Genomic DNA, 72,089 nt, shown 5'->3' with positions numbered 1-72,089 from the left:
TCGATTTCTCTTTCATCATAATGAGATGTTGGTGCGTAGACAACGAAGATAGAAACTGCAGGCAGTGAGCCACATCTATTCAAATGTAAACGTCCGATTCGGGTTGTTAGGCATTCGAATGAATCAATGCTCTTGGCCAAGTTTGTGTTGACAAGGACACCGACACCTCCAACACCTCTTTTATCGCATGTTCCGAGGAACAATTCTTCTCCAGTGTCGAAAACGGCATGGTGAGATTCGTGCCTTCTTGTCTCGGTCAGACCAATGATGTCGTACTTGATCATTCGCGCTTGTACCATCAGGTCCTCGATGGATGCATCTGATGCTAGCGTACGTGCATTGAAAGTACAGACGATCATTTTTGTCTTCCTTCGTTGTGGCAGCCTAGGTCGGCCTTGAGATTTTGTCGACCTCTCCTTTCTCATCCTTCTCAGTGCTGCCATGTCGGTGAAGCCTTCAGGGTCAGGTGAATGAGACCAGTTGTAGTTACTGGTTTTGGCATATCGAATACACAGCGGATAGCTTGCCAGGCTCTTCCGTGCGGGCGGAATACTCTCGGTAGCTTGCCAGTCTTTCCGAGAGGTATAGAGGCTTTTGGGGTGACCTCTAATCACCCTTGTAGGTGTTACCATATTTGAACCCTATCAAATATGCTACGACAATTCCAGAAGACGGGTATTTAGTGTCTTATGATGTGTCGCGCGGCCGCAAGCGGCCGCGCGGGTCCGGAAAGCATCCTGGAGTGTGGCGACGGCTGGGTAGTGGAAGTAGTGTCGAGTGTGGAAGTCTGCCAGTGGGGTATTTATCTGGGTAGGGTGGGTCTCCTGTGCACAATTCGATCCCTGGGTGGTTGATGGAAGCAGACAGGGCAGGGTAGGGTGGGGCTCCTGATTAGAATCCCTTTGTCACCTGTGGTGGTGGGAGCAAGCAGAGAAGCTCTGTCCCTGGGTCCGCCGAGCCTGGAGTCCAAGGTCTCAGAGAGTTCCACTTATCTTGTTCTGTGGGTATGATCACTTAATTTTTGATAAAGAAGCAAGAAATTGAACTGGAGCAAGGAAAGCCTCTTCAAAAAGTGGTGCTGGGAAAACTGGACAACTACATGCAAAAAATGAACTCCAGGCCTCTGTTTATCACCAAGCACAAAAGTTAGATCCAGCTGGATTAATGACCTCAATATGAACCTGAATCCATAAGGTACGAGGACAGAATGTAGACAGAGCCTATATAATATTGAAGTTTAAGGCATCTTCAAGGATGAAACACCACTGACCAAACAAGTGGAAACAAATATAAGCAAATGGGATAACATTAAACCAAGAAGCTTCTGCACCTCAAAAGGAAAAAAAAATGAACAAATTACAGAGAAAACCCACGTAATGGGAATATTATTTACCTAATATCCACCAGATAGCAGCTTAATATCCACTATATACAAGACATTGGTAGAACTTTACAAGATAAAAACCTCCAACTGCATCAAAAATGGGGAGAAGAAATGAACAGAAACTTCCTCAAAAATGAAATTCAAATAGCCATAACGCACAAGACAAAATGCCCTATATCACTAATAATCAGGGAGATGCAAATCAAAATAATAATGAGATATCATCTTACACCACAGAAACTGGCATATATCAAAAAGAACAACAACAACCAGTGCTGGTGTGAATGTAGGCAGTAAGGTACTCTCATTTATTATTGGTGGGAATGGTGACTGGTCCAGCGTTTTTGGAAAACAGTATTGGCTTTCCTCCAAAAACTAAAATTGAGCTCCTGTATGACACAGCAATTCCATTTCCGTGAATATATCCCACAGATGAAAAAATACAGTAGAAATGACATTTGAAATTTTATGTTTATTGCAGCACTGTTTATAATAGCCAAAATTTGGGAAAAAAAAACTCAATGCCCAAGAACAGACGACTGGTTAAAGAAACGTTGGTATATCTACACAATGAAACACTGTGCAGCTGTTAGGAAAGATGAAATCATGAAATTTGCACATAAGTCGATGGAAATGGAGAGGATCATGCTAAGTGAAATTAGAAATAGAGAGAAAGACTTAGAATAACTGCACTCATTTGTGGAATATAAAGTAACATAACACAGAATAACACCTAAGGACATTAGAGTTATGGGCCAGGAGTTACACACCATGGCTTGGAAACCGGCCCCACACGCTGGGGCAAAAGGTAGCTAGGAAAAAGAAGCGACCACTATGTAAATAATGGTTGGAGGACTCGCTCAGGATGGGAAATGTGTGCTGAAAGTATACTATAGACCAGAGATGATGGCCTCTTAGTACCTGTATTGCAAATCATAATAACCAAAAGGAGAGAGAGTAAGAGAGAATGTGCCTGCCACAGAGGCAGGGGTTTGGAAAGTGTGGAAGTAGCATGAGGGAATACTAGGAATATTGATGGTGGAGAATGGGCACTGGTGGAAGGATAGGTGTTCGATCATTGTATGACTGAAATGTAATAATGAAAGTTTGTAGGTCTGTATCTGTATCTCATGGCGATTCAATAAAAAAATTTAAAAATAAATATACCTAAAATCACTGGATAGGTGTAGGCTCATAGTGAATGGACAGAAACAATCATAAAAGTCAATGGTAAACAAACACAGGCTGAGATGGCAAACCTAAAGAAACATATGGATGGAAACATAGTAGTGTTGTGTTGAGGGACTGTAACACTCCACTATAGCATTGGACAGATAAACGAGACAGAATGTCAGTAAAGGCATAAGAGCACTAAATAAATAACTAAAAATCTGTGACTAGTGGATATATATATATATATATATATATATATATATATATATATATATCGCTTTACAGTCTCAAAAAAAATCAAATACACAACATTGTCTAATGCACACAGAACATTTTCCAGGATAGATTGCATACTAAGCCATAAGAAAACTTATATAAATTCAAAAACATAAAAAAAACAAAATATCCTATAAGAACCACAATGATACAGAGATAGAAATTAATAAAAACAAAAATACGTGGAGAATTTCTGACACTTGAACACTGAACAGGAAGACTCCACTAAATAACAACTAGATCAAAGAGCAAATCAGGAAGAAATAAAAAATTTTTCCTCGAGAATAATGATAATGAAGTAACCAAATACCAAAATCTATGGGACACAGCAAAATCAGTACTCAAGGGTGAATTTATAGCAATATAGCACTATATAAGAAAAAAAGAGATAAATAAAGAGTAGAAGAAATAATTAACTAGAGCAGAAGTCAACAATATAGAACCTGAGTAAGCACTACAGATAATCAATTAAACCTGGAGATGGTTCTCCAAAAGAATAAATAAAATGGACAAACCGTTGTCTAGACTCATGAGGAAAAAAGAGAAAATGCTCAAATAAATTAGATCAGAAGCAGGGGATCCAACATCCATTAAAAACTTAATAAAATAGGAGTGTAAGGTATTTTTCCATAACAAATATTTTCCTTAATTGTGAAAAAATGAGGTCAAAGGATGTCCACTACCTCCTCTCTTATTCAACGCTGTGTTAGAAGTGCTAGTAGTAGCGATCAACAAAAGGAAATAGAAGAAATCAAAATTGGAGAAGAAGTGAAATTATCTCTATTTGCAGATGACATGATACTATAGAAAAAATATCCAAGAGTCTTCTATCTATAGTAACAAAAAATCATCAGAAAACAATAAGCCAATACATAAAAGTGACCAGCTGCAAAGTCAATAATCAAAAATTGTTCCTATGCTTATATACAAACAGATGAGAAGAGACAGTGATCAAATAATCAATCCTATTTAAAGTAGTGTCCAATAACACTAAGTACTTAGGAATCAATTTAACAAAGGAGGTGGAATATCTATACCATAAGAACTTCAAAACACTTAAGAAAGTAATAGCTGGCCTTAGAAAATGGGAAAATATTTCATGCACTTGAATTGAAAGAATTGATATTGTCAAAACTACCATATTACCTAAAGTATATATAGATTCAATAAAATCCCTATCCAAATGCAGACATTTTTCAAGGACTTAGAAAATTCCACAATCAAATTTGCATGGAATCATGAAAGACCTCAAATAGCCAAAACCATATTGAAAAATAAGAATGCTGGGGATGACACATTAGCTTATTTTAAACTACATTATAGAGACATATTGAACAAAACAACCTGGTTTTGGAATAAGGATAGACCCTTTGACCACAGAAATGACAAAGGTGTTGAGAGCATGAAATGGAGATAAAAACAGCCTCTTCAACAAACGGTGATGGGAAAACTGGATAACCATTCATAAAAAATTAAATGTTTAAGTATTTACCTAAATCCAATCATGAACAACTTTGTAACTATGTATCTCAAGGTGATTTAATTAAAAATATTAAAACTAGATCTGTCTTGCACACCTTACATAAAAGTCAATTCAATGTGTATCAAAGATCTTACAATCAGACCAGACTCTACAACATACATTCAGGAAAATATAGGCCAAAAGCTTCAAGATCTGGACCTCACAATGGTCTTTAATCATACAATGCAATTAGCAAAGGTGACAGAATCATAAAAAAAAATGGAACTGCAAAATAGTAAAGAATTTCTGCATGGAAAAAATGCATAGGCTACACCCACATGACAGCTAACTAAATGGAAGTAAATATTTTTTGTCAACACATCAGATAAAGGTTTGATATCCGCTTCCAAAGTTTAACCCAAAAATTCCAAAATACTCATGATAAATGGGGAGAAAAAATGAACAGGGACTTCTCTGAGGAAGACCTTCAGATGGCCAACTGATCACTTGATCACTTGACATCCCTTTACTCATCAATTTGCTCAAGCGGGTGCCAGTAAAGTCTCCATTCATCCCTGTCACGTGCTAGTGTAGCCCAATGGCGTCTGCTCGCTCCAGGAGCATGAAGAGCAGCAAACTGTTTGTTCATGGTCTTGATGAAGAAGTCTGACCATCTCGTAGGTGGGCAGCCACACAATCTTTTGATGTCCTGTGGAATCCAGTTGGTAATGGCACCAGTCCAGCGGTCGTCTCCAAATCTCATTATGTGTTCAGCCTGATTTTCAACGCCTTGGAAAACTAGACAGTGTACCTGATTCTTGATCATCGACGGAGTTTGGAACTCCATATTCTTTCTCTCACTTGAGTGAAGCGTGATTCTCCAAGCATAGCTCTTTCGATTCCTCTTTGGGATACCCAAATAGCATCCTCATCCTGTTTTCATAGGGCCCAGGTCTCTGAGACATATGTTAATACAGGAAGAATGGTAGAATCAAAGCGATGTGCTTGTAGCTGGAGGTTCTTCGTCCTCTTAGCTATTTCTTCCACGCTCTTGAAGGCGTTCCAAGCTGCTCTCTTCCTTCTGCACAACTCAGGTGCTAGGTCATTAGTCTAGGTACACATAACTGTCGCATTTGGAGATGTTCATTCCTTGACAAGGGGTTGATATCCAGGATATACAGAATACTGGTTAAACTCCACAAGAAGAAAACATCCAACCCCATCCAAAAATGGGGCAATGAAATGAACAGAAACTTTCTCAAAGAAGAAATCCGAATGGCAAAAAAGCACATGAGAAAATGCTCTACATCATTAATCATCAGGGAGATGCAGATCAAAACCACAATGAGATACCATCTCACACCTCAGAGACTGGCCCACATTCAAAAGAACAAAAGCAACCGATGCTGGCGTGGATGTGGCGAGAAAGGGACACTCCTTCACTGCTGGTGGGAATGTCCACTGGTTCAGCCCTTCTGGAAAACAGTATGGACGATTCTCAAAAAATTAGAAATTGAGCTCCCATTTGACCCAGCAATACCACTCCTGGGAATATATCCCAGAGAGGCAAAAATGTATAGTCGAAGTGACATCTGCACTTGTTTGTTCATTGCGGCACTCTTTACAATAGCCAGAAACTGGAAGAAACCTGAATGCCCAAGAACAGATGACTGGTTAAAGAAACTTTGGTACATCTACACAATGGAGTACTATGTAGCTCTTAGAAAAGATGAAGTCATGAACTTTACATACAAGTGGTACAATATGGAAAGTATCATGCTAAGCGAAATGAGTCAGAAAGAGAGGGATAGACATAGAAAGATTGCATTCATCTGGGGGATATAAAGTAACAAAGTATGAGATTAATACCCAAGAATAGCTGAGATCAGCACCAGGAGGATCACTCCATAACTTAGAGGCCAGCCAGGTATCCTAGAGGAAAGGGCAGTTCAGATAGAGAAGGGAGCACCAAATAAAGTATGTTTGGAGGATCCTCCCAGGAGGGGAGATGCATGTCGAAAGTAGACTATGGACTGAACATGTTTGCCACTCAATGCCTCTTTTGCAGACCACAACACCCAAAAGGAGAGAGAGAACACAGGGGATTGCCCTGCCACAGAGACAGGGGGGATGGGGGGATGGGGGTGGGAGGGATATTATCCATGGTGGTGGAAAATGGGCACTGGTGGAGGGATGGGTATCTGATCATTGTATAATTGAAACCAAAGCACAAAAAATTGTAAATCTACAACTTTAAAAAAATAAAATAAAATAAAGGAAAAAAAAAGAGCTAATGGAACGTCAGGAACGAAACTGTTTCTCATAAACATTGTCTTTGTGAGATTCAACTGTAGTTCGACCTTTCCACACTCACGGTCGAAGTCGGCCAGTATTTTGCCATTTTGCTAATGTTTCGTGTTATTAGAACGATGTCATCAGCGAAGCAAAGGTATTGTAGTTGCCAATCATCTATTTTCACTCCCATTCCTTCCCATTCCAGTCGTCGCATGACATTCTCGATGGTGATACTGAAGAGTTTCGGTGAAATGGTATCACCCTGCATAGCCAACTGAAACATGAAAAAAATAATGCTCACTATCACATACTATTAGGGAAACCCAAATTAAAACAGTGAGGTACTGTCTCAACACCAGTGAGAATGGCACATATCAAAAATAGTGGGATTTTGTTGGCAGGGAGGTGGTTAAAACAGCATCCTCATCCATCACTGGTGCAAATGTTACCTGGTTTAGCCTCTATAGAAAACTGTATGCAGGGTTCTCAGTAAACTTAAAATTGTGCTACCATATTACCCAGCAAGTTCACTTTTGGGTATATATACCCAGAACAGAAAAATCTTTATTCAAAAGGACGTATGCATACCATTATTCATTGCAGCACTCGGTACTATAGCTAATATTTGTAATCCCCCTGTGCAACAACAGATCAGCGAATCATGAAGACATAGTATATACAATTGAATAATACACAGATATAAAGAAGGATAAAATCAGGGAATTTGGTGCAACATGCAAGATGTCATGTTAAATGAAGTCTAAAGAAAGACAAGTACTGGTTTATATCATTTAGATGTGTTATTTAGAGTAAATGAATGAAGAAATGAAATGGATTAAAAGGGGAATACCTAGATCACTCGCCCCAGAATACATGAAAGAGGATGTAGAGCAAAGGGGAAGAGTATAAGAGAGATAAGAGTCTATGGGTATAGTATCAAGGGGATTCCTGTGAAATGGTGCTGTTAAGGAATGATAGAGCTAAATATCCAAATCACAAAGTTACCAATATTGAAATCACGAGACTCAAACTTTATGAAGTAAAGTTAAATGGTTCCTATTGAAATGCTTGGATGGAACTGGGATGCAGGGGCAGGGAGGTGTAGGAGAGTCAATCTGGTAACTCCATGGGTGGGAAGTTGACACTGGTGGTGGGATTGGTGATGGACTATAATATGTCAAAACCCAACTAAGAATCATTTGTAATTCACACTGCTTTAATTAAATTAAGTTTGGAAAATAAACAAAAAGAAAGAGAAAGACCAAGAGGGGGACAGTTTTATGATAGGTCATGGAATTTTACATTTATGGTTTGTGAACTTAATGTAGCGTATAAACTTGTTGATTGAAAGATGTGTTGTGAATTCGCAAGACCTTAACAACATCCAAGCAAAACTTATTATACACCTAGATCTCCTAAACACTCTTCGTGTTTGGGGAAAGGTTAGATTTGGGGGAATGGTTGCATATGTCAATTTCTGATTGAAATAGCTTAACGTGATGTCCTCTAGTTGACCTCTAGCTCATTATTTCACCTCTATTTTTAATAGCAGAGTATTCCATTCTAATATATGTGTGTATATATATATATATATATATATATATATATATATATATATGTTTCTTTATAAAGTCGCTGTTCTAGAAAGTTGGGTTTTTCCAGGATTTTATCGGTTGTGAACAGTGCTGCAATGAGTATAGGATTGCAAATGTCTCTCGACAATAGCTTTTTGGGTGGAGTTCTTGGGTACAGGTCAAGAAATAAGATTGATATGGAATATACATTGTGGTTTAATGGGTGAGTTTGACCTAGACTCCATTTCTTACAAAGTTATTCATCCTTGAGTTTATGATTTATAATTTTTCAACATCTATCCAATCACCAGTGTCAACTTACCCACACCAATTTGCCCATTTTTCTTATCACTCCCCAGTTTGCCTCCTTTTCAAGTACATTTTTAAGTTATCTTTTCTGAGTTTTGTCCATACTTTTTAAAACTGTGGAATAATTGATAATTGACAGAGTATGAGTGTTTCTTATCCACAACATACTTGCCATCACTGATTCATTTTATTCTTTTTAATGTGTTTTAATCTCACTGTTGTGAGGTGATGTCTTGTTTATATTTACATTTCTCAGAAGACAAGGAAAGAGCACTTTTTCATACACTTATTGACCATCTGTATGTCTTTGAGAAAGCATCTGTTTATTGAGTCTCCTCATATGAAATGTGGTTTGGTTTTTATTTGTTTATTGTTGTTTTTAAGTTTTAGAAGTACCTTATGTATTCTATATTAACCCTCTGTTAAAGGATTTGTGACAAAATGTTTTCTACAGATCTGAGTGATGTCTTTCTATTGTGGCCAGTATTTTCTTCGTGATAGAGAAATTTCTTAATCTACTATACCCCATTTATTTATCTTTTATTCCATTTTCCAGGCCAATTGCATCGAGTCATTGAAGATGATCTTTGATACAATATTTTGGAATATTCCGACAATGCCTTCAATACAATCTATTTATTGTTTTATTACCTAAGTTTTAACACATTTTGATTTTACTTTTGTGCACAGTTTTAGGTAGAATTCTAAGTTCATTTAGTTCATGCTTTTATAGGTGACTGGACAGTTTTCACAACACCATTTGTTATAAAGACTTTTATCCTTGTTACCCATATACCTGGGGTGCTTTTTGCAAAGTTAGTTTTCAACTTTATTCGATTGGTGGAATAGTCTGTCTTTGTTTCAGTACAACAGTGTTTTGATTATTAGAGACTTATAGCATAATTGACATTTGGGGAAATATCCTCATCTGTTCTCCTAGGATGATTCAGCTATTTTTCGAGGAGAATTGGGAGTTATTTTTTTCATCTTGTTTCAACTAGCTACCGAGAGTATCTATCTCACCCGCATGGCAAAGCCTGGCAAGCTACCCGTGACATATTCAATATGCCAAACACAGTAACAACAAGTCTCAAAATGGAGTCATTAGTGTGCCCGCTCGAGCAAATCAATGAACAACGGGAGGACAGTGTTTGTTTGGACAGTGTTTCAACACCAACAATAAGAGTCTAATCTAAACCTATTTATACAACAGAAATTTCTTAGTGTGGTTTTCTTTGTTATATTAAGTATTGAGGCAAAGGTTCGAGTAAATTAATGTTCTAGTTTTCAAACCTGATTAGTTTCATTCTACCTGCAGTATTTATTTGGCGAAGTGAGGCTTTGGACTACACCTCACAGTATTGAGAGATTTTACCTTGCTCTGTTCAAGGATCATATCTGGTCATGCTTGGGGAACTGTTGGAGTACACGGAGCTTAGGTTTATCAGATTGTACCCATCACAGTGCTCCCGAGTCACTCCCATTACTTTGTCAGTCTGTAACCACTTCTATGCTCTCTTCCCCAACCAATTTGTAAGGTCTCATCCTTCTTAGACACTGAAGCTGTACTGTAAGTTAATATTGCCTTTCTCCTCTCCTTATGTCTTTTGAACAGTTTACTTTAATGCAATGTCCTTTTGTATAGATACAGGAAGACAATTAATTAATATTATGCTTTATAACTTAGGAATTAATTGGCTTTGGATATTATTCACTCCTGGGCATCTGCCTTCTCAACTTAAGCCTCAGTTGCCCTCACTTCCTAGCACCCCAAGGGCAGGGTCCCGACGTGGGACTGGATGGAACCAGGGCAAGCCGGTAAGTTATGTGCTACCCTGGCATCGCGATGGGCCAGGCCAAGGTGCCACGATTCTTAACTATAAGTTAAGAGGTTGGTCATAGGCAAATGATGTCATGATCCAATAGTAACGAAGAGACTAGGGCCCTGCTGCTAGGAATAGGAAACATATCTGGCCTGAGCACTGCAGTCTGAGATTGAGATGGCCCTAGGAGAGCAATTCTATAAGCCCAATGTATTTCTTACTGTGTCCATACAAAATGATTAATATTATGTATGCTTATATGTTGGTTGGACAAGGAGAGGAGAAACACGTCCTAGAAGCAGTTTCCTGTGTGTCCTGACTAGCTTGGATGAGACTGCTTTCTCCCCTTCAAACTGTCTTCAGTAAATGATTTCAGTATATTGAGACAGTTTCCCCTTTCTCTCAGAACCCTGGCTGGTCTTAGATATGCAGATCTCAGGTGGTAGCCAGGCTGGTCTTTGGGATGCAAATCAAGGTGATTGCAGCTTGTGAAAGTGCTTGTGAAAGGTTTCAGCTTGGCTTTGTATCTTCTTTCCGGAGGCCAGTATTACTGGCCTGCAGATGTAAGGAAACAATGTGGATGTAAGAAAACAATGTATGGTTTGCTGCCTCAATGTTCTTTCTGTAACTCCTTTTGATGACATCACTATATTGCGCCCTTTAGAGGTACTGTGATCTATATAAGGGAGATTTCAGGGCTCTGGGGGGACACGTGCGTCAGAGAACCTGGGAAGATGGGGCTGAGGACAGAAGCTGAGAGAACTAGGGCGCACATGCTCGAGGATTCCTGAGGCCTCCATGACATACAACTCTTCCATGTAATAAACGGCTACTAAGACCAACCAGCTTGGCCTCGTTTCCTTCCTTCGCCTGACCATCGTCATCGACCTCCCTGGAGTGGGGAAACGGCCAGACCGCCGGCCGTTTTATTTTTTGTGTGTTTACACAGGGAACCATGTGTCATTCTGGGGTTGTAACTAGCATTGGCTTCATGAAAGGCAAATAACTTAAGCCTTGTCCTAACTCTCTACAGTTTCCTTTGAAAATAAACGTTAATGAAGGCTGGCATACTATCAAGGAAAAGCATTAAAGTATATTTTATTCTTACTCTATTCTAACAACAAGTATCAACAGAGATGTAACTGGGCACACTCGAGCAAATCGATGAACAATGGGAGGACAGTGACAGTGGCAGTTGATTAAGATGGTATTGTCAAAATATTTTAATATCTCTAGCTTTATTCAGTTTAAAAAATTTCAAACTGTTTGTTGACACTATTTCCTCTGTATATTGTTAGATTTCCCTACCCTAAGGAATATGTATTTGCTTCGTTTTATTTGAAGTCCATACCTGGCTGTGCTCAGGGATCATTCCTGGTGGTGCTGGAATAACAAATCAGTTGATGAGGATTGAACTAGGTGAGCTGTATGCAAAGCAAGCACGCAGCCTGTTCACTCTGGCCCCAAGGCATAAGTATTTCAAATGTTCCTGTCAGTTTCCTCATTGAAAGTTCTACCTGTAACCTCCTTATTTCCTCTCACTTTGTCTATTCCTGCTTCTCCACTCCCAATCTACCCCCTTTCTCTTTTTTATTTTATTCTGTTAGATCAATTGCAAAGACATTTAGTTTAAGCATGTATTAAAGGGAGGGAATTCTGTTGCTTTATGGCGTTTAATTATCAACTGGAATTTTTGTTTTGAATACAGTATCACTGAACCATCTTGACATTTACTCTTCCACTTCCTCTAAGACATATGACATGAATTCATAAATTTTGAGGCGTATTCATTTCTTAATGTTTTAGTCAGGAAATATATTGCTATGTAAATCTCAATTTCTTTGCCTGAAGATAGTACATTGCTAAAGACCTACTGCATAGCCTGTGAAATATTAGCAAGAAAAAGTACAATTAGTGCCGCATGAATAATAATGTTAAATTTTATTTGAAGAATAACAGAAAAGTTGGAGAATATAATCTTTCAAGATAGTTTATTATGTTTTACTAAAAATATAATTCATCATATTTTATTATTAGGACTTTTATGTTGCTTTGTAAAATTTCCATATATACTTAACACATGGAAAACTGAAACATAATGTGGGGATTGTGACTTAAGCTCCTCTTTTGAGACAAAATTAGGTTTTTTAAAAGTTGCTTTTCCTTTTCAATAGAACTTGGTTGTCAATTAGTAAGACCATTATGCTTCTCATAGGCCTGCCTTCAGCAACAGGAATATCATTACTGTAATTGAGAATCACATTAGGAGCACATTTAGACCTCATGTTTCAGAAATACATGTGACAACGATCTGAAAAATAGATGAATATATGAAAATAAAAATGAAAGTTAGAAACATTGATGAAAAATTGAGGGGCATGACTTTAAATCAGAAACTCACATTCTTACTTGACAAACTTCTTTTTACAAAAAGAGACAAACTCAGTATCACCATTTTACCACCCCTGGTCAGGACCACATGTTAAGCACAAGGTCATGAACATGGCTGTGCATTTCTTCACTTCTATATGGCTCACAGAGGGCATACAAAGATATCCTAACTCTAGTCACCTAGCCATAGAACGACGCATAAGAAACACATCCAGAGTGCAAAAGTCATAATGGGAATGCAATGCAGAACTACACCATTCTTAGTGAGTGAAGATAGTAGCCCTGAAGACTCAATCAGAAATAATCTCCTATGTAATTTCTTTGATAAGAACTTTAGAGAGGAAATGTTGAGGATGTTTTGAGATCTCAAAGATACAATGGAATGAACAGCCAGTAAAGCACAAGAGGATATGAAACAAAATGACCAAACTGAAAAACTTGATAAATGAGATTTAAAAAAAAAACCCTCATAGAAAGAACTCAGCAGTAGAGAAATAATTGTTGAGGACAGAATCAGTGAGCTCCACATGAGAGGTTCAGAAAACCTCCAGAGGACAGCGGAAGATGGGAAACAGCCTCAAAATAAATAAACATTTAGCAAGAGGAACCACCTAAGAATCAATGGAGTCCCAGAGGGCAAGGAAGAAAACCTTGATAAAAAAGGAACAGTCAAAACATCAGTACTGAGAAGTTTTCCCAGAGATAAAAACACATGTATCCATAACCAAGGGCTCAAAGTGTACTAGCTAAAATGATCCAAATAAAGATATTGCAACACACATATGAACCAGAATGACAAAAACCATAGGAATAGAATAAAGTCCAGCAGGAAGATCAAAGTAGAGAATTATATAAAAAGGACAATTATTACAATTTACAAATTATCAAATGAAACCCTCCAAGTCTGAAAACAGTGGTGGAATATAAAGAAAAAGCTCAATGAGATAAATGTGTCAATAAGAATACTTTAGTTGGGCTGGAGCGATCACTTAATCACTTAACTTCCCGTTAGTCGTCGATTTGCTCGAGCGGGCGCCAGTAACGTCCCCATTTGTCCCTGTCGCGTGCTAGTGTAGCCCAATGGCATCTGTTCGCTCCGGGAACATGAAGAGCCTCAAATTGATCGTTCATGATCTTGACAAAGAAGTCTGACCATCTGGTAGGTAGGCAGCCACGCGGTCTTTTGACATCCCGTGGAATCCAGTCGGGAACAGCTATAGTCCAGCAGTTGTCTTTAAATCTCATTATATGACCAGCCCATCTGATTTTTGACACCGTGGCAAATGAGACAGCGTCCCTGATTCTTGATCATCGAAGGATGTCAGAACTCTGGATTCTTTCTCTCATTTGAGTGAAACGTGATATTCCAAGCATAGCTCTTTCTATTCTTCTTTGGAAGACCTGAATAGCATTCTCATCTTGTTTGCGTAGGGCCCAGGTCTCTGAGGCATATGTTAATGCAGGAAGAACAGTGGAATCAAAGAGATGTGCCCAGAGCCAGAGGTTCATCGTCCTCTTAGCTATTTCTTCTACGTTCTTGAAGGTGTTCCAAGCCACTCTCTTCCTCCTGCGCAGCTCGGGTGCCAGGTCATTTGTCATGTTGACCTCTCGACCTAAGTACACATAGTTGTTGCATTCGGAGATGGTCGTTCCGTTGAGAGTGAATGGGGCGTCAGGAACGAGGCTGTTTCTCATAAACATTGTCTTCGTAAGATTCAGCTGTAGTCCTACCTTTCCACACTCACGGTCAAAGTCGGCCAGCATTTGTGCCGCTTGGCTGATGTTTGGTGTTATTAAAACAATGTCATCAGCAAAGCGGAGGTGTTGTAGTTGCCTACCATCTATCTTCACTCCCATTCCTTCCCATTCCAGTCGTCGCCATGATGTTCTCGAGGGTGGCACTGAAGAGTTTCGGTGAAATGGTATCACCCTGCCGCACCCCTCTCTTGACATCAATGATCACTTCTTTGTAGAATGGTGAGATCCTGGTAGTGAATCTGCAATATAGCTCACGGAGGATTCTGATGTATTGGGCTTGAATGCCCTGATGGGCTAGGGCTTCAATGACCACTTCCATCTCAACAGAATCAAAGGCCTTCTTTAAATCAATGAACGTTAAACAGAGTGGCATCTTGAACTCCCGAGAAACCTCAATGAGCTTGGTTATCGTGTGGATATGGTCGATGGTGCTGAATCCTTTGCGGAACCTGGCTTGCTCTCATGGTTGTCCTTCATCTAGTATTCTGCCAATCCTATATAGGATGACTCGAGTGAAAAACTTGTAGATGACAGACAATAGGCAGATCGGGCGATAGTTGCCAATGTCGTGGATGTCTCCCTTCTTGAACAGTAGTACGGTCCTGCTGGTTTTCCATTGGGACAGAACCTTGCATTCAGACAGGTAGCGAGTGAAGAGCCGAACCAGTTTATTGATGAGTACTGACGGCAGGTTCTTCAGGTGTTCAGGTCTGACCTTGTCTGGGCCGAATGCTGTTTGTTTCTTTACCAACGAAATGGCGTGTCGGATTTCAGAAGGGAGAACGTTGGGAACGACATATCCATCCTGTGGAATTTGGTATGTTGGCAAGTGGACATAGCTATCGAAGAGATTTGAGCAGAAGTCATGGATAATCTTCTCCATTGCCGTTCTGGAGGATGTGATGGATCCATCAGGACGTCGGAGGGCAGTCATCTTGTTCTTGTAGTTGGCGAAGGACAGGCGGGCATTACAAATACTTTTCCCGGCTTCTGCCGCATCTACCAGTACTTCTACTGCTCTCTCTTTGAGGTCGTCCTTGATCGTTTCTCTGCACTGATTTGCGAGCTCGGACATTAGCTTGCGGTTGCCTGGGGCATGCGCCAAACCACGCTGGCAAATTAGCTCAAGAGTTTTCGAAGATAGGCGATTTTTTGTGGCTATCTCTCTCTTGGCGTTCCTCACACATTCATGGAGGTGCTGAACCAGTCGATTGTATTCCTCGTCAATGTTGTCAACAATGGCATCTTCCCATGTTGCCGCAATAGTGCCAAAGAGTTCCCAGTTGGTGGTCATTCTGGGAGTTCTCTTTTTGAACTTTGCAGCCCTTTCTCCCCGCTCTGTGAAGTAGAATTTTGCACGAAGGAGACAGTGGTCCGATCCCATTCGAAATTTTGGGATAACAGCGACATCAGTCAGGCAAAACCGTCGATTGAATATGATGTTTTCTATTTCGTTGTGGAATCATCCACCGGGAGACTCCCATGTCCATCGTTTAGATTCTGCCTTCTGGAACTGTGAGTTACCATGAATGGTCTTGGTCAACATGATGAACTCAGACAGTCTCTCACCCTGTTCATTCCATTCTAGGCTATGGGTCCCGATGTGAAGTTCTTCAGCTGATCTTCTCGGTCCTATCTTGGCATTAAAATCACCCACAATGATCTTGTAGATGTTGTGGTCTTCTTTATAGAACTTCTCTAGCTCCATGTAGAACTTCTCGATTTCTCTTTCATCATAATGAGATGTTGGTGCATAGACAACGAAGAATGAAACTGCAGGCAGTGAGCCACATCTATTCAAATGTAAATGTCTGATTCGGGTTGTTGGCATTCGAATGAATCAATGCTCTTGGCCAAGTTTGTGTTGACAAGGACACCGACACCTCCAACACCTCTTTTATCGCATGTTCCGAGGAACAATTCTTCTCCAGTGTCGAAAACGGCATGGTGAGATTCGTGCCTTCTTGTCTAGGTCAGACCAATGATGTCGTACTTGATCATTCGCGCTTGTACCATCAGGTCCTCGATGGATGCATCTGATGCTAGCATACGTGCATTGAAAGCACAGACAATCATTTTTGTCTTCCTTCGTTGTGGCAGCTTAGGTCGGCCTTGAGATTTTGTCGGCCTCTCCTTTCTCATTGGGCTGGAGTGATAGCACAGCGGAAAGGCATGTGCCTTGCACGCATCCAACATGGCCGACTCGAGTTTGATTCCTCCACCCCCTCGAAGAGCCCGGCAAGCTACCGAGAGTATCTCGCCCGCATGGCAGAGCCTAACACGCTACCCGTGACGTACTCGATATCCCAAACACAGTAACAACAAGTCTCATGATGGAGATGTTACTGGGCCTGCTCTAGCAAATGGATGAACAACGGGAGGACCGTGATGACCGTGATGAAGAATACTTTATGCTGCCAGACTCTCACTCATATTTGAAGGAACAATACAAAAGTCCATGAATAAAAATCAACTCAGAAGTTTACAAAGTCAAAACCATCTTAAAAAAAAAACAAAAATGGCTAGTTTAAGAAAAGATGAAGCCCACAGGGCCAGAAAAACCTATCCAAGGATAGAAGATTTTCACAAGTGGGCGGTAGTGAGAGCTTGGATAGAGATTGGACCACGATGATAATGTTAGTTGAAAATGATCATTCTGGACAAGAACTGAGTTCTTCAAGTAGGTAAAAAGACAAACATAATAATCTTTTAGTATCTTCATTGCAAACCATAATGCCCATAAGGAAAGAGAGAGCAAAACACAGAAAGAAAACAAATAAACATGCCTGCCATAGAGGCAGGATGACAGGGATGGCAGGAGGGAAACTGGGGACAGTGGTAGTAGGATATATACACTGGTGGAGAGGAAGGTGATGGGAAATTGTATGAAACCCAATCAAGAACAACTTTTTCAACCGTGTATATTGCAGTGATTCAATTTAAAAAATTAAACAAAAAACAAAGATAAATTCCACAAAGATCCCAAACTCCTGCATGAAGATGGTTCAAAACTCCATGACAATGAGATTTCTCAATGTCGATCGGCTAAATTCACTAATTAAGAGACAGAGAATAGCAGGATGGATTAGAAAGTTGAACCCAACATTCTGACCCCAGCAAGAGACACTAGAATAGTCAGAGCAAACACATACTCAAAGTCAGATGTTGGAAAACCTTCAAGCAAACAAATCCCTCATAAAACGTTAGAAGCATAGTATAAGACAACATAGATTTCAGAGAAAAAAAACATTGTAGGAGATAGTGATAATCAAATAAACGTGTGTGTGTGTGTGTGTGTGTGTACGGGCTGGAGGGATAGCACAGTGGTAGGGCGTTTGCCTTGCGTGCAACCAGCCTGGCTGAGCCAGATTCGATTCATCCACCCCTCTCGGAGAGCCCAGCAAGCTACCGAGAGTATCTCACCCGCAAGGCAAAGTCTGGCAAGCTACCCGTGATGTATTCAATATGCCAAACACAGTAACAACAAATCTCAAAATGGAGATGTTACTGGGCCCGCTCGAGCAAATCAATGAACAATGGGAGGATAGTGCTAGTGTGTGTGTGCGTGTGTGTGTGTGTGTGTGTGTGTATGTGTGTATCAGGAAGTACTCTCAATTCTAAACATATATGCACCCAATGAAGTAGCAGCAAAATATTTAAAACATTTGCTAATAGACTTGAAAAAAGACACTGATAGCCACTCATTAGTTGTTAGAGACTTCAACACCATTTCACCTTTTGATAGGTCGAGGACACTAGAGGTCGAGTACACTAGAGGTCAAGTACACAAGTAAGAAAATACTTGAATTGAATAAAGAATTAGAAAAGATATTTTTGGTAGATATGTGTATATATAGGGCTTTTCATCATCAAAAAGCCAAATATGGCCGCCCCGCCCCCCGCAGCTCGCGATTGGCCGGCGCGGCCAGGCGCTCGCGGCCGAGCGATGCCGCCGCTTTCCCGCCAGCGCGCCGCGCGCTCAGGCCGCGTCTCGGGGCGCGGGGCCCGCCTCAGCGGTTGGCGCCGCCGCGATGTCGCGCCAGAGCACGCTGTACAGCTTCTTCTCCAAGTCGCCGACGCTCAGCGCCGCCACCAGGGCCTCGGGCAGGGCCTCCTGCGAGGGCCGAGCGGCCGCCCCTGCCCCGGCCGCCGGGGACGCGGCCTGGGGCGGGATGGGGTCCGGGCCGGGGGCCGCCAGGGAGGCCGCGTCGCCGCCCGGCCCCGGGAGCCTCAACGGAGGGCTGCGCAGTTCTTGTGACTTCACACCTGGTGATTTAGTTTGGGCCAAGATGGAGGGTTATCCCTGGTGGCCTTGCCTGGTTTACAATCACCCCTTTGATGGAACATTCATCCGTGAGAAAGGGAAGAAGTCTAAGTCCATCCGAATTCATGTTCAGTTTTTTGATGACAGTCCAACCAGGGGCTGGGTTAGCAAAAGGATGTTAAAACCATATACAGCTTTTTTATTCCTATTTAAAAGTGAGGGGCCTGCCACGGCCCCGGAGGCACAAGGACTTAGCACAGAGAACCAGCCGCTTGGAGCAGAAAAGCAAATGGACTTGTGTTGATCCGCGCCACCAAGCCTGCCCGGAGGGGGAAGGGCGTTGACTGGCCCGCCCGCTCCTCTCTGGAAAGAAAGATGGCGGCCGCACGGGAGCCTTGTGGAAAGCTGGTTTGAGCCGGGCTCGGGGGAGCGGCGGGGACCTCATGGGAAGGGGGGCTTTGTGGGCCGTCCCCCACGCCCCACCGAGGTCACCAGCTGCCCCCCACGAGCGGCTCTCCGGCACGGCCACGGCCCCGGAGGCACAAGGACTTAGCACAGAGAACCAGCCGCTTGGAGCAGAAAAGCAAATGGACTTGTGTTGATCCGCGCCACCAAGCCTGCCCGGAGGGGGAAGGGCGTTGACCGCCCGCCCGCTCCTCTCTGGAAAGAAAGATGGCGGCCGCACGGGAGCCTTGTGGAAAGCTGGTTTGAGCCCGGCTCGGGGGAGCGGCGGGGACCTCATGGGAAGGGGGGCTTTGTGGGCCGTCCCCCACGCCCCACCGAGGTCGCCAGCTGCCCCCCACGAGCGGCTCTCCGGCACGGCCACGACTCCAGGGCACAGAAACCAATCTCTTAACTAGCTAACTTTTAATAGAAATTCTTCCAGGGTCAATAAGTAAAATAGCAGAAATTCAAAACCGCACGGCTGCGATAGCGGCCGCGCGACATCATTTTATTCTTAAACCTAGTTGTAGAAAGCAAATCATTTCACAACGCTGTTTCAGCATGTCTGACTGGGGGGAGGGGTGGGTCGTAAACTCTAAACAATAATTGTGCATCTTCTATCGAAATAATCTATCTAGTCAAAGTAGATAGAGTATTAACTAGAACTCATCTGCCTCACAAAAATTGGGAGGGGTGGGAGGTGGGGTCTATTGGGGTTCGGGGTTAAAAATGAGTATTGGTAAAGGGAAATGTGTTCGGTATCTACATGACTGAGACCTAAACCCGAAAGCTCTGTAACTTTTCCCACAGTGATTCAATAAATAAATATTTTAAAAAAAAAAGCCAAATATACATTTTTCTCCAATGAATGTAGGATGCTCTCCAAGATGGGTCTTATGATGGGTCACAAAACATACCTCCACAAAATCAGAACATAGAAATCATATCAAATAGCTTCTCAGAATATGAAACACTGAAGATAGAAAGTTAATCAAAACAAATGGAGAAACAATCAAACTCCTGGAAATTATATAACTCATTACTGAATAATCAGTGGGTCAGAAAAGAAATTAAGATTCATGGAAATGAGAATGAGGACATTATCTCTCAGAACTTGTGCACCACAGAAAAAGCAGTGTTAGGAAGAAAGTTTATAGCTATGCAAGCTATTCATCAGGAAACTAGTCATCACATGAAAAATTTGACTTTATAATGTAAGAAAATGGAAAGATATACACAAAAGGAGCCCAACACAAGCAGAAAGAAGAAAATAATAAAACTTGGAGCATAAATTAATGAACTGGAATCCAAAATTTAAAAAAAATTAAAAATCAATGAAGCCAAGAGCTGATTATTTCAGGAAAAAAGTTTGAAAACCACTAACAATACTCAGAAATAATGACATAGCACTAATAAACTGAATCAGAAATAAAAGACAGCAGTCACAACAGATAGAATGAAATTCAAAGGATCATCAGAGAATATTTTGAGAATCTGAGAATTTTTATGTTATGCAACAAGAGAAACTAGAGGCAAATGGATAAATTCTTAAACTCCTATAACCTTCAAAGGCTGAACCAAGAAAATACAGAATAACCAGGAGACTTATCACTTTTGAAGAAATTGATGGTAATTGAAAATTTTTCCAAAAGCAAAAGCCCAGGTTCAGGCAAAATCACTAGTGATTGTTTTTAACCCTTTGAAGACCCACTGCCAACCCTTTTCAGGATCTTTCATGAAACTGAAGAAACAAACACTCCCAATTACTTTCTATGGAGCAAATATCACTCTAAAACACAAAGCAAACAGAGACAGCACAAAAAGGAGAGAATTACAGACCAATATATCTGATAAACAGATGTAAAGGTCCTCAACAAAGTATTAGCAAATTGAATTCAACTACCAATAAAAAATATCTTATACCATGACCAAGTAGTAAAGAAAGAATACTTTACTAGTAGTAGAGGTAGAATTCATCCTGGGTTTGCAAGCATGGCTTAAAACATACAAGTCAATAAATATAATGCAATATATAAATAAAAACATAAAAATCATAAGATCTTAATAATAGATGCATAGAAATCATTTTATAAGATCCAGCACCCATTGGTAGAAAAAAATCTTAACAAAATGGGAATAGAAAGAAATTTCCTCAACATTTTCAAAACCACTTGTCCCAAGACCAGAGCAAACACTATACAAATTGGGAAAAGCTAAAAGCCTTCCCTATTATCTGGCTCAAGACAAGTTTTCCCAATGTCACAATTTCTGTTTAATAATATTACTGCTGGATGTACATGCTGCAGCAATTCGGCAAGTAAAAGATATCAAAGGCAGCACCAAGAAAGAAAAGGGAGAAGTCAAGGTCTCACTATCTGCTGATGAGATGATATTGTGTTTAGAAAATCCTGAAGACTCTACTGAAGTCTCCTAGAAATAATAGATTTATATATCAAAGTGACAGGCTATAAAAATATCCATGATTTACTATGTGTAAACAATAAAGGAGAAGAGAGATATTTAAAAAGCAACCCCATTCACAACTGAGCCTCAGAAAATAAAGTACAACAAAATAAGTTTAGCTAAAGAAGTCAAAGACCTATACAATGAAAAGAACAAAACGTTACTTAAAGAAATGAAAGAGGACATAAGGGAATGGAAACATCCCCCCTACTCATGGAATGGGAAGATTAAGATAATAAAAACAGCAATACTTCCCAAAGTATCGAACAGATTCAGTGGAGTTCCTATAAGGATACCCATGACATTTTACAAATAAATAGATCAAACACTTCTGAAATTCATAGGAAACAATAAGTTTCTTGCTCCCTGAATAGCTAAAGTAAGTTTTTGAAATAAAGAAGATGGGAGGCATCACTTTTCCCAACTTCAAATTGTACTACAAAATATAAGTAATTAAAGCAATATGGTTCTATCTAAAGACAGACACTCGGATCAATGGACTAAATCTTGAGACATATCCTCAGGTATATGATCAGTTAATCTTCAACAAAGGAGCATACAAGTAAGGTGGAGCAAGGAAAATTCTTAAAAAATGATGCTGGGAGTATTTGTAAACTGCATGTGAAAAAAATGAATTTTTAATTCTAATGCAACACTCTTCTGCTAAGAGGTAAATATCAAAAATATAAAAGAACAAAAGCAACTGGTGTTGGCGCGTACGTGGCGAAAAAGGGACCCTCCTTCACTGCTGGTGGGAATGCCAACTGGATCAGCCCTTATGGAAAACAGTATGAACGGTTCTCAAAAAATTAGAAATTGAGCTACCATTGGACCCAGCTATACCACCCCTGGGAATAAATCCCAGAGAGGCAAAAAAGAATAGTCTTTGTAAACTCAAAAAAGATAGCAGCAGTGGCAGCGGTGTGTCTCTCCCACCGCTCACGTTCAGTAGTCTCACGCCAGTTCCCCCAACCCCTGGGAGGTAGATGGCGATGGGCAGGCAAAGGAAGGAAACGAGGGCCAGGCTGGTTGGTGTCAGTTACAGTTTATTCCAATCCCATGTCCATTCTCCTCTGATTCTCCTCCTGCTTCTTCCTACCCCATGCTACTTCATTCTCCTCAATCCCTATTCATTCTCCTTCTGGCTCTGTAATCTGGATACTGATCCCCTTTCTCCTTCTCCTTCTGCAGTCTGGCTCCTGATCTCGATTTTTCTTCTCCTTCTGGAGTCTGGATTCTGATCCCTTTCTCCTCCTTCTCTGGAGTCTCGATTCTGATCCTGATTCCCGGGCCCACTCTTACAGTCTAGTCAAATCCCAAAACCATGAGGGGTTGGGGCTTACGCATAGGTGTGGTCACAATCAATAGGGGTAAAGTTCTTTCCCTTGGGGAAAGCCGCTTCTAGGACAAATAATCTCTCAGCAGGACGACCCACCCTAGAACTGAATCCCCTGGTTGTGTTTCTCCTCTCCTTGTCCAACAAACATATAAGCATACATAATATAAATCATTTTGTATGGATACAGTAAGAAATACTTAAGCTTATAGAATTGTTCTCCTAGGGCCATCTCAATCTCAGACTACATTGCTCAGGCCAAATAGTCTTCCTATCCCTAGCAGGGTCCTAGTCTCATCGTTGCTTTTGGATCATGACAGCATTTGTCTCTGATTAAACTCTTAACTTATAGTTAAGAATCGTGGCACTTTGGCCTGGACCATTTTGATGCCAGAGTAGTTCACCACTTGTCCTGGGTCCATTCAGTCCCTCACCGGGACCCTGATTTGGGGGTGTGAGGAACCAAGGGCAACTGAAGCTTAAGTCGAGAAAGTAGATGCCCAGGAGTGAATAATATTTAAAGCCAATTAAATCCTAAGTTACAAAAGCATAATATTAACTATCTTCCTATATCTATACAAAAAAATTGCTTTAAAGTAAACTAATAAAAAGACATAAGGAGAGGAGAAAGGTAATATTAACTTACAATACAATATAAAACTAACAGATTCTGACTAGGGGAAAAAGCTGATTAACTGATTGGGGAAGAGAGCATAGAGAAGTGGTTACAGATAAATGAAGGAACCGGAGAGACTCAGAAGTACTGTTATGGGTGTAACCTTATACACCTAAGCTCCTGTGGTAAGGGAGAAAGGACAAAGCAATGTTATCCTACAATAGTCGAAATGACATCTGCACTTGTTTGTTCACTGCAGCACTGTTTACAATAGCCGGAATCTGAAAAAAATCTGAGTGTCCGAGAACAGATGACTGGTTAAAGAAACTTTGGTGCATCTTCACAATGGAGTACTATGTAGCTGTTAGAAAAGATGAAGTCATGAAATTTACATACAAGTGGTACTATATGGAAAGTATCATGCTAAGTGAAATGAGTCAGAAAGAGAGGGACAGACATAGAAAGATTGCATTCATCTGGGGAACATAAAGTAACAAAATAGGAGACTAACATTCAAGAATAGCCAATATAAGTACTAGGAGGTTCTCTCCATGACTTGGAGGCCAGCCGCACATGCTTGGGGAAAAGGCAGCTCAGATAGAGAAGGCAGCACCAAATAAAGGTGTTGGGAGGGTCCTCCCAGTATGGGAGATGCATGCTGAAAGTAGACTATAGACCAAACATGATTGCCACTCAATGCAAACCATATCACCCAAAAGGAGAGAGAGAACAAAAGGGAATGCCCTGCCATAGAGGCAGGGTGGGATGGGGGACATGGGTGGGTGGGATGGATACTGGCATCCGTGGTGGTATAAAATGGGCACTGGTGGAGGGATGGGTACTTGATCATTGTATAATTGAAACCCAAGCACAAAAATTTGTAAGTCTACAACTGTACCTCATGGTGTTTCACTAATAAAAAAATTAAAAAAAAAAACATTCTCACTGCCATGAGAATGGTCAGGGTAATGGAACATTAATAAAGTCGAGCCTGTAAAAAAAATGTATTGGTAGAACTCTATGAGAAAAAAAATCCAACCCCATCAAAAATTGGGAAAAGAGATAAACTCCTTAAAGAATAAATACAAATGGCCCAAAAGTACATAAAAAAATCTGCATCACTAAAAATTAAGAAGAAGCAAATCAAAACATCAAGATATCATTTCACATCACACAGACTGGCAACAATAAAAAACAGAGCAACAACTGGTGCTGACATGTATACAGGAAGTAAAGAGGTTCTCGTTAACTGATGATGGGAATGTCAGCTGGTCCAGCATTTCTGGAAAATAATATAGACATTCCTTTAAAAATGAAGGTAATGGCAGAGGGACAAAGCCACGCGGGTTCCGGGGCCGAGATCTCCAAGCTTACTTGGATTGGAGTCGAGCATCTTCCACCCAGATCCTCCAAATTCCAGTAGGCGGGGGTCACACCCACCATCTGGCCCCCTGGCGCCGTGTAATCCCCTCAACGGCCAAGACTCAGAGACTATAAAATCCAGCTCCCGGAACCGCGCGGCCGCGAATCTTATCAGGACATCTTTTTATGACATCTTATTATGTCATTCCTACTTTGGACAAACTTGCAGGCTATCGAATGCAGCCTGCCCACAGGGCAGAGTCTGGCAAACTCCCTGTGGCGTACCAAATATGCCAAATACCAGTAACAATGATGGGTCTCATTCTCCTAAAGTGCCTTGAATATAATCTCAGGGCTAGGATGAAAGAGACGTTACTGGGGCCTCCTCGAGGCAATCGATGAATAACAGGATAATGAAATGAAATGAAATTAAATTAAAAAATGCTTAGGAATTGAGTTTATATTTGACCTAGCTATTCTACTTCTTGTAATATACCCAAAACAAAATGGAGAAAAGACATTTGCTCACCTATATTCTTTGCAGCACTATCCACAATAGCCAAAACCTAGAAAATCACCATCCAAGAATAGATGACTCTATGAAGAGACTGAAATAAATACACAAATCACTTGTATCACTTGTCATCCTGTTGCTCATCGATCTGCTCAAGTGAGTACCAGTAACGTCTCCATTCATCCCTGTCATGAGCTAGTGTAGCCCAATGGCATCTCTTCACTCCAGGAACACGAAGAGCCTCAAACTTCATTCAGGGTCTTGATGAAGAAGTCTGACCAACTCATAGGTGGGAGGCCGAGTGTTCTTTTGTTGTCCTGTGGAATCCAGTTGGTAACAGCTTTAGTCCAACGGTCATCTCTGAATCGCATTACGTGTCTGGCCCATCTGATTTTCATCACCTTGGCAAAGGAGACAGTGTCCCTTTTTCTCAATTGTCAACAGAGATTGAGAACTCCGGATTCCTTCTCTGACTTGGGTGAAACATGATATTCCGAGCACAGCTCTTTCGATTCCTCTTTGGGAGACCCGAATAACATTCTTTTTTAAAAAATTTTTTAAAAAAAAATTATTAGTGAAACACCATGAGGTACAGTTGTAGACTTACAAAATTTTTGTGCTTGGGTTTCAGTTATACAATGATCGAGTACCCATCGCTCCACCAGTGCCCATTCTCCACCACCACTAATCCCAGTATCCCTCCCACCCTCCATACCCCCATTCCATCCTGCCTCTGTGGCAGGGCATTCCCTTTTGTTCTCTCTCTCCTTTTGGGTGCTTGGTTTGCAAAAAAGGAATTGAGTGGCAATCATCTGGGGAACATAAAGTAACAAAATAGGAGACTAACACCAAAGAATAGCCGAGATAAGTACCAGGAGGTTTACTCCATTGCTTGGAGACCAGCCGCACATGCTAGGGGTAAAGGCAGCTGAGATAGAGAAGGGATCACCAAATGAAGGGTATTGAGAAGATCCGCCCAGGATGGAAGATGCATGCTGAAAGTAGACTATAGACCAAATAGCATTCTTATCCTGTTTTCCTAGGGCCCAGGTCTCTGAGGCATATGTTAATGCAGTAAGAAGAGTGGAGTTGAAAAGATGTGCCCAGAGGATCAAAAGCCAGAGGTTTTTCATTCTCTTAATCACTTCTTCGACACTCTTGAAGGCATTCCACACCACTCTCTTCCTCCTGCGCAGCTCAGGTGACAGGTCGTTCATGATGTTGAGTTCTTGACCTAGGTACACATAACTGCTGCATTCAAAAATGTTCATTCACTTGAGAGCGAATGGAACATCAGAGACTGGTCCATATCTCATAAACACTGTCTTCGTGAAATTCAGCTGCAGTCCTGCAGGAGCGTTAGTACAGTTGGTAGGGTGTTTGCCTTGCATAAGGCCTACCTGGGTTCGATTCCTCCACCCCTCTCAGAGAGCCCGGCAAGCTACAGAGAGTATCACGCCCACATGGCAGAGTGTATTTTATATTCCAAAAACAGTAACAACAAGTCTCACAATGGAGACGTTACTGCTGTCTGCTTGAGCAAATCAATGAACAACAGGAGGAGAGTGCTACAGTGCTAAATACACAAATAGGAATAAAAATAACTCGGCCATAAAAAAGTAAAGTCATGAAATTCTCTGATATATGGAAAGACTTGTAGAGTAGCATATTGATTGAAGTTATTTCGATGTAGAGAGAGCAACATAGAATGATCCCTATCATTTGCAGGATACAAAGACACATAAAGACGGAGTAACTAATACACAAATGCAATGAGAACTGGTATTCAGTTGTCAACATGCCACTTTATGAGGCTAGGGATAAAACAGGGTGGGGGCAATGTCTACCATGGAGAAGGCATTCAACCAAGAGGAGCAAGGTGTTTCTGAAAGGTGGTAAAGTCTTAAGTATGAAACTCTATCAGTACTGTAAGTCACAGAGCAGAAACTTATTTTTTAAAAAGTGCCTCTCTTAGAAAAATATGTGTGGTTGGGTGGTATACAGATGGGTTTGGAGGGTATTGGTGGAGAAAAGTGGACACTGATAAAGGAATCAATGTTAAAACATTGTATGCCTGATTTACAACTTTGTAATTCCATGATACCTAAATAGGTTTTCTAAGTGGCACAATACTACTCTAGAAAAATGCATTCTTAAACTAACAGAATGTGTTTCCAATTGCACCTTAAGTTGCTACCAACTTCCTAAATTAATTTAGCAGTCTTGCATACCAGAGCACATGGTTTGATCAATTTGGTGAGCACTTCTTTAAATACAGCTATCTCTAAGAGAGTGATAATGGAGATGTGTAGTAGAAATATCAATGATTAGTGTAATTGTTCCTCAGAATCATGCTCACATTTCTCAAAATATCTTGTTTAATTTAAAGCTATTTCCAATAAAGGTGGCCAAATGTCAAATTCATGAACAAGATTAAGAAAATGTGAAAAAAATAAGGTTTTGATGGTGGGAATCATTATCTAGGTTACAAAAGAGAGTAAATCTTCAATGATGAAAGGCATAATTCTAATATTATACTAAATGGCTCATGTTTTAAAACTTTAATAGTTAGGATACAAGCAGCAGATTCACCTTTAGTATAAATATAAACTCAGAGTGATCACATGTTAACTGAAGAATGAGAATATGTCATGCTACTAGATTCTACTAAAGTGGGAGAAGAGCAACATCATATTGAGATTTCTTCTATTAAATGTGAGACTGTGAGATCACACGTATTTCTCTCCTGGAAGGGAGCAACATGACGGTCTCCATAACCATGCCACCAGACCCCACCCCAGGTTGTTTCACTTAGGGTGCTCTGGAGGGGGCAGGTCTCATCTCACACGCTGGGGCCTAGCCTCACCCACAAACGCTTCTATTCCTGGACCACGCAGCTGTGCTATACTTCAAACCAAAAACTCTACCCATACTCCAGAATTACTGCACCACATTTGACAGGGTTCAAAATAGGAGCAAGCAATCTTAGAGGGAAATATACATTTTTAACAGATATATATATATATATATGTATATATGTATATATAATCCACGCAAGGCTCAACCTTTAACAACATGTTAGTGACCTCTTATAAAAGGGCTTAATGAACCCTGGAAATACTACAATTCTCACACAATTTCTTCTAAGGATACTTTTTTCTAGCATTCTCAGCAGATTTTCATAACAAACAATACAAAATATATTATTTCGGTTCTGCTGTAGGGCAGCGATTGGGGTTTAGTATGGAAACTTCTGAAATATGGTGGCTGGAAGGTGTAATGGTGGTGTGAGTGGTGTTCGAATATTAAATGTAATGAAATATTCTGAATTAAAATAAGCCCTCCACCAATTATAATTTACTACTTTTAGTTCACCTCACCACTCTTCCCACCTCTACTTCCCCACTTTATTAATAGTCTCAGTACTGTAATCTAGGGAGGTACAAGGTAATTTTAACAGGTAATATTTTAGTCCTTTGTTTTGTTTCCCTATATATCATAGGTGAATGAAGTCATCCATAGTTATTCTTATCCCTGTGAATTATTTCAGGATTTATGATATCCACCCAAGTTCAGTTGATTGTATGATTTCCTCATTTTAGGGATACGCTGTAATCATATACATCCCACATCCTTTGTTCATTCATCTGTTGTTAGACATTTAGGTTGTTTCTATACCTTTAGTAAATGCACTAAATTCTGTAGCAAACATAGATGTGCACACATCTTTTCTAATAAATGTTTGTGATTTGTGGGTAGGTGCAATTTTCTTCTATTTCCAAAGTGTTTCCTTATCCTCTTAGAGATACTCAATCTTTTGGTAGCCTCCATTATTCTGCTATTGAGCGCTTTTATTAACTTCTACATTTCACCTGCCATGTTCTTCATTTCTGTCATTTCTCAATGCAGTCATGTTTTTATTTCAATTTTCATATGTTCTTCATGCTTTGCTGGCTACCTGTGTTATCGTTTCTTTGAACTAATTGAACATTCCCAGCATAGTGTCTAAAAAGACATTTGAAAATTTTCTGGCGTGTGTTTTTGGTCCTTTGTGGTATTGTGCTCACTCATTGAGCTTGGGAGTTTGTGTTTTCCCTATTGGTTTTCTAGAATTCTTGTGCTGAGGCTGAGCATTTGTAATTACCCCCCATGAAGGTGGTGAGGGATTAGCTAGAGGTTACTCTGATTTCTCTGCCTGTCCTAACAGAATGGCAGAAAAAATAACTTCACTGTTATTGTTGGATAGACTTGTTGAGTAGATATGTTTTATGGCTGTTGTGTGGGTCCTTAATATTACTTGCCTCAAGTATGGAGGTTTGAGTACTCATCAAGAAGGGAGGGGCCCTTCCTCCAATTGGAGCTCTGCCTCTTGGACAGAATATGCCAGTGGGGGGTATGATGCCTCCAACAGGTCAACCTGGGGCAAATGCATGAGCAGCCTGATGGTGCCTTTATGTTTCCTGACACCCCAAAATTGCTGCTGTGCCTTTGGTCAGACCCCAACAACTTGGGATCAAGTTTACCCAGTAATTAAATGGCCAATAGTTAGGTATTTGGGGGCCAAGGCTACAAACCTCCTCTTGCTCAGCTATACAAACTCATTTATTGGCCTTATCTCAGAGACACATAAATAAATCTTAAAAGAGACAAAAAACCTCAGTTAATCTCGAACCCGCACATGGTTGAACAGACTGGGGTAAATCAGTTGGGGGGCAGGTAGGCCTGTGTCTGTCCAACAGAACCCCTAGCAGCCACTTGCTTCCACAATCCAAAATTGCTGCCATACCCCCGGCCTGATTGCACCATCTCAGGACGGACCTCACCAAGATATAATCTGCTGAAAATTTTGGTATATGGGTTTTGTGACTGAAATCTCAGGCTTTCACAGAGTTGATGTGGGGTACCTACCCCCACTTCCCAATACACATGAAAGCACTGGCAGTCACCCCCATGAACCAAATGCAGCTCCACCCTGTAAACTCTATTACTGGCCTTGCTTCAGAGACCCATAAATAAATCTCAAAAGAGATCCAAAGCCAGAGACACAGCAGCAAGTCCCAGAAGACACAACAGAACCAAAGATCTCTCCAGGCCCCATACGGTGCCAATACAGAGCACCCTATATGGAGCAGGTGCACTCTCCCCACCTAATCCAGGTAGAATCCCAGCAACCAAGAGCTTCTACAAGCAAGGCCCAGGTATGCAGGTTCCAGAACTAAATCTCCATGCCTCATGGTGGCAGAGGTGCCGAATTATGCCTCCCCTTCTCCCCACCAACTCGTCAGTCTGGTTGTCACCCCCAAAATGTGAATCCTGGCACCATCTTAGTGCACCAACAGCCCTGGTCCAGAGTCACCCAATTGAATCCCAAAATGGATTAGTGACCTACAGAAATTTCTCTGGAAGTCAACCATTTACAATCTAGGATTCCAGAACCTCATGGCTCTGGCACCCAAGATATTCGAAATGAACAATGGACAATAAATGATCTAGCATCTGCCTTGGCAGGCAGGCTTGAATGGTGATGAGAAAAAAATCAAGCAAAACATAATGCCCAAAAGGAGAGAGAGAATTGGGGAAATGTCTTGTCATAGAAGAAGGGTGAGGACTATGTGGTGAGGGGGATATGCTAGGGACACTGGTGGTGGAAAGTGTGCACTGGTGGAAGGATGGGTGTTCGATCATTGTACGGCTGAATCTTTAACATGAAAGCTTTGTAACTGTATCCCGCGGTGATTCAATTAAAAAAATAAGTAATGTGGAGTCCATGCCCAATTCAATCAGCTTAATCAATGATGAATAAATAGCTCTACTTCTACATTTTATAAAAGGAAAAAAAAGAATATACCCAGCAATATCAGCCAGATTTGAGCCTCACCCGAGATAGTGAAGGAGCAAGCAGAAGGTCAGGAAGGTATTGTGGTATGGGCTCTTAATTTGGCACATGTTAGATATTATTATTAACTGAAAATCCACAATGATATAGGTTGTTAATAGATGCCAGTATTATCATTTAAAGCAAGATTACAAAAATCTTGAAACTTTGTATTGAGAAACTATAGAGTAATTTTATAAATTTATATATGAGAATGTTATGTACTGTGCATGTGAAAGTAACCGCTGGATTTCACTGAAAAGTAAAAAAAAAACATTATGATCACCATCAAATTACTTCCAAGCTGTAGCAAGGTATTGCAGATCAAGACTTCAATGAAAATAGAATGGTTTTGGTCTCAGATGTGTGTGTGTAAGAAAGGAAATTATATGCTATATTGTATAGGATATGTTATTATTAAGTACACTGAGCTTTTTGGCAGGTCTTGATGACATTTTATAGCTTATGGGGGAAATATGACTTTGACATTCTAACAAACCAATTTAACATGTCAGACACTTTTACAAACCAATACTGTTAAGGGACACAGTAGGAAAGTGAATGCCTTGCATGTTTGAAACATTGGTTTGATCTTGGGGGCAAAAACGAGGGAGGGAGTACTTCTTTTGTCATATTTGAGACATTTCTCTGTCATGTTGAAGATGTTTTATCAATGACTCAAAATTTCCTTCCTCATACTGTTTTATGTTACCTATGCATTTTAATGTATTAATATTTTTGTTTGTATATATTATTTGTATGCAAAGGTTTGCATTTTAAAGTTTTTACCATCGTTTTGTATGCTCAATAATTGCTACATATTGATATCTATTCCTGGGATTCCAGTCATTGATTTCTGCTCTAAGTTTTATTATTTCTTTCATTTGTATGTTTGTTCACTATATCCCACCACTGTCTTCAGGCCAGAATGAGTTCATCTGATAAGTCACTGTGAATCTTAGGGATGCTCCATTATAAGCTATTTCCTTCTTTGATCTTGCTGCTTTCAGTATTATATATCTATGTGTTTTGTCATTATGATTAAGATGTGTCTTGAGGTATTCTAACTTGGATTTCTTTTAACTGGTATCCTTTGGGCCTAGTGGATTTGAATGCATGCATGCATTCTTCAACTCTAGGATCTTCTCAGAAATGATAGCTTTTATGGTTATCTCTTTATCAAGGTTTTCTTACTGATCCTCTGGTTCTCTAGTGATTCTTATGTTGTTCCTTTTGTCATTGTCCTGAGTTTTTTCTTGTCATCTCTTGGTTTATTTTGAGAGTCTTTTCCATATCCTGCTGTAGTATGAAGATTTCACAGTTTTTGAGCTCACTAATTCTGTCCTCAGCAGCTGTTAATCTGCTGGTGAGACCTTCCAGTGAGTTTTTAATTTCATACATCATGTTTCTACGACCTGTCATTTCTGCTTGCATTTTTATTTGCCTTTTACTCAATTCTGCTCTCATGTTCTGCTGTATTTGATTTCATGATTTCTTTGACCTTCTTATGCATCCTTAACAGTTCCATTCCAAATTCCTTATCAGAGAGGTTATATAGCTCATTCTTATTCGTTGAGTCATCTGTGCTAGCTTCTCCACTCATTAAGCCTGGTGGGTTTCTGAATTGTTTTACCATCATGACCTTTGCTGCTTAGGGTTGTTAACTATGTGGTTTTGTGTGATTAGGAGCTTAAGTTAGGATGCATTTGTATGGCGTAGAATATGTGTAGGATGAGTTATTGACTGGTGAAGAAAAGTGATAAGGAGGCTCTGCTTCACTCCATGACTGCACTCTTTGGGGCTATCCAGATTGGGGATGTACCTGGGAGGCTAACACAAATATAGCTATTTCTGGAGCATCCAATTCTATTATTAGTCTTTGGTGTTGGGGACACACCAGATAATGTGCAGGCCTTACTCTTGGCTCTGGACTCAGAATTCAGTCCTGATCCTGTTCAGGAGACCATATAAGGTTCTAGGAAACAAACTTCATTGGCTGCATTCAAGGCAAACACCTTATCTGCTATACTTTTGTTGACCTCTATTCAATTCTAAATAATGCACTTAAACAGATTTAGTAAGTCTTAATGAAATGTATAAATACAAATTGAAAAAATGTTTTGCAAATAGCCTTTGATGTATTTTAAAAATTGGCAAATTCATTATCAATTGTTAATTATGTATTCTTTTCTATCTCTTCAAAAGATGGACACATTATTTCATTAATTTTTTATTTTTAATGTATCTTTTATTGAATGCACAGTTAAAAAGTTGTTCACGATTTGGCTTCTGTCATACATTCTCTCAACAGCCGTCCCTTCACCAGTGTACATTTCTAATCACCAGTTCTGCAGTTTCCCTTCTGCCAAGCTCCGCCCACCCCCAACCCAGCCTGCCTCTATGGCAGATATGTTTGTTTTTTCTCTCCCTTAACTCTATATCTTTCCTTCTAAGCACTATGTATTGAAAAAAGGGCACTGATGGGTTAATATATATATATATATATATATATATATATATATATATACATATATATATATAACTTCACCTCCTCTAAGCACTTAGTTATTTTCTAAGCATCATATCTAACTATTATTTTCACAGTGGTCCATATCATATTTAAGGCTCTTTATACAATCTTTGCTTTATGAGTCACCCACTACTGATCATGGTGTTTAAAAAAATCATTTATGTGGGGGTATGGTGCCGCCAGCAGGTCGATCTGTACCTGTGAGGTTAGTGCATCAGCAGCCTGATGGCACCTTCAGACTTCCAGATACCCCCAAATTGCTGCTATGCCTTTGTCCAGGGGCTGGAGTGATAGCACAGCGGGTAGGGCGTTTGCCTTGCACGCGGCCAACATGGCCGACACGAGTTCGATTCCTCCGCCCCTCTCGAAGAGCCCTGCAAGCTACCGAGAGTATTCGATATGCCAGACACAGTAACAACAAAGTCTCCAATGGAGACGTTACTGGGCCCGCTCGAGCAAATCGAGCTCGAGCCTTTGTCCAGACCCCAAAAACTTGGGGCAAAGTTTACCAAGAAAGTAAATGGCCAAAAGTTAGGTATGTGGGAGACTCACCCAGAAACCACCTCCGGATCAGCTGTATACTTAGAGGCATGGCCTCTCTGGTTCCTGATCGAACTGCTTAATGGCTATGATCAGAGACTCAGAAACAAATCTCGAAACGCAACGGCTTTTGGCAGAAATGCGTCCAGTCCCTGCAGTAGGTTACTGGCACTGGGCCACCCCAAGTGGGAATAGTTTCATGCCTTGGCTTGTTCCCCCTGGAGGTCTGGTGGCCACCATCCTCCAGAGGCCACTGGACAGTCAGGTTTGGGCCCACAGTGATGAGATATGTGGGGCCTCACGGGATGGGGGTAGAGCTGACCCTTTCCTCCCCATCCCAACGAGACCTCGAGTCGCCGCCCATGAACGGCCTCTCTGGCTTTTGATCAAGCTGCTTAACAGTCATGATCCTAGAGACACAGAAGCAAATCTCAAAAGCCAGAGGCTTTTGGCAGAAGTGTGTCCAGACTGCAGTAGGTACTGTAGCCGGGCCACACCAGGGGGGAAAGGGTGCTGTCCCTCCGCCCACTCCCCCAAGGCGGCTCAGTGGTCTTCATCTGCCAGAGGCTATTAGACAGTCAGGTTTGGGCCTGCAGAGATGAGACAGGTGGGGCCTCACGGGATGGGTGTGGAGCCGGCCCTTTTCCCCCTACCCGGAGACCTCGAGTCACCACCAATGAATGGCCTCTCTGGCTCCTGATAAGCAGTTTAATTGCCATGATCCCAGAGACTAAGAAACAAATTGCAGAACCCAGTGGCTTTTGGCAGAAATGCATCCAATCCCTGCAGTAGGTTAGTGGCACTGGACCATGCCAGGTAGGAATAGGTTTCATGCCTGGCTTGTTCCCCATGGCGACCTGGTGGCCTCCATCCTCCAGAGGCCACGAGACAGTCAGGTTTGGGCCCATAGTGACGAGACATGCGGGGCCTCACGTGATAGGGGTGGAGCCGGCCCTTTCATCCGGGTCCCAATGAGACACAGAGTCGCTTCTCATGTATAGCCTTTCTGTCTCCTGATCAAGATGCTTAATGGCCATGATCCAAGAGACTCAGGAACAAATTTCGGAACCCAGCAGGTTTTGACAGAAATCCCTCCATATTTAATTATTAAAATTTCAGAATTTCAAAATCGCACGGCCACTACTGTAGCCACGTGGCATCATATGTTATTCATAACTAGCTTCAGAAAACAAATTGTCTACTTTTGCCATTTCAGCAGATCTGAGAGTTGGGGTAAAATTCCAAATAATAATGGTGGGTTTGGTGTCAAAATATTTAATGTAATCAAAGTAGAGAGAGAATAATGTGGAAATCATCTGCCCCACAGATAGGGGGAGAGTGTGGGATGGGGGTATACTAGGTTTTTTTTTGGGGGGGGGGGAATGGGCACTGGTGAAGATACGGGTGTTTCATTGTATGACCAAGACTTAAACCTGAAAGCTTTGTAACTGCTCTCACAGTTATTCAATACATAAAATTATAAAAAATGAAAAAAGTAAGGTGAAGTTTATGCCCAATTCAATCAGCTAATCAGTGGCTGAATAAAAAGCAGTACTCCTAAATTTTAAAAAAAAGCATTTATGTGAAGTAGTAATAGAGATAAAGAAGATAAATGAAGAGATCGAAGATAAGCCAAGATAGAAAAGTCGGAGTTCTGAAACTATATTGGAAAATAGGGTGAGCTGAAAGTAAAGGATAGCCTAAACCATGCAGAATTCTCATATTAAGTCAGTGGAAATATTCTTATCTTAGTATTTTGCAACAAAGTAGCAAATGTAAAATTGTTTTTGTTCTCAACTGAATTTTCAAGGGCCTTTAGGACTTTGTGTATTGTAATCTATATAGTATTATAGAATAAAGATAAAATGAAACTTCCCTGTGTGGTTATCTACCCCTGAATATCAAGCTTATATGATCTATTTCCCACAAGACTATTTTCATAATGTGGGCAAATGTTTCATTGATTCTCTGTGATATGTCAGAAATGCTTCGCCTGTCTGGCCCTTCTCTTACAAAGTCAACAGAGAGAATCAGATCTTGTTATTTGACTCAAATTATTCAAGCACAGGGTTTTACAGTGCATATATGGAATTTAATCTTTCCTTTATAGAACTTACTAGATTTATTATACTTATTTGTGCAAGTTATGGAAATAACTGGGCAAAGAGAAGAAGAGTACAAATAGTTAATTAGTAAATTCATCACAGAGAGATTTCAAAGGTTTGGATTGATTTGTCCGTGTATTCTGGAATTCCTTTAGTATAAATTTTGCTCCCATCATATCACTATTTAAACTGGGCGGTGTCAGAGTTGTAAAAGTTAGAGCATATTAGCCAAACTAGCAGAGAACTCTGGAGAGTATAGAAGTAGAAAACTGAGTGTGCTTTTATCTTCAGTCTGACCATCTGTATGTGGACACTGAGCATCAAAGTTGCAGCTGTGTTGATAATGTCTGTGGAAGAAGATTAGTTGTCCTCAAATGTAACTCATCTTTTAAGGCCACTGGTGGCAGGATAATGCTGCTGCAATGTGAGAGGATTTGAAATGAGAATAGAATGAGGAGAGTCATGCAGTTTTTCATGGATTTTTAAATAAATTTTTGATGCTACTGTCATAAATTAGGTTTGAGAAGTACTCTGTAATATCCACCTGCAATGATTAAATGATAAGTTTTGCACATAGCAATCAGTAACACATGTGCTATTGTGAATACTTTGTTGTGCAATATGAACAAAATGCCATAGGAACATTGCAGTGATACTTGCCTGCTTTACACAAAAAGATTTTATTCAAAGATAACACATCTACTCTGGTTTTAAAAAATTAAAAGAAATTTAAAAAGCAGTATTTATATTTAACCTTTGTATATTCTAAATAGTAAAAGTACAGACTAGAGAAAAAATTAAAATTAAAACAAACACAGGTATATACAAGCCCCTGTCTAACGTCAGATATTATACTAAAAGTGGCAACTATTTTAGGGAAAACTTCAATTTCCCACCCAAATTCTTAGATTAAACAATCAATAATGAACAGCTTCTGGTTTTCCATACAAAAAGATCCATACAAAAATATCATTATCTGTCTTTGAATCTCCTATCAAATATCTGTTAGGTACAATTTTTGTTCTTAATTGCTTTTCCTAAATGGTGAATTAGAAATATTGAAAGTAGTTCCATCCTCAGATGCATAAAATAAGTTCTTAAGGTCATTTTTGTTTGATAACCTGGAATGAACAATTTTATGAGCTTTTTGGAATCATATGTTTTCCTTAGTAGATTTTTCTATTTCAGTAAGCTATCTTTGTCATTTTAAATGTGAATTTTCTTATGTCATATTTTATGAGTACCTTTAGTTTTGTGGTATTTTGTGGTCCCATGGAAATATTAGGATTGTTTCTGCATTCCTATATTAAAAAAACACTGAGATTTTAATAATAATTACATTAAATCAGTAGTTTATTTTTGGTACCAGGATTAGTTTGACAATATTAAATTTCTAACCCACTAATATGAGATTATTACATTCATTTATGCATAGATATTTTTGTTAATCTCAGAACAATTTTGTGTAGAGGAAATCATAAGTTTTAAATACTAATACATTCTCCATTTCTAGATGACACCAAAAATGAACCCAAGGTATTCAAGCTACAACAAAATGAATCTGAATGTTTAGGTATTAAATAATTTCATCAAGTTAGATAAGGCTTTGTATATATAACAAACAAAAACACCTAAGTATTTAATTTAAAAATGACTGCATCAATATTTTTTCTCACAATTTTATATAATACTAATATATGTATCAAGATTGGAAATAGAAAGAATTTTTAAATAACTGTTTTTCCTGGAACAAATATGATTTGCAGTTATCTATCATAATTTATTAAAACACTTAATTTTATCCAGTGTCTTGATTTAGATAAAAATTTACAATGACCATTTGAATAATAATAATGCTTAAATGAAAAATATCTAAAAACCTCTTGGATGACAATCTAACGGTAACCATTATAAAATCTGTGAGTTTTTTTGTACTTATTCTATTTCCAAAACACTATAAACATGTTAATTCTTTGAAGCAGCCATACTAAAATTATACATTGAATTTGTACCATCTGTATCATGAATAGTTATCTTTCTCAAATCACATCCTTATGTATCACCTTTTTATTCCATTGTGTTACTAAAATAGATATATAATATCTGATAGTAAGAAAGTATTAAAAAAGTTCATTGTTAGTATGACTATGTAAATATATTCATATTCCAATAACTGGGCATAATTGTTTCATTACCTCTCTTATACAGTATTCCTCATATATATGTCTACTTCCCAAATATAGACATTAAAAAAACTTAATCACTTGATGACTTGATATCCCATTACTCATCGATTTGCTCGAGTGGGCACCGGTAACGTCTGCATTCATTGCTGTTGCATGCTAGTGTAGCCCAGTGGCATCTGCTCATTCTAGGAACACGAAGAACCTCAAACTGATCATTCAGGGTCTTGACGAAGAAGTTTGACCATCGTGTGGTGGGGAGCCACATGATCAATTGACATCCCGTGGAATCCAGTCGGGAATAGCTCTAGTCCAGCGGTAGTCTTCAAATCTCTTTACGTGTCCAGCCCATCTGATTTTCGATGCCTTGGCAAACGAGACAGTGTCCCTGACTCTTGAGCGTTGATGGAAGTCGGAACTCTGGATTCTTTCTCTCATTTGAGAAAAGCGTGATACTCCAAGCATAGCTCTTTCAATTCCTCTTTGAGAGACATGAATGGTGTTCTCATCCTGTTTTCATAGAGCCTAGGTCTCTGAGCCGTATGTTAATGTAATAAGAACAGTGGAATCGAAGATGTGTGATGTTAAGCTTATTTCTAGGTACTTGATTTTCTGAGTCACGATTTTGAACGGGATTATTTTTTTCATGACACTTTCTTCTCTTTCATTATTTGCATACAGGAAAGCCATGGAATTTTGGATATTGATTTTATACCCTGTGACTTTACCATACAAGTCTATTGTTGCTAGGAGTTTCTTGGTAGAGATTTTAGGGTTCTCTAATATAGTATCATATCATCTGTGAATAGGGAGAGCTTGGTTTCTTCCTTTCCTACCTGAATTCCCTTAATATCATTTTCTTGCCTAACTGCTATTGCAAGTACTTCCAGTACTATATTAAACAGCAGTGGAGAGAACAGGTATCCTTGTCTTGTCCCTGATCTTAGAGGGAAGGCTCTCAGTTTTTCCCCATTGAGAACGGTGCTTGCCATAGGCTTGTGGTAGACGGCTTTAACTATATTGAGGAAAGCCCCTTCTATCCCCATTTTGGCAAGGGTTGTCATCATAAACGGGTGCTGGATCTTGTCAAATGTTTTTTCTGCATCTATTGATATGATCATATGGTTTCTATCTTTTCTTTTGTTTATATCATGGATTATGTTGATTGATTTCTGAATGTTAAACCATCATTGCATCCCTGGGATGAATCCCACTTGGTCATGGTGTATGATCTCAATATAGTTAAAGTCATCTACCATTTCCCGTTACTCATCGATCTGCTCGAGCGGGAGCCAGTAACGTCTCCATTCATCCTTGTCACATGATAGAGTAACTCAATGGCATCTGCTCATTATAGGAACATGAACAACCTCAAACCAGTCACTCAGGGTCTTAATGAAGAACTCTGACAATCTCATAGGTGGGCGGCCATGTGATCGTTCGAGTTCCATGGGATCCAGGTGGTAATGGCGCTAGTCCAGTCGTCATCTCCATATCTCATTACATGTACAGCACATTGGAGTTGTTGAATTCTATTTGTTGGTATTTTGTTGAGAATCTTCGCATCCATGCTCATCAGAGATATTGGCCTATAGTTTTCTTTTCTTGTGGTGTCTTTGTTTCCTTTTGGTATTAGAGAGATATGGGCTTCATACAAACTGTTTGGGAGAGTTTCTATTTCTTCAATTTCCTGGAAAAGCTTGAGAAGGACTGGCAATAGTTCCTCTTTAAATGTTTGAAATGGACTGGAGAGATAGTACAGCGTGTAGGGCATTTGCCTTGCACGCGGCCAACCCAGGTTCAATTCCCAGCACCCCATATAGTCCCCTGAGCACCGCCAGGAGTAACTCCTGAGTGCAGAGCCAGGAATAAGGCCTGTGCATCGCCAGGTGTGACCCCAAAAGCAAAAAAAAAAAAGTTCGAAAAAATTCGCTAGTGAGTCCATCTTTTTTTTTTTGTCCATCTGGCTTTTGTTTTTGGGAAGACTTTTGATAACAGTATCAATTTCCTTCATATAAATAAGACTATTAAGCTATTCTAGATCTTCTTGATTCAGCCCTGGGAGATCATAGGAATCCAGGAATTTATCCATTTCTCCTAGGTTCTCTTGTTTCATGGCATCACTTGATCACTTGACATCCCATTACTCATTGATCTGCTCGTGCGGGAGCCAGTAACATCTCCATTCATCCCTGTTGCGTGCTAGAGTACCTCAATGGCATCTGCTCATTATAGTAAAATGAACAAACTCAAACCAATCATTCAGGGTCTTGATGAAGAACTCTGACAATCTCATAGGTGGGCGGCCATGCGATCTTTTGACGTCCTGTGGGATTCAGTTGGTAATGGCTTTAGTCCAGCGGTCGTATCCATATCTCATTACATGTACAGCACATCGGAGTTTTGACGTCTCAGCAAATGAGACAGTGTCCCTGATTCTTGACCATCGATGGAAGTCGAAACTCCAGATTCTTTCTCTCATTTGAGTGAAGCACGAAACTCCAAGCATAGCTCTTCTGATTCCTCTTTGGGAGACCTGAGTAGCGTTCTCATCCTGTTTTTGTAGAGGCCAGGTCTCTGAAGCATATATAAATTCAGGAAGAACAGTGGAATTGAAGAGATGTGCCCGGAGCTAGAGGATCTTCATGCTCTTAGCTAATTCTTTGATGTTCTTGAAGGCATTCCAAGATGCTCTGTTCCTCCTGCACAACTCAGGTGCCAGTTTATTCATTATGTGACTTCTCAACCTACCTACAGATAACTGTTGCGTTCAGAGATGTTCATTCCATTGAGAGTGAATGGAACGTCAAGAATGAGACTATTTCCATAAACATTGTCTTCGTGAGATTCAGTTGTAGTTCGACTTTTCCACACTTATTGTTGGTCATCATTTGTGCTGATAGCTAATGTTTGGTGTTATTAGAACAATGTCATCAACAAAGCAGAGGTGGTGTAGTTGCCGACCGTCTATCTTCACTCCTATTCCTTCCCTTTCCAGTCATCACATGACGTTCTCGAGGGTGGCATGAAGAGTTTTGGTGAAATGGTATCACCCTGCCGAATCTCTCTCTTGAAGTCAATAATCACCTCCCTGTAGAATGGTGAGATCCTGTTAGTGAATCCAAAAGACAGCTCACGGAGGATCCTGATGTATTGATTTTGAATGCTCTGCTTGGCTTGGGCTTCCATGACCGCTTCAGTCTCAACACAATCAAAGACCTTCTTTAAATCAATGAACGTTAGACACAGCAGCATCTTGAACTCCCAAGAAACCTCAATGAGCTTGGTTACTGTGTGGATATGGTCGATAGTGCTGAATCCTTTTCGGAAACCATCGTGCTCGCATGGTTGTCCTTCATCTAGTGTTCTGCCAATCCTATTCAGTATGACTTAAGTGAACAGATTGTAGACGACAGACAACAGGCAGATTGGGTGATAGTTGCCAATGTCATGGATGTCTCTCTTCTTGTACAGTAGTACAGTCCTGCTGGTTTTCCATTGGGACTGAACCTTGCATTCAGACAGGTAGCGTGTGAAGAGCTGAACAAGGGTATTGATGAGTACTGATGGCAGGTTCTACAGGTGTCGGGTCGGACCTTGTCTGGGCAGGATGATTTTCACTTCTTTACCAATGAAATGGTGTGTTGGATTTTGTAAGGGAGAACATTGGGAACGACATATCCATCCTGCAGAATTTGGTATGTGCGCAGATGGACGTGGATATTGAAGAGATCTGAGTAGAAGTCATGAATAATCTTCTCCATTGCCCTTCTGGAAGATGTGATAGATCCATCAGGACATCGGAGGGCAGTCATAATAGTCTTGTAGTTGGGGAAGGACAGGCAGGCATTGTGAATGCTTTTCCCAGCTTCTGTCGCATCTGCCAGCACTGCTGTCCTTCTCTCTTTGAGGTCATCCTTTATCGCTTCTCTGCACTGCTTTACAATTTCAGACGTTTGCTTGCAGTTTCCTGAGGCTTGCACCAAGCCAGATTGGTGAATGAGCTCAAGAGTTTTCGAAGACAGGTGTATTTTTGTGACTCTCCCTCTCTCTCGGCATTCTTCGCACAATCATGGAGGTGCTAAACCAGTCGATCGTATTCCTCATCAATGTTGTTAATGATAGCATCTTCCCATGTTGCAGCAGTAGTGCCAAAGAGCTCCCAGTTGGTGGTGGTTCTGGGAATTCTCTTCTTAAACTTTGCAGCCCTTTCTTCCCGCTTTGTGAATAGAATTTTGCACGAAGGAGATGATGGTCCGATCCCATTTGGAATTTTGGGACAACAATGACATTGGACAGTCAAGCCTGTCGAATGAATATGATGTGGTCAATTTTGTTGTGGGACTATCCACCAGGAGACTCCCATGTCCAACATTTAGATTCAGCATTCTATAATTGTCAGTCATCATGGATGGTCTTGGTCTACATGATGAACTCAGTCTCTCATCCTAGGCCTTCTAGTTCCATTCTAGGCCTTGGGTCACAATGTGGATTTCTTTGGCTGATCTTCTCCATCCTATCTTGGCATTAAAATCACCAACAATGATCTTTTAGTAGGTGTGCTCTTCTTTATAGAAGTTCTGCAGCTCCAAGTAAAACTTCTCAATTTCTCCTTCACCATAATGGGATGTTGCTGCATAGACAACAAAGATAGAAACTGCCGGTAGTGAGCCACATCTATTCAAGTGTAATCGTCTGATTAGGGTTGTTAGGCATTTGAATAAATCAATGTTTATGGCCAAGTTCGTGTTGACAAGTACACTGATACCACCGACGCCTCTTTTGTCGCATGTTCTGAGGAACAGTTCTTCTCCAGCACAGAAAATAGCATGATGTGATTGATCCTCTGCCGGCTCCCAGCAGTCTGGCAGACCTCCACTACTTCCACTACCCAGCTGCCTCCACGCTCCAGGACGCGTTTCGGACACTCAGGCTGAGACTCACGCACAAGTGGAGCCCCACAGAACCACGAAATGGAACTCTGTGACCATGGACTCCAGGCTCAACTGACCCAGTAACAGAGATCCTCTGCCTCCTCCCAGCAGTATGGCAGACTTCCACTACCTCCACTACCTCCACTATTCAGCCATTGCCACGCTCCAAGACACTTTCCGGACCACGCAGCCACAAAGTGGCAGCATGAAACATCATAAAATCTTAATACAAGATTACCGCATCATATTTGATGAGGTTCAAATATTGTTTGAACCATGGGAACACCTGCAAAAACGATAAGAGGGCACCCTCTTGGAGAGCCTGGCAAGATTGTGTCCCGCCCACACAGCAGAGCTTAGCAAGCTATCCGTGATGTATTTGATGTGCCAAAACCAGTAAATAAAAGGGGTCTCATTCCCCTGATCCTGAAAGAGCCACCAATAAGGCAGCGTTAAGAAGGATGAGGAAGGAGAGACTGATAAAATCTCAAGGCCGAACTAGGCTGCCAAAACAAAGAAGGACAAAAATGACTATCTGTTCTTTCAATATACATACACTAGCATCAGATGCATCCATCGCGGACCTGATGGTGAGAAAGATCAAGTATAACATCGTTGGTCTGACCGAGACGCGAAGGCATCAATCACATCACGCCGTTTCATGGAATACAGACTTTCAAAGTTATCTCTGAAATCTTCTGAATTTCTTTGGTTTCTGTTGTGATATTCCCCTTCTCATTTCAGATTCGGTTAATTAGGGTTCTCACTCTCTTTCTTTGTGAGTCTTGCTAGTGTTTTATCAATATTGTTTAATTTCTCAAAGAATCAGCTCTTGGTTTCATTGATCTTTCGGATTCTTTTTTGGGTCTCCATGTCGTTGATTTTGACTCTAATTTTTATGATCTCTTTCCTTCTCTCTGGTTTGGGCTCCATTTGTTGGTCCTTTTCCAGGATCTTGAACTGTGAAGTCAAATTGTTTATGTGGGCCCTTTCTTCCTTCCTGAGAAATGGTTGCAGAGCTATAAATTTTCCCCTTAATACGACTTTAGCTGCATCCCATAGGTTCTCATAGCTCGTTTCTACAATCTCATTCGTTTCCAGGTATCTTTTGATTTCTTCCTTGATTTCTTTCCTGACCCACTCATTGTTCAACATTAGGTTGTATAATTTCCAGGTGTTTGATTTGGTTTTCTGCATCTGTACATGATTAATTTCTACCTTCAGTGCAGCGTGGTCTGAGGAGATAGTTGGTACAATGTCTGTCTTCCTGAATCTGTTGATAAAATGTGACAGCCGTTTTTTTCCCCTGATCTGCGCGGGACGGGAACTGAGCCCCACGTCTCGGCAACAAAGCTGAAGGGGACACTCTCCTCACTCCAATCAGGTACAGCCCACCTCCAGGGCATGGGACTCTCTCTTGGGATGTGCAGCTAACTCGATCTCATAGCACAGCCGTTTTTTCCCCCTGATCTGCGTGGGACCAGCGCAGGGACACTTTCTGAAGCCGCAGCCGCTAATGCAGCCGTGAAATATTCTCCCACTACATATGCCCTAGGAACCATAAGCTACTTTCTTAGATAAAATATTCTCTATTTTAGCTCAGCCAGTAGAAACACAGTAGCCAATAACTCATAAGCCTATCTCAACTCACACTACATATCAAGCAGAATAGTAACAGTAAACGTGAAGGACTAAACCACACTTGTCACAATGGTAAAGCAACGCAAAAGCCCACCAAACTTTCTTATTGAAGAGGCTAGCCCAGAAGACATCAACAGTACTGTAGTGTTAGACAACCTTTCTGACAAGGAACTCAGAAGGGAGCTACTTAGGATGCTTAGGGAACTAAAAGAAACAATGGAAAGCAATGCCAATAAAAGACAAGAGGATTTGAAGGAAGAAATGACGAAAATGCAATCAGAAATGTCAGACCTAAAAAACCTGGTAGGCAAATTGAAAAACTCAGTGGAAGGCCTCAAAAGCAGAGTAACAGCTGCTGAGAACAGAATCAGTGAGCTCTAAGATGAAGTTCAGAGAATCTCCAGGAAAGAGCAGAAAATGGAAAAGAGACTCACAATTCGGGAACAGATGGCAAGAGAAGATCGTGATAAAGCCAAGAGGGGTAACATAAGAATTATTGGAGTCCCAGAGGGACAGGAAGAAAACCTTGATGAAGAAGAAACTGTCAAAGACATCATTGCTACAACGTTTCCAGAGCTGAAGAAAACTTGTGACCACATTCAGGAGGCCCGAAGGGTACCAACTAGAAGAAATCCGAATAAAAATACCCCAAGACACATTCTGATCAAAATGACCAAAACCTTGGACAGAGACAAAATTCTGAAAGCAGCAAGATAGAAGAAAAAAATCTCTTACAAAGGAGCATCCTTAAAATTCACAGCTGATTTTTCTGATGAAACCCTCATGGCCCGAAAACAGTGGTGGGACATAGTGAAAAAACTCAGTGAAATAAATGCATCTCCAAAAATACTTTACCCAGCGAGACTCTCATTCATAATAGAAGGAACAACACACAGTTTCACAGACAAACAACAGCTCAGGAACTTCATAGACTCAAAACCATGGATACAAGAACAACTAAATGGGCTACTTTAAGGCAAGACAGGTCCCTCAAATACACCAAATTTCAACAGAACAATGGTACAAAATCCCATAACAATAATCTCTCTCAATGTCAATGGGCTAAACGCACCAATTAAAAGACATAGAGTGGCAGGATGGATTAGAAAATTGAACCCAACATTCTGCTGCCTGCAAGAAACACATCTCAATAGACAAAGCAAACACAGACTCAGAGTCAAAGGCTGGAAAACAATCCTACAGGCAAACAGCTCCCATGAAAAAGCTGGGGTAGCCATCCTAATATCAGACCACATCGATTTCAGAGTGAAGAAGGTCATAAGAAAAAGGGAAGGCCATTTATGAGTGATCAAAGGATCTGTACAACAGAGAGAACTTACAATAATAAATGTATATGCACCTAATGAGAGACCAGTAAAGTACTTAAAACAACTACTCATAGATTTGGAAAAAGACATCAATAGCAACACAATACTAGTGGGAGACTTCAACACTGCTTTGTCACCTCTTGATAGATCAACCAGACTCAAGCTTAGCAAGGACATACTTCATCTGAGGGAAACAATGGAAGAAAGGGAGTTAGTATATATATACAGAACACTTCATCCTCAAAAAGCTGAATACACATTCTTCTCAAGCGTACATGGAACATTCTCCAAGATAGACCACATGCTGAGCCACAAAACATGCCTCCATAAAATTAAGAAGATAGAGATTGTATCAACAATCTTCTCAGACCATAATGCGCTGAAATTAGAAGTAAATCACACACAAAAACAGAAAACTAAATCAAACACCTGGAAATTAAACAGTGCTGTATTGAACAACGAGTGGCTTAGAAAGGAAATCAAAGAGGAAATCAAAAGATTCCTAGAAACAAAGGAAAATGAGAACATGAGTTACCAAAACCTATGGGACACAGCAAAAGCTGTGTTAAGAGGAAAGTTTATAGCTATACAAGCATTCCTCAGGAAGGAGGAGCGAGCACATATAAGTAACATAACATCACAGCTTAAGAGCTTGTAGAAGGACCAAAAAAAAAGAAGCACAACCTGAACAGGAGAAAGGAAATAATAAAACTCAGAGCAGAGATTAACGAGATGGAAACCCAGAAAACAATCCGAAAGATCAATGAAACCAAGAGCTGCTTCTTTGAGAAAAGTAACAAGATTGATAAGCCTCTAGCAAAACTCACAAAGAAAGGGAGAGAGAAAACCCTAATCAACCAAATAAGAAATGAAAAGGGGGTCATTACAACAGAAACTAAGGAAATTCAAAGGATCCTCAGGGAGTACTTTGAGAAGCTTTATGCCACAGAACATCAAAACCCCTAGGAAATGGATAAATTCCTAGACTCCTACAGACTCCCAAGGCTGAACCAAGAAGACCTGGAATACCTGAACAGACCTATCAACATCAAGAAAATTGAAGTGGTAATAAAAAGTCTCCCCAAGCACAAAAGTCTTGGCCCGGATGGATTCACTAGAGAATTCTTCCAAATCTTTAAAGAGGACTTACTCCCCATCCTTTTTAAACTTTTCCACGAAATTGAAATATCAAAAACACTTCCGAACAGTTTCCACGAAGCAAATATCACACTGATACCAAAAGCAGGCAGAGATACCACAAAGAAAGAGAATTACAGACCGATGTCCCTGATGAACACAGATGCAAAGATCCTCAACAAACTACTAGCAAATAGAATCCAACTACTCATCAAAAAGATCATACACCATGACCAAGTAGGATTCATCCCAGGGAAGCAAGGATGGTTGAACATTTGGAAATCAATCAACATAGTCCATCATATCAACAAAAGAAAAGATAAAAAGCATATGATCATATTAATAGATGCAGAGAAAGCATTTGACAAGATCCAGCACCCCTTTATGATGAAAACCCTAGCCAAAATGGGTAAAGAGGGGACTTTCCTCAACATAGTTAAAGCCATCTACCACAAGCCTACAGCAAGCATCATCCTCAATGGGGAAAAACTGAGAGCCTTCCCTCTAAGTTCAGGAACGAGACAAGGATATCCACTATCTCCACTGCTGTTCAATATAGTACTGGAAGTACTTGCAATAGCGATTAGGCAAGAAAAAGATATTAAGGGCATTCAGGTAGGAAAGGAAGAAATCAAGTTCTCACTATTCACAGATGATATGATACTATACATAGAGAATCCAATAACCTCCACCAAAATACTCCTAGAAAAAATAGACTTGTATAGTAAAGTTGCAGGCTATAATATCAATACCCAAAAGTCCATGGCTTTCCTATATGCAAATAGTGAGAGAAAAGAAAGCTACATGAAAAAAACAATCCCGTTCACAATTGTTCCCAAAAAAATCAAGTACTTAGGAATCAGCTTAACTAAGGAAGTAAAGGACCTATACCAAAAAAACTACAAATCGCTACTTCAGGAAGTAAAAGAGGACATGAGGAAATGGAAAGATATCCCCTGCTCATGGATCGGGAGACTTAACATTGTCAAAATGGCAACACTACCGAAAGCATTGTATAAATTCAATGCAATCCCTATAAGGATACCCATGACATTCTTCAAAGAAATGGAGCAAATACTCCTGAAATTCATATGGAACAATAAGCCCCCACGAATAGCTAAAGCAATTCATGGGAAAAAGAAAATGGGAGGAATCAACCTCCCTAACTTCAAACTGTACTACAAAGCAGTAATAATTAAAACAGCATGGTACTGGAACAAAGGCAGAACTGCAGACCAATGGAAAAGGGTTGAATACACTGACATCTCCCCTCAACCATATGATCATCTAATCTTTGATAAAGGTGCAAGTAATGTGAAGTAGAGTAAGGAAAGTCTCTTTAACATATTGTGCTGGCATCACTGGACGGCTACATGCAAAAAAATGGGCTCAGAACTCTGCCTAAAACTATGTACAAAAGTAAGATCAAAATGGATTAAAGACCTCAACATCAGACCAGAAACCATAAGGTATATTGAAGACAAAGTTGGCAAAATCCTCTGTGACATTGAAGCTAATGGTATCTTCAAAGATGCCACGCCACTGGCCGAGCAAGTAAAAACACAGATAGATAAATGGGACTATCTTAAACTAAGAAGCTTCTGCACCTCCAAAGAAACAGTGACCAAAATACAAAGACAGTCTACATAATGGGAAAGGATATTTGCCGAATACACATCTGACACGAGGTTGATATCAAGGATATACAAAATACTGGTTGAACTCCACAAGAAGAAAACATCCAACCCCATCAAAAAATGGGGCAATGAAATGAATAGAAACTTTCTCAAAGAAGAAATCCAAATGTCAAAAAAGCACATGAGAAAATGCTCTACATCATTAATCATCAGGGAGATGCAGATCAAAACCACAATTAGATACCATCTCACACTTCAGAGACTGGCCCACATTCAAAAGAACAAAAGCAACCAATACTGGCGCGGATATGGCGAGAAAGGGACACTTTCACTGTTGGTGGGAATGTCGACTGGTTCAGCCTTTCTGGAAAACAGTATGGATGATTCTCAAAAAATTAGAAATTGAGCTCCCATTTGACCCAGCAATACCACTCCTGGGAATATATCCCAGAGAGGCAAAAATGTATAGTAGAGTGATATCTGCACTTGTTTGTTCATTGCAGCACTCTTTACAATAGCCAGAAACTGGAAGAAACCTGAATGCCCAAGAACAGATAACTGGTTAAAGAAGCTTTGGTACATCTACACAATGGAGTACTATGTAGCTGTTAGAAAAGATGAAGTCATGAAATTTATATACAAGTAGTACGACATGGAAAGTATCATGCTAAGCGAAATGAGTCAGAAAGAGCGGGATAGACATAGAAAGATTGCATTCATCTGGGGAATATAAGGAAACAAAATATGAGATTAATATCCAAGAATAGCTGAGATCAACACCACGAGGATTACTCCATAGCTTAGAGGCCAGCCGGGCATTCTACGGGAAAGGGCAGCTCAGATAGAGAAGGGAGCACCAAATAAAGGGTGTTTGGAGGATCCTCCCAGGAGGAGAGATGCATTTTGAAAGTAGACTATGGACTGAACATGTTTGCCACTCAAAGCCTCTTTTGCAGACCACAACACCAAAAAGGAGAGAGAGAACACAGGGGATTTCCCTGCCACAGAGGCAGTGTGAGATGGGAGGGGTGGGGGTGGGAGAAATATTATCCATGGTGGTGGAAAATTGGCACTGGTGGAGGGATGGGATCATTGTATAATCGAAACACAAGCACAAAAAATTGTAAATCTACAACTGTACCTCATGGTGTTTCACTAAAAATAATAAAAAAAATGTCTATCTTCCTGATTCTTTTGAGTTATGTTTTGTGACCCAGCGCATGGCCTATTCTGTAAAATGTTCCATGTGCATTGGAAAAGAATGTGTATTCTTTTTTGGTGGGTATAAAGTTCTGTATAGATCTATTAGCCCTCTGTCTTCTATTTCTTCCTTCAGAGCTATTATTTACTTGCTGAGTTTTAATCTTTTTGATCTATCTAGGGGTGATAAGGCAGTGTTGAAGTCTCCAACTAATATTCTGTTGCTTGTGATGTCCTTCTTAAGGTCTGCTAGCAGGTGATGTAGATATTTTTCTGGTCCCTCATTGGATGTGTATACCTTTAGGAGTCTGATTTCTTCCTGCTCTACATTTTCCTTGATTAATAAAAAGTGGCCTTCACTGTCTCTTCTAATCTTTTTCAACCTAAAATCTATGTTGTCTGATACTAATAAGACCACTACAGCTTTTTATGAGGGTTTTTTTTTTCGCTTGCAGGATTGTTTTCCATCCTTTTGATGTCGGTGGGCCCCACGGGTGACTTATGTGAAGTGGGGAGGAGAAAGACGGTCACTTTCTCCCCACCCGCCCCTGCCACCCTGGACCCTGGGTAGGCTAGGACCGGTAAAGTCTGCAGTGAGCACCTGCTCAGCACGGGTCTAAGCCCCGCCAGCCCCACAAGGTGGCCATCAAGCCACACCTGAAATCCGCTTGATCTTCTCGGCACGGGAATTAATCCCCGCCACCCGATTGCTCGGGGAGCCACGGACTCAAGCTGGAGCGAGAATTTGCTCTTTGCAGGAAAGGAGAGGCCAGTCCCAAGCCGTCCCCGAGGTCTTTGGGGTTCTTGTCCCGCTCGCAGAAAAGAATTTCAGGAGTAGATGAGCAGTGAAGTAACAGGTTTTATTTGGAGGCTTTTGGAGAGGGAGAGAAAGGGATAAGCAGATAAGCGGGGGAATGGAGAGTAAGAGAGAGAGAGTAACGTGTCCAGAGGGAACGTGGGCTTCTCCGAGGGTGGAGAGAGTGCCAAGTGGGCTCTCGAGCTGGTTCTTATAGATCCTTCTGACTCAGAATGTTCTGGAATCTCCTTGGGGCTGGGTCGCTGGAGTCAACCGGATTGAAAAGGGGTTCGAGAATCATCTGACTTGGAATGTCCTGGAATCACCTTGGGGCTGGGTCGCTGGAGTCAACCGGATTGAAAGGGGGTTCTCAGAAAGGAGGAATTTCATGGGGAGGAGGCCCAAATCTTCAGGGTGTGGGGATGGTCTTATCAAGTCTTTATTCTCTGTCTCCACAGGGTGGGTCGGTCCTAGAATTCTTCTTCTATGAGACTTTGTTTCATTGCAGAGAGCCTTTCCCTATCTACCTGCCTACATCACTTTGACTTTGAATCTGTGTTTGTTCTAATTGTTCAGATATGTTTCTTGTAGGCAGCAGAATGTTGGGTTCTGTCTCTGAATCCATTTTGCCACTCTGTGTCTCTTAATTAGTGAATTTAGACTGTTGATGTTGAGAGAGATTATTGTTATGGGTTTTGTGTCATCTTTCTGTAAGGGTTTGTTGTGCCTGTAGGGGTTTTTCTTGTATTACAGTAGCCCTTTTAGCCCTTCTTTTAGATTTGGTTTTGAGTCTATGAAGTTCTTGAGCTTTTGTTTATCCACAAAATAGTCTACCGTTCCTTCGAGTTTGAGTGACAGTTTAGCCGGATAAACTATTCTTGGTGTAGCATTCATTTTAGTGAGTTTTTTTCCCTATATACCACCATTGTCTTAGGGCTTGAAAGGTTTCCTCTGATAGGTCTGCTGTGAATCTAAGGGGTGCTCCTTTGTATGTGATTTCCTTCTTTGACCTTGCTGCTTGAAGTATTGTGTCTCTATTCGTGGCATTTATCATTCTAACTATGATATGTCTTGGAGTGTTTTTGTTAGTGTTTCTTTTAGCTGGCACCCTTCTGGCTCCTTGAATCTGGGTGCCTGCATTGTCCAGCTCTAGGAACTTTTCAGCAAAGATTTGTTTAATGGTGGCTTTTTAATTGGGACTGTTTCCCTGACCTTCTGGTACTCCAATGATTCTAATATTGCTCCTCTTGGAATCATCCCCTAGTACTCTGATTCACTCTCAATCTATTTTGAGGTCTCTTGCCATCATTTGTTGTTTCTTGTAGGCTTGTGCAGCTCACCTTCCAGCACACTGATTCTGTCTTTAGCTGTAGCCTTTCTACTGTTGAGGGCACACACTCATTTTTTTTAATTTAATTTACCAAATCTTTTATTCATGACATTTCTGTGCATAGCTTTCCAATTTCTGCTGTCATTTTTGTAAACACACAAAAAAGGATGGGCAAGGGGGTGGCAGTGGCCTATCTCTCCTGCCGCCCGCATTCGGTAATCTCAGGCCTTTTCCCCACTCCAAGGAGGTCGATGTTGATGGTCAGGCTAAGGAAGGAAACGGGGGCCAGGCTGGTTGGTCTTAGCAGCAGTTTATTACATGGAAAAGATGTATGTCATGGAGGCCCCAGGATCTCTCAAGCACGTGCTCCTTTGTTCTCTCGGCTTCTGTCCTCAGTCCCATCTTCCCCAGTTCTCTGACGCATGTGTCCCCCAGAGAGCCCTGAAATCTCCCTTATATAGATCATGGTACCTCTAAAGGGCGCAATATAGTGATGTCATCAAAAGGAGTTACAGAAAGAACATTGAGGGTGCAAACCATACATTCTTTCTTTACCTCCACATTGTTTCTTTACATCTGCAGGCCAGTAATCCTGGCCTCATGTTTTACAAGCTACAAGCACTTGGATTTGCATCCCAAAGACCAGCCTGGCTAGAGCTGGGAATCTACATCCCAAAGATCAGGCCTGGCTAGCACCGAAGATCTGCATATCTAAGACCAGCTAGGTTTCTGTGAGAAAAGGGAAACTGCCTCAATATACTGAAATCATTTACTGAAGGCAGTTTGAAAGGGAGAAAGTTCAATCTCATCCAAGCTATTCAGGATACACAGGAAAACTGCTTCTAGGACAGATTCTCATTTAGCAGATCAACCCACCCTAGAACAGATTTCCCTGGATGTGTTTCTCCTCTCCTTGTCTGACCAACATAATCATACGTAATATAAATTATTTTGTATGGACACAGTAAGAAATACTTTGAGCTTATAGAATTGCTCTCTCAGGGCCATCTCAATCTCAGACTGCAGTGCTCAGGCCAGATATCTTTCCTATTCCTAGCAGCAGGGTCATAATCTTGTCGTTACTTTTGGATCATGACAGCATTTGCCTATGATCAAACTCTTAACTTATAGTTAAGAATCGTGGCACCATGGCCTGGCCCATCGCGATGCCAGGGTAGCACATAACTTACTTGCTTGCCCTGGTTCCATCCAGTCCCACGTCAGGACCCTGTCCTTGGGGTGCTAGGAAGTGAGGGCAACTGAGGCTTAAGTTGAGAAAGCAGATGCCCAGGAGTGAATAATATTCAAAGCCAATCAACTCCTAAGTTACAAAGCATAATATTAATTAATTGTGTTCCTGTATCTATACAAAAAGGACATTGCATTAAAGTAAACTATTCAAAAGACATAAGGAGAGGAGAAAGGCAATATTAACTTACAGTACAAGTTCAGTGTCCTAGAAGGATGAGACCTTGCAAAGTGGTTGGGGAAAAGAGCACAGAAGTGGTTACGGACAAAGTAATGGGAGTGACTCGGGAGCACTGTGATGGGTGCAACCTGATAAACCTAAGCTCCTTGTACTCCAACAGTCATTTCTTCCTGTATTTTCTCGGTTGTTTCTCTCATATCCTCCTTTAATTTACTGGATATCTGTCTAACTGTTTCATTAAGTTTATTTAATATCGTCATTACTTCATACGTAAATTCTTTTTCAGAGAGCTCCCTTTAAGTGAGTAACACCTAATGAGGCTTCTGTGCTCTTTTTATCGCCCTTTCCTCATGGTGGGGATTTGCGTTGTTTCTTCATGTTGGTGTGGTGATTAGAGACTGAGAGGTCACACGAGATCGTTGGGCATGAGTTATTTACCTGCGGCTGCGTGAGCGTATGCCTGCCCAAATTTAGGCCACGCCCACTTCTGCAGAGGCCACGCCCCCTACAGGTACCTGATGAGTGTGAGGGGTACAACCTGGAAGGAGAAGAAAACCAGGCATGGCAATGGGGATGAACAGGAAAAGGCTCAATGATGGTGGGCAGCCGAGGGTCTTAGAGAATGCCTGGGGCACGTACGCAGGGAGAGCGAAGTCCTGGATTTGAATAATGACTGACCTGGGAGGAGCAGAAGACTACGCACAGCATTGGGGACAAACAGGAAAAGTTTCAGGGATGGTGGGCGGCTCAGGGTCCTAGAGGACACCTGGGGCATGTACGCAGGGAAAGCGAAGTCCCGGGTTTAAATAATGACTGACCTTCGAGAGCAGAAGACCGGGCATGGCGTTGGAGATGAACAGAAAAAGGCTCAGGGATAGTGGGTGGCCCAGGGTCCTAGAGGACGCCTGGGGCATGTATGCAGGGAGAGTGAAGTCCCGGGTTCACTTTATGGCATTATATTATATTCAACAATATAACATAACATAATATAATATAATAAATACATCTCGATACAATATAATATATCTTATACTATATATATATCAATATATCAATACAATATAATATACCTCGGCTCTCTGAGAGGTCTGGAGGGATTGAACTCGGATCGTCCAGGTTGGCCACATGCAAGGCAAATGCCCTACCCACTGTGCTATCGCTCCAGGTGATATTCAACAATATATCCATATTATTTATGGCAACTGCATTTCCATGAAATGTTAGCAAGATTGATATTAGCTAATTGGCATATGCTTTGGTGAGCCTAATTCTGGTACTACACAACTTTTGCTTTCCCAGATTGAAGAGTTTATAGGTCAAGGAAATGCATACATCCAAATTTGTAATATCATTTAACATCATGTTTTCTAATTAATGATTCCATAATTCCTTTCCCAAATGTTCTGAAACCTTCAATCCTTCAAAAACTCTTGGAGCTGGAGTGATAATAGAGCGGGTAGGGCGTTTGCCTTGCATGTAGCCGACCCAGGTTCTATTCCCAGCATCCCATATGATCCCCTGAGCACCGCCAGGAGTAATTTCTGAGTGCAAAGCCAGGAGTAATCCCTGTGCATCACCAGGTGTGACCCAAAAAGAAAAAAAAAACTACTACTCTCTAGGTCTCTTCTTTCATTGCATATTCCACTTTTTCAAGACAAAAATAGCTTATAAATGTTGTTAATTGGATTTAAGTGAGAACCTGGAAATTCTTATGTGTTTACTAAAGTTTTCATTTTATTGGTAAAATCCTGAGGGTTGTAAGAGAAGAGAAGTGAACCAATGGCTAGGTCTCTGGAAGGTGGCACTTCTTACACTTCTACTTCTGGTGTAGAACAACTTAAGAGTTGGTATTATGAGAACAACAAGTTTTAAATTTATGCCTATTTTGTCATATTTATTTTGAAATGAAACTTTTCGAGGAATGCAATAAACATCTTATTTAAAATTCTAGTAGTAATTAAAATATTAAGACAAATGATATGTAAGTAACCACATTTTACACTTCCCTGAAGTCCCATAAATATTGGTCTATTAATTTACACTTAAAAGGTAAAGGTAAAGGCCCTCCCATTGATCGTCGATTTGCTCGAGCAGGCCCAGTAACGTCTCCATTGGAGACTTTGTTGTTACTGTGTTTGGCATATCGAATACTCTCGGTAGCTTGCCGGGCTCTCCAAGAGGGGTGGAGGAATCGAACTCGGGTCGGCCATGTTGGCAGCGTGTAAGGCGAACGCCCTACCCGCTGTGCTATCGCTCCAACTTATGATTTAAATTTTTGCATACAATCTATTTTACACTAATGATGGTCATAATTATGTAGCACACTTTGTATTTGTTGTAGAAACTAACAAAATCTTATGTTTAGCAGATACTTACAAATGTTTACTAAATAAACTGTGATGAATGGTCTTCCCTAATATCAGTTTGAACCCAACAAATATATTGATGACTTACAAATTTTATTGTACTATCAGGGCAATTCAAATCAAGACAATATGAAAATATCATCTCATCTCAAACTGGTAAGATGAGCAAATCACAAGAATGGGTAACATCTGTTACAGGCGGGAATGCAGTGAAAAAGAAACTATCATCCACTGCTGGTGGGAATGTTATATGCTCCAACTCTTGTGGAAAACAGTATGAATATTTCTCAGTGAATTAAAAGTTGAGCTGCAATATGACCAAGCAATTACACTTTTGTGTATGCATACCAAGGGCACACAAACATTAATCCAAAAGAACCTATGCACACCATTATTCTTTGTAGCACTGATTATAATAGCAAGATAAGGAACCAATTTAAGCATCCCAAGATAGGTGAGTGGATAAAGATATAGTATATACACTCAATGGAATACTATGAAACTTCAAAGAACAACAAATTCATGAAATTTGCTGCAACTTAGATGGAATTGAAAGATATGTTAAGTGAAATAAGTTAGAAGAACAAATACAGGATGATCTCATTTATCTGTGATGTATTGACTAAATTATGAGGGAAATCAAGGGAGTAAGAAGGGGATAATTCATTCACACTTGACATCAAAATATACAAAGTTGGACAGAAAAAGATATAAATAGAAGGTGTTAGCAAGAATATAAGGAGGTGCCGGTATCAAGGACATCAGAGGTTCAGAGCACTGTCCTCTGTTGTTCTTCGATTTGCTCGTGGGCACCAGTAATGTCTCACAACAAATTGTGAGACTCTTTGCTATTGTTTTTGTCATAGCAAATATGTCACGGGTAGCTTTTCAGGCTTTGCTGGGTGAACGAGACACTCTCGGTAGCTTATCAGGCTCTCTGAGAAGGGCGGAGAAATCGAACCCGGGATGGCCGCATGCAAGGCAAACACCCTACCCGCTGTGCTATCGCTCCAGCCCATACAAATATTTACTAAGAATAAATTATAAATATTTTAAAACAAAAACATCTTTGTTTTGGGGTCAAAGTCCGCAGTGCTCAGGGATTACTCCTGATTCTGAACTCAAGGATTAGTCCTGGCGGCTCAGGGGACAATAAGAGGTGCCAGGGATCAAACTGGGTGGCCCTTGTGCAAAGTGGGCAAGGTAGGGCAAGTGTCCTACCAGTTCCTACCTCTCCTCTTCTTTGTATGTGTGTTTTGTGTGTGTGTGTGCGCGTGCACACACAAAAAACCCTTTCTACTAAGGATTTGAATCCCTCCTCACTTATTACAAATACCCCCTCAATTTTTCCGCTCCGCTTTTTTCTCTCTCTTAATCTCTTACCCCTATTTTTTTTCTTAATTAGATGGAGCCTTGTAAACTGTCTTAAGGGAGTCCTAGGCCTCTCCTGCAGATACTTAGGCAAGCTGCTGCAATGGTCAGTGCTGGGCCCTGCCATGGGGTGGCTTCTTGTCTTCCGTGGTGCTGGCAGTCACCAGGGCAACAGCAGCAGTACCTGGGAGCAATCAGGGCCATGCGCTGTAGTGATTGGAAGCTTATACTATGCTGGGGATCAATCTAAAGATATTATTCATGCATGGCATGTGCCCTGATCATTTCTCTTTTTCCTACCTTCCATTTGCTTTGCTTCCTTGCCTGAATCTAGACATTTCTGTCTTTTGGTATCTGAGCATAACTTTCCATATATGCTGTAGTATAGATTCAGTAAACATTCAATGACATATATTTAATTCTCTATTAATAATATGTTTCAAAACAAGCTTGTAGAGATGTTATATCTGTGGTTGAAAGGTGTAGAATCTAAAGTTTAAATTTTTTCCAGAACATAGCTTTATAAGCTTTTGTTCATGATCTTATTGAGGCAAAGGGGTAGTATAGCTATATATTCTAACCACAGAGTCAACCTCACTGAAAGAAGGAGACCCAAATCACAATAATCAAACTAAAAAATGTGCCTGTCACTGGAGCCAGTGAGATTCTACAGAGGGTATGGCTCTTGTTTTGCATGCAACTGATCTGATTTCAATAAGTGTCACCCCATATGGTCCCATGAGCACTGCAACAAGTGATTCCTGGGCACAGAGTCAGGAGTAAACTCTGAGAACTTCCTGGTATAGCCTTAAATAAACAAAAAATGCCGGTCAAGGAGGAAGGCTAGGAGATGGGAGGGAGCCTAGAGACACTGGTGGTGCAAAGGTAATACTAATGGTGGTATTGATATTCGAACATAGTATATTTAAAACTCAGCTATAAATTACATTATAAATCATTGTATCTTAATAAAAATAATGGAGTCAGTAAAACTATTCTCTGTATCATTTTGTGAAAGGATAACACTTACTTTTGGTAGTTTAGAGGAGGATTCTTGTGAGAAAAAAAGCTAAATACCTGCAGTAAGATTTTCCAGTGATTTAAGGGATAGTTGAAAGTTGATACTGTGGAATATTTTAGAGAGAAGTCTCATAAGACAACCAAAAGGTAAATCCTGATATGAGGAGCAAGATTGGGATTTTGGGGTTTCAAAGTAAACAAAATACTTTGGATATTTGGATATATTTCTCTTGAACTACTGATGCATTCATATATAGCAAATTTATACTTTCTTTCCAATGTACTGATTTCATTTTTCTGCTAGTAATATTTTATTAATTTCCATGACATCATTGCCAGTATCTTACATTGTAAGTTTAACAGTGGTTGCTATTTCCACATCACCTGTCAAAGAGGGTAATGTATTGGTAGCTTAATTACATCATTGAATGAATATATATGTACATATATATGTATCTATTACACAATATCAGAGGAGTATCTTTAACCTTCTATATGTGTTTAGAATTTATCTCACTCCCTAATAGATTTCTGGTACCCCAAAACATATATACTCATATCTATTCCTCTCACACCCTTTTTTTTAGAAACCACGTTTTATTGAACAGTTCACAAGATTTTGATTTATTTTTGTCAGTTCATCTGTTTTATTCTTATTCCTTGTATAACCGATAGTACCTGGTAATTTTTTTACAGGTTCCATTTATGGACCAAGCATAGTAATTCCAATTTCCGTCAATTTTGTCTCAAAAGATATAATTTTATACTTTGAAATTCAATACAAACATTTTTTTAAAAAAAGAGCAAATAGCCCGGAGAATTCGCTGAGCCCCATCCAGAGCCAATATCACCAGGAGGACCCGGATGGGGTAGGTGTTGTCTCCGGCCTTATCCAGATGAAATCCCGGTGACCATAAGCTTCTACAAGCATGGCTCTGGCATGCAGGTACCAGGACTATTTACAAACCACCAAGCAGCTTATGCGTTGTTTATGGACATTTCCTGATATGCAAAGTGATCAATGGAAAGTAAATGAAGTAGCATTTGTCCCTGAAAAACAGACTTGAATGGTGATGGGAAAATTCGAGCAAAATATAATGCCCAACTGAAATGCATCTGGACTGTGTATTTAACGATGGTGCTATGCCACCCTAGGAGGAGAAGGGTGTTTGTCCCTCCACCTGTCCCCCTTTGCAGTGGTGGCATGATGTCCTGAATCTTCTAGAGTCTAATGAACAGCCAGATATGACACTGCATTGACGAGGCATTTGGGGCTTCATGGGATGGGGGGTGGAATCGGCCCTGCTCCCCGCCATGACAAACGCCTCCTCCAGCTTCTGACTGACCATGAACCCAGAGGCACACATACCAATCTCGGAATCCAGAGGCTTCTGGCAGTAATCCCTCTAGGTTTATTACTAAAATATCAGAAATCCAAATTCTCATGGCCACTATTGAGGCCACAATGACATCATATGCTCTTCATAATCAGCAATAGAAAACAAATTATCTAATGATGACTTTGTGGCAGGTTTGAATGTTGGGGAAAATTCCAAATAACAATGTTGGATCTTTTGTCATAATATTGAATGTGATCAATGTAGAGAGAGAGAGAGTAAAGTGGAAATATGCCACACAGTCAGGGGGTGAGTGGGAGGGGAGTATACTGGGGTTCTTTGTGGTGGAAAATGTGCACTGGTGAAGAGACGAGTGATTGATCATTGTATGACCGACTGAGACTTGAACTGAAAGGATTTGTGACTGTTCTCGCGGTGATTCAATAAATAAATAAATTTTTAAAAAAGAGTAAATAGCTCCAGATTTTCAGGCAGTAGTCTGCACCAAAGCATACAATGATATATAGTGAGTACACGAAAAATTTAAAGGGTATATTAGATTGAGATGACTACTTCAGAATTTAGTGGGAAAAAAAAGTCCAAGGGGTTTATGGTGCCACCAACAGGTCAATCTGTACCTGTGAGGTGAGTGCATCAGCAGCCGCATGGCGCCTTCAGACTTCCAGATACCCCAAAATTGCTGCTGTGCCTTTGGCCAGACCTCCCCAAAATGGGGCAAGTTTACCAAGAAAGTAAACGGCCAAAAGTTAGGTATGTGGGAAACACACCCACAAACCACCTCCAGCTCAGCTACATAAATGGAGGCATGGCCTCTCTGGCTCCTGATTGAACTGCTTAATGGCCATGATCCCAGAGACTCAGAAACAAATCTCAAAACCCATCAGCTTTTGGCAGAAATGCGTCCGGTCCCTGCAGTAGGTTACAGGTACTGGGTTTCATTCATTGGCCTGTTCCCCCTGGTGGCCCGTTCGCCGCCATCCCCCAGAGGCCACTGGTCAGTCAGGTTTGGGCCCGCAGTGACAAAACACGCAGGGCCTCATGGGATGGGGGGTGGAGCCGGTCTTGTCCTCCCCACCACAACGAGACCCCAAGTCATCGCCCACGAACGGCCTCTCTGGCTCCTGATCAAGCTGCTTAATGGCCATGATCCCAGAGACTCAGAAACAAACCTCGAAACCCAGTGGCTTTTGGCAGAAATGTGTCTGGAACCCGCAGTAGGTTACTGTCACCGGGCCACCCCAGGGGGGAAAGGGTGTTATCCCTCCGACTGCTCCCCCTAGGCAGCTTGGTGGCCACCATCCTCCAGAGGCCACTGGACAGTCAGATTTGGGCCCTTTGTGACGAGACACGCGGGGCCTGGTGTGATGGGGGTAGAGCCGGCCCGTTTTTCCTCGTCCCAATGCGTCGTTGCCCATGAACGGCCTTTCTGGCTCCTGATCAAGTTGCTTAACAACCATGACCCCAGAGACTCAGGAGCAAATCTCAGAACCCAGAAGGTTTTGGCCAAAAATCCCTCCAGATTTACATGTTAAAATTTCAGAATTTCAAAATTGTGTGGCCACTACTCAGCCATGCAACATCATATGTTATTAATAACCAGCAATAGAAAAAAATTGTCCATGGTTGCCTTTTTAGCAGATCTGAGTGATGGGATAAAATCTCAAATAATAATGGTGGGTCTGGTGTCAGAATATTGAATGTGATCAAAGTAGAGAGAGAGAGTGATGTGGAAATCATCTGCCCCGCAGGTAGGGGGAGGGTGTGGGATGGGGATATATTGCGGTTGTTGGGGGGTGGAGAATGGGCACTGGTGAAGGTACGGGTGTTTCATTGTATGACCGAGACTTAGACCCAAAAGCTTTGTAACTGCTTTCACGGTGATTCAATAAATAAAATTATAAAAAATGAAAAAAAGTAATGTGGAGTTCATGCCCAATTCAATCAGCTAATCAGTGGCTGAATAAATAGCAGTACTCCTACATAAAAAAAAGAAAAAAAGAAAAATTCCAATTTGATAGATTTAGGTTACCCTTGGAATCAATAAGTATTTTACTCTCTATTAAATATTTCCCTTTATACTCATTAATTTTATCAACTTAACATAGGTTCAGTAAAACAGTGACAACCATAGTCTTATTTTCTTTGAAGATTTCAATAGTCAGAAACTAAACATTCTGAGAATCAATGACACTGTGCCTTTGCTATCAACTAGATATACAATGGAAGTTTCATACTAGGTCAAGAGTTAAGAAATCATTGTGAAAGTCAAAGCAGAATATTTCCGATTTTCCAAAGACTATATTTTCTAATTTCTTGGTTAATAGTTCAAAGAGTTAAATTTATCTTAGACTTTAGCTTTTAAAATGTTACAAATTGGGGCTGGAGTGATAGTACAGCGGGTAGTACGCTTGCCTTGCATGTGGCCAAACCATATGGTCCCTCAAGCATGCCAGGAGTGTTTCCTGAGCATCAAGCCAGGAGTAATCCCTAAGCATCACTAGGTGTGACCCCAAAACAAAAATCAAACAAAAAATGTTCCAAATTATATCCAGTTGGCTATCTCTTTATGTTTAAAGATGTTCCATTTATTCTGACTTACAAATCTTCATTTTTATTTGGAAACATTACAGGATAAACTCAACATTTCCAGAAGATTTTGACTATTCCACATTGTGAACTCACATTTATAGTAAAATAAGGATTAATAAGAACCTAATGAAAGGTGCTAAATTCAATGTAGCTTTTTTTGTGTGAGATTTGTGCTTATAAGAAAGAAGGAAATACAACTGATACATTAGTTGCTAGGGATTTTTTTTGTTTCATTTATACACTTCAATCTGAACAGATTTAATTCAAATTTCTACACATTTTGTATCTAAAAATGCAAATTTTATTAGCATATAATATAATTTATTGCATACTAATACATACTTCCAATCATTTCCCTATCACATTTAATTTTTCTCTTTTCCACGACTCACTTTTTAAAAGACAAAACTAACATTGAGAGACACAACCCTTAAATATTGCTATTTCTAGCAACCTAATTAATAGGTATTAACTTAGTTTACACCTAGGTGGCAATAAAATCTAGTTAGGAAGTATGCAATTATGTTTCTTTTGGGCTTTTTTGGTTTTGTTTTGTTTTCTCTTTTCCTTGCCACCCAAGATGTGTTATTATTATTATCTGTTATTATTATTATTATTATTATTATTTGCTTGAAAAAGCCACACTCAACTGTGTTCAAGACGTACAGCTGACTTCAAACTCCTTATAACACACCATAAATTGTGCCGGTATTGAATCCAGCTCAGCTGTACGCAAGGCAAGCAGATTACCAGCTTTACTAATTATCTGGCTCTCCCATTGATTCTTTATTTTTGTTCTTTTATTTTGTTCTGTTTTTTCTTTCCGAAATTTTATTTTGTTAAAGTACCATGAATTACAAAGTTATTCATAGTTGTGTTTTCGAGATACGATGTTCCATCACCACTATCGCTAACAGTGTCAAATTTCCTCCACCAGATTCCCAAATTTCCCTGCCTCACCTGTGCCCGACAGCACCAATCTGACATTTTGACGGTCATCTTTGAAATCTTCTTATTAAAATTTGGGCCTTAAGATTTCATTGTTGTGGACTCCTTGGTTTGGATATTTAGCCCTATCATTCCTTGACACCACCCATGTATCTGAGTTCCCTCAATTCCTGTTTCTCATCTATCTGTTTGTTTCTCATCTATCAGTTCTGCCTTTCACTCTATTTCTTTCTCTCAACTCCATAAACTCTAGGACGAAGTGTAATCTAGGTATTCCACCTTTAAACAATTGCATTTCCTCATCCAGAAACTCTAAATGCCACGTATAAGTGATCTTATCCTATGTCTCTTCTTCTTTCTTACTTTATTGAACATGATATCTTTCTGATTCATCCATGTTCTAGCAAATTACATGGTTTCATTACTTCTTGTAGATAGTACTCTATTTTATATGCATAGCACATCTTCATGATCAACTGATCTGTTGCTGAACATCGACATTGATTCCAAATCTTAGCTATTATACTGAGTACTGCAATGGGCTGGAGTGATAGCACAGTGGGTAGGCCATTTGCCTTGCACGCGGCCCACCTGGGTTCAATTCCTCAGTCCCTGTCGGAGAGCCCAGCAAGCCACCGAGAGTATCCTGCCCACATGACAGAGCCTGGCAACCTACCCATGATATTTTCCTATGCCAAAAACAGTAACAACAAGTCTCACAATGGAGATGTTACTGGTGCCCGCTCAAGCAAATCAATGAACAATGGGAGGACCATGCTACAATGCTACAGTGCTACTGCAATGAATAGTGTTGTGTGTATGTCGTTTTGAATGAATGCTTTTTGTCCTGGGGTTAGATAACCAAAGGTGGAATTGCTGGATCATAGGATAGCACAATTTTAAGTTTACTGAGAACTCTCCTTACTGCTTTCAATAGGGGTTGAACCAGACAACATTCCCACCAGCAGTGGATGAGGATTACTTTTCACCACGAGCCTGTCAATTCTTTATGACATGTGCTATTCTCACTGGTATGAGATGATATCTCACTATGGTCTTAATTTGGGTTTCCCTAACAATAAATAATAAGAACTTTTTCTTGCTCCTGTTGGACATCTGTTTTTCTTCTACCAAGAAGACCTTGTTAATTTCCTCTCTGGACATTTCTTATCTAATTTTTGGGTTTTTTTTCTTGCTGATCTTTGTATTTTATACACCTAGTTCAACCCTTTATCTGTTGTCTTAATTGCAAATATTTTTTCCCATTCAGTTAGCTGTCTTTTAGTTTTAACCCATGTTTCTTTCTCCATGTAAAAATTATTTAATTTGATGTCCTATTTTTAATTTGTATTTTGTTGCATTGTATCACTAAAGACACCTTTGAGGTTCATTTCTTTGAGGATTATGCCAATATTTTCCCCAATGTATTTTACAGATTCTGGTGTGATCTCAAGGTCTTTGATTCACTTTGAATTGATTTCTGTGTAAGGTGTGAGATGTTGATCCAGTTTTAACTTTTTGTATATGATTATCCAGTTTTGCCCGTACCGTTTGTTGAAGAGGATGTTTTTATTCCACTTCACGCCATTGGCACCTTTGCCAATTTTTAAATTTCCATATATATAATATTTTGGTTTTGGGTATCCTATTCAGACCCATTCTTCAGAGAGTCTATCATTATTTGATCACTATGCCTTTATAGTATAGTTTCAAGTTACGTAGTGAGATATTTTTAAGTTGGTTATTTTTAAGTATGATACTGGATATCCGGGGTCTTTTTTGACTCCATACAAATTTGATTATGGACTTTTCTAAGTCCTTTAATAAAGTCATCTGAAATTGGTTAGGAATTGCATTGAATCTATACAGTAGTTTAGATAACATGGTACTTTTAGCAATTTTGATTCTTTCAATACAATAGAATAATTTTCCATTTTCTAAGGTAATCTATTTCTTTCTTAAGTGTTTTGAAGTTTTCAAGAGGTAGATCTTCCCCTATTTGTTAAGATTATTTATAGGTAATTGATATTATTGTGCACTATTTCGAATGATAATAGTAAAAGAATCTTCTTTCATCTCTTTACTCTTCTGATTCATTACACTTCTAATTCACTATTTGTATATAAGAATGAGACCGATTTTTCTATATTGACTTAGTAGCCAACCACTGTGCTGAACTGGTTTACTGTTTCCAGAAGTTTTTTGTGGACTATTTTGTGTCTTTTATGTACAGTTTCATATCATCTGCAAATAGAGATAATTTCACTTCTTATTTTCCAATTTTTACCCAATTGATTTCCTTTTCTTGACTGACTGCCATTTCTAGGATTTCTAATACAATGTTGAAGAAGATATGGACAGTATACATAATTTCCATATAACTCATCTCAGTGGAAAGCTTTTAGTTTACACCATTAACAATAATACTTTCATGAATCTTATAAATAACCTTTAATATCTTGAAAAACTTTCCTTGCACTCCTATTATGTTGAGGTTTATTTTTAAGCATAAATAAATGCTAGAACTTATCAAAACCTTTCTCTGCATCAAAGGAAAAGATCATATGACTTTTATCTTCCCCTTTACTGATGTGGTGTATTATGTTTATTGATTTCCATATACAGAATCATTCTGGCATTTCTGGGATAAATCCCACTTAATTGTGGTGTATGATTTTTGTGATATGCTGTTGGATTCTTTTTGCTAAGATTTTCTTGACGATTTCTGCATCAATTTTCATCAAAGACATTGGTCTAAAGTTTTGTTTTAGTAATGTTTCCGTCTACTTTGGGTGTCAGTGTAATGTTAGCTTTATAGAAGGTGTTAGGAAGGATCTGTTTCTTTGAAATTTTGGAAGAACTTAAGCATCAATGTCAGTAAGACTTCTCTAAATGGTTGGTAGAACTCACAAGCAAACCCATCTAAACCAGAACTTTTGTTTAGAGGAGATTCTTTTTGTTTCCAAAATATTTTTTATTGAATCGCTGTGAAGTATTACAAAGCTGTTCATGGTTAGGTTTCAGTCATATAGTATTCCAACACCCATCCCTCCATCAGTGTACACTTCTGAGTTCCAGTGCCCCAGTCTCTCCCCCATAACGCCAACCTACCACCTGCCTATCTCTATCATCTATGCAGTCTCTCTCTCTCTCTCTCTCTCTCTCTCTCTCTCTCTCTCTCTCTCTCTTTCCTCTCTCCCATTTTGAGAATTTTGGTTTGCAATACAGATACTGAAAGGTTGTAATGTATATCTATGTATCTACTTTTAACACTCAGATCTTTTTCAGCATAACATTTCCAACTATTATTGCCATACTGGCCCCTTCTCTATATTACCACAACTCTCCACCACAAACACACTTGTGGTAGATTTCAACCATTGACCAGTCTTCCTAACCCATATATATATATATATATATATATATATATATATATATATATATATAATATCTTTCATCACTAAAGATGCTTTTAGCTTCAATGTTGTGGAGGATTTTTACTAAATTTTCTTCCATGTACCTTATGAATTCAGGTCTAATGTTGAGATATTTTGATCTGACTTTTGTACATGGCATTAGATAGAGCTCTGAGTTCAATTTTTGTTTGTGCCTGACCAGTTTTCCCAGGACAACTTGTTAAAGAGGATTTCTTTGCTCTATTTCACTTTTCTTTCTATTTTAATGTAGTATTTTAATGTAGTACATCCCAGTAATATATTTAATAGAAGTTGCAAGAACAGGTAACATTGCCTTGTTCTGATCTTAGAAGAAAGGTTTTAGTTTTTCTCCACTGAGAATAATGCTTGTCATTCATTTCTAGTGTATCGCTTTGCTATATAGAGGAAAGTTCTTTCAACTCCTATCATATTCAGGGTTTTCATCAAGATTGGGTGCTGAATCTTGTCAAATGCTTTTGATATGATAATATCGTTTTTTTCTTTTCTTTTTTGGTATGATGAATTATGCTGATTGACTTGCACATGTTAAACCATCCTTGAATTCCCAGCATGAATTCCAATTGGTCACGGTGTGTGATCTTCCTGATGAGTCATTGGACTCTATTTGCTAATATTGTGTCGAGAATCTTTTCATTGTGTTCATCAGGGATATCGGCCTGTAATTTTCTTTTTTTTTGTGGCGACGCTGTCTGCTTTGGGAATCTGGGTGATATGTGCTTCAGAGAACTGTTTGGGAGTGTTTCTTCAATTTCCTGGAAAAGCTTGAAAAGAACTGGTAACTGGAAGAATTCACTAATAAATTCATCTGGATCTGGTCTTTTGTTTTTGGGAAGACTTTTGATGACCATTTCAATTTCTTTGACAGTAATAGATCGATTCAGGTATTCCAAGTCTTCTTGGTTAAGCCTGGGGAGGTTATATGAATCTAGGAATTTATCAATTTCTTCTGTTTTGAGGAGATTCTTAACTACTGTTTCAGTTTTCTTGCTTCTTATTAGGCTGTTTAGGTTTTCTATTTTTCTCTTTTTTTCAAATTTTGGGAGATTAAATGTCTCTAAGAATCTGTCCATTTCTTCTCATTTTTCTAACTTCACTGGGTAGATTTTTTTTCTGTAGTAAGCTCTCATGATGTATTGTATTCCTGAAGGTTCTGTTGCAAGTTTTTCCTCTTTTATTTGTGGTCTTATTTATTTGAATACTTACACTTTTTTCTTTGCAAGTCTAGCCAAAGTTTGTCTATCTTATTTATTCTTTCAGATAATCAGCTTCTGGCTTCATTGACTTTTCTTATTGCTTTTTTAGTTTCTTTTTAAAATTTTTTATTAGTGAAACACTATGAGGTACAGTTGTAGACTAACACAATTTTGTGTTTGTGTTTCAGTTATACAATGATCGAGTACCCATCCTTCCACCAGTTCCCATTCTCCACCACCACTGATCCCAGTTTCTAAACAATTGAAATCTGTTCTGTTTTTATTACTTCCTTACTCCTCCTGGTTTGAGGACTCATATATTTTTGGTTATCCATATGTTTGAGATGTGCATTTAGGTTGCTGATTGAATCATTTTTCCTTTCCTAATGATGGGCTATATTGCTATGAGTTTCCATTACTGTGGCCAATGGGTTTTGACAACTTGTTTCTTTATTGTCAATAGTCTCAAGTATGTTTTTATCTCTTACTTGATTTCCTCTTTGATTCAGCTGTTTTTCAGTAGCATTCTGTTCAGTCTCCAGGTGTTAGGGTTTCTCCACATCTTCTTTTCATGATTAACGTCTATCTCTGTAACATTGTGGTCTTTTATGAATCTTGGTATGATTTTTATTTTTGTGAATTTATGTAGATTTTTCTAATGTCTAACATGTGATCTACCATGTAGAATGTTCCATGTGTACCATAGAGGAATGTGTTATTGGTTTTTTAGGATGTAAGGCCGTGGATATATCCACTAGTCTGAGCCCTTCTAGTTACTCATTTAATGCCATAATGCCTTTAATAAAATTCTATCTAGTTTTCTATCCAGTGGTAAGAGAGCAGTGTTGATGTCCTCCAATACTACTGTGTTTCCATCCATATGTTTCTTTACGTTTGTAAGCAAATGCCTTATAACTTAGGTCTTATATTTGATGTGTATATGTTAACAATAGTATTTCTTCAACTGTTGTTCCCTTAACCAATAGGTAGTGTTCATTTCTATCTCTACTTACTTTCTTTAGATTGAATGTTGTCTGTTCTAATATAAGTATGACTAACCCATTTATTTTTTCTGTTTAACTTTGGCTTATATGATTGTTTTCCATCCTTTCTAATTGAGCCAGCAAATGGGTAAATTTTGAGTCCTGATCCATTCCACCACTTTATATCTTTTGATGAGTAGTTCAGTGCAGAGACATTTCAGTAAATTATTGATGTAAAGGAATATATTACCATTTTACCCTGTGAAGTTGTTGCTTCTGCAATCTACTGCTTTATATCAGTGGTCTTTCTGTATTTCATTCAGGGTTAGGTCAGTTATAGCAAATACTATCAGATATTGTTTGAAATTTTTTAATCACAGTGAGATAGACCCTTATAAAGCTGTTAATGATTAGTTTACAATCATACAGTCTCCAATACCCATAACAGTGTACATTTCCCAGCACCAATGTCCCCAGTTTCTTTCCCATAATCCCCTTGTTTTTTGTCCTTCTCTCTTATCTAAATGAGTGTTTTGCAGAGTATTGAATTTTGGTTGAAATTTTTTTCAGTATGTAATTTAAATATGTCATTTTTATCTTTTTTTCTGTGCATATGAGAGGTATATTTTTATTCTTATGTTGTTTCCCTTATAGTTAAGGTTTCTCTTCTCGTTAGAAACTTTACAAAGTCTGTCTCTCTTTTAATTTTGCCATTTTGATTACTATATGTTTTGGCATTGTTCTGGTTGAATATATTTTGCTTGGTACTTTTGGAATTCTTTTATCTATATATCAGCCACCCTCTAGAGAGTGGGGGAAATTCTCAGCTATGATCTTTCCCGCCACATTTTCATTCCCTTTGCCATTTCCTGTTCCTTCTGATCTTCCTATAACTTGGATTTTGTTTCTTTTGCTGTTACCACTAAATATCTGACATTTTCTTCCAATGGAATGCATCTCTTCTCTTTTTTTCAGTTCCCTGTCAGTGTTGGTTTGTATTTTGTTTTTAAGTTCATCTATATGGTTGTCTATTTGTGGAATTCTGCTACTATGGCTTAAATCTATGCTCCTTAGTTCCTTCTGTTCATTTTGTTTGGAATCTTTTATCCTGTGAATCAGTTCTTTTAATTGGTAGAATTTTTTTTATCTAACTCATCTAGTGAGAAATTAAGTGACCAGTACTTGCTTAATTTTGATTACAATGTATTAAATATTGATTTCAAGTCCTCATCGATGAGGCTTGAGAGTCTTAATAGTCTTGAGGATTTTCCTGAAATTCTATCTCTGTCGACTTAGCAGTTGTGTTCCTTAGTTTCTCAATTTGTCCTTAAAGTTTTATGTGGGTCAGTGTTGAAGTTTTAGATTCAAGTTACTCAAAAACTGTTATGGTCACTTTTTTAGGCCACAGGACTTCAGATAATACTTCTGCTGTTATTATTTTACCCCTTACCTATGTAGTGCTATTAGATCATATCAAGGGGCTTTTGAACTAGTCACTCCATTTAGTTGACTGAGATATTTGACTACATAAGGTCAGTGAAGTATGGTTGTTGCATCCACTGGCTTCAATATGAAGACTGTGTTCAGTAATAATCTCAAACAAATACTTACTAACGTGGATAACGTGATTTGAGTTCATAGAATTAGAGCTGACATCATCTGGTTTTGCTCCCTGATCTAGGGGGCTGGGGTCATCAAGGAAGAGATCCTTAGGGTGCCGGCCATCAGATTATGGCTGTGTTGAGTGGGAGAGGGTTGGGGAGTCCTGGTGCCCAGAACCACATTTCTGGGTTAGAGAATTAGAGCCTATATCAGACTTTGTGGATCCGTGATTTAGGGGTTGGGGGTGACCTGAGTAGGAAAGCCTCATGGAACACAGTCCAAAGCTTTCTGTACTGGAGCCTGACCATGGTGGGAGAGACAGGTGGACAGATTCCTGTATCCAGAAGCATAGGTTTGTGTTTGAAGAATTGCAGCTAATTCCAGATGAGGAGACTCTGTTCTAGGGGCTGGTAGAAGTGTGCAGGGTTCCAGTCTCAAGTGCTGGACCCTCCCATAGAGTTCTGACCAATAGTTATGAGATTAATACATATGCCTGAAACTGTGGTGCTGATACAACTATGTAGTACTGGGAATTACTTAGCCTGCTCAAGAAATGCTCATGGATCACCAGGATCACACACAATTGTGCTTGGCGGACTGTGTAGTACTTACCATCAAACAGGGGTAAGCAACATGTAATACCTGTACTAACCCCTGTACAATAACTTCAGTCCTATAAAATAGGGAATTGTGTACCAAGGAAAGCATGTAGAAAAAAATTCTGCTATGGACCTAGTGTATAAGAAAATATCCAAGGGCAAATTTGGCTCTTTTCATCTTTTCTGTTTGTTTTGTTGGCAGCCAGGCCCTGTTTATATTAGCAAGGGTTAATGCTAATTAGCTAAAGACAAATAGCATTTAAAACACATTAATGAAAGTACTCAAATCTGTCAATGAGGTTGTAATTACCAAGAAAAATAAATGGACATCACTTTTAAGAGTCTTATGCTCTATAGATATCAATTTTAAAGTGATTTCCAAGGCAGTTCTTGAGAGTAAGTGTAATTCAAAGTAAAGCTAAACTAACATTGCCATTGTGCTGTGGCATGGGAGTATAAGCTCTGAGAGTTTTTTTTTTAATTTAAATTTTAT

Source organism: Sorex fumeus, unplaced genomic scaffold (genome assembly GCF_029834395.1).
Source record: "Sorex fumeus unplaced genomic scaffold, SorFum_2.1 ptg000050l, whole genome shotgun sequence".
Classification (NCBI taxonomy): Eukaryota; Metazoa; Chordata; class Mammalia; order Eulipotyphla; family Soricidae; genus Sorex; species Sorex fumeus.
Note: the sequence above shows the minus strand (reverse complement) of the source record.